Source organism: Buteo buteo, chromosome 3 (genome assembly GCF_964188355.1).
Source record: "Buteo buteo chromosome 3, bButBut1.hap1.1, whole genome shotgun sequence".
Classification (NCBI taxonomy): domain Eukaryota; kingdom Metazoa; phylum Chordata; class Aves; order Accipitriformes; family Accipitridae; genus Buteo; species Buteo buteo.
Window position 1 is genome coordinate 45,366,280 of NC_134173.1, and position 72,089 is coordinate 45,438,368.

At 38.0% G+C, this 72,089-nt stretch overlaps 1 protein-coding gene across 2 annotated transcripts; it reads right to left on the reverse strand.

The window, feature by feature from the left end:
* Window positions 1-9,506: 9,506 nt before the first annotated feature.
* On the reverse strand, window positions 9,507-34,448 carry PEX2 (peroxisomal biogenesis factor 2). Of its 2 annotated transcripts, none has more exons than XM_075023473.1 (2): window positions 34,259-34,448; window positions 9,507-13,875 (listed from the first exon to the last, which is right to left on the reverse strand). In XM_075023473.1, exon 2 carries the CDS (start codon window positions 13,854-13,856, stop codon window positions 12,942-12,944), a length of 915 nt encoding a protein of 304 aa, XP_074879574.1. In that variant the 5' UTR covers window positions 13,857-13,875; window positions 34,259-34,448; the 3' UTR covers window positions 9,507-12,941. The 2 variants fall into 2 exon arrangements, with proteins under 2 accessions (XP_074879574.1, XP_074879575.1); XM_075023474.1 differs by lacking the exon at window positions 34,259-34,448 and adding an exon at window positions 33,685-33,871.
* Between the last annotated feature and the right edge of the window lie 37,641 nt (window positions 34,449-72,089).

The following is a 72,089-nucleotide window of genomic DNA, read 5'->3' on the forward strand; positions in this document are numbered from 1 at the left end:
TGACATGAATCAATAAGAACACAAACCATGCTATGCACGTGAGGCCAAGGTGGTCATCACAGTGAGCTGTGTGTTATAGATCACCACTTACATCTAGATGTGAAAAAGGAGAGCGAACATCTTGTAGTTTCAGATTCCTAGCTAGGTAACATTCATGGACTCCTAGTTCCCAGAACATAAGGATCATAAATCTTGCATGCAAAATATCATGCTAGTGTTTTCAGGGCATAATACATGTTTAAATTGTCATGACACAAATTAAATCAACATGGCTATTGCAGCAGACACTGTTGGAGGATTTGGTTTAATAAATCTTAGGACCCTTCTGTTCAAGGTTTAATAAGTTAACTTTTCATTTAGGCTGAAGTTTCTTTACCATCAATTTAATTTATTGCTTATTTTTCTCCAATTTTGATGTGCTATATACACAGCATCTTCTCCAGTATCTCACCTTTAAATCAATTAATTGCTTCCAAAGCAATTGGCTCATCTTACCTTAGTTTCAACTCTGATAGCTAAATAATTTTCTTTTTTGTTCTTTGTTTTTAGTCTTCTTGGGCTTGCATACTGAAAACATTTTCTCTTGCTTCTCAGTATCTAGGGGCTTCTAACCAAGTGCTTATGAAACTACTGTGTCCTTCAGTTTTAACTGCATGTGTTGGTTAGCTTTACCTTAAAGACTTTCAACTCTCATTGTCTTTTCAACATATAAATTAAATGTTTCCCCTGAAATTTGATAGAACATAGATGCCTTCAATACCTTTACTCATTATCTGTTAAGTATGTTCATCAATCAACATTTCCTATTTTAAATAAAAATGCATTATTCTGACACTTGTGATTATGGTCTCCTAGCAACTTTCCCAAACTAGCCCTTTTCATTTCAATGGGTCTAAGACCAGAAAAGAATGACTATAGCCTTAATTTTGTATGTGGTTTAATCCTTTTCTCCATGTGGTATAACTTTAATTTGTTAAAGGAGATGATATCTGTAATTTCATTGGACTAATGATAAAGTACAGTATTAAACTTCCATTCTACATGTCAGTGTAACCTGTATCATAGAAAGAAAAATCTTTTCCCACATATTCACTTGGAGCCTGCAGTTAGCAGGCTGATTGTTTTTCACACAGAAAGCTCCAGCAAGGCATCTTAAAGGAAAAGCTTAATTCAATAGGATTTTTCAATACCTCAGTAAGAACCAACTTCCTTTCCACGAGGCTCCATGAGGTAAATTTTCTTGTCCCCAGTTGCCAAGTGCCTTCTCCTTTTTCAAGTCCTCCTTAAGCTTTTCTCTGAAATTACTTCCTCTTCTTTTTATTTCTGTCCATATGTCTGTAGCTTTTTTCTCCCGGACCATATTTTTATGTCTTGTCGCAGCTCATTCTTGCAAAACTGTGTAAACTCTTCTCCTTAGGTGTCTGATCTTACAATCTCTGGCACCCTGGGGGACAGCTGCACTGCTTTAAGAAGAACAGGAAAGTTTATAATGCTGTAACAGTAGATCCTAAAAATAATAGTTAATAAGTCACCATATATATTACATATATATATTTATGTATGTATATACTTATATATGAAGAAATCCATTCTTCCTTACTATCAGGGTGAAATTTCTCATTCTTCACCACACTTGAATTTAGGACTGAACAGATCTCTTTGTGTTGGTTGGCACTTACTCCATAGCTCCATCTTCATGGATACACAAGGAAAGCAGGACCAATGACAACATCAGTGTTCATCCTTTCTATGTATACTGAAGCTATCAATCTAAGTATCTGAGCCTGTTCTTGAATTTAGATTTGTTAGTCATCTATATTGTTCACAACACAGTTAAATACAGACATACAGGATAAATTCCGTAGTGCTCTGAGGGGGTAAGGGACTGGTTATGCTCAGGGCTTTAGTATGGGCTCAAGTTTTTGTTTTTACAACATGCAAAGGACAAAAACAGGTAGCTTGAGTGCACTGTCCTCTAGGAGGTATGCCAAATTCAGCTTTTCTTTGTTGACACATAGTCAACATCCTGGTCCTGTGTGGTTTGGAGCTAGAAATAAGGTTGGAAAAAGCGAGCTTAGGAGATAGTCGTGCTTAAACCCAGTCTAGGCTTTGTCCCAGTGTCCTTGCACAGCAAGAACTTGAATGGGCACGGGGACATGATTTCTGTAGCACTGTTCTTAGCAAATCATATGGATTTTATCTTGGAAACATGGACACTAGCAGTTTGAGCGCTTTTGCTTATCCTAGCAGTCACAGGAGGAAAACCACACAGGGATTCTGCCCTGGAAAGAAGTGAACTGGAGAAGCAATAAAGAAGCAGAGAGCACTCTGTGGGCACTCACAGATCCTTCTGCAGAACCAGTGATGTCAAAGTTGTAGCTGATGCTCCTTTTATGGCTCCCTAACTTCTACTGATGTCCATTTTCTGTGGTGGTTAGTTTAAGAAGGCAGCATGCATCCTCTGTTTTTATCTACTGTTGAGATCAGTTACACTGCACAATCTGTGAGCACAGTTGGAATAAGTACTTACCATGTGAAATATATTTGAAATTACTTAGAAATTAAGTCCCTGTGGTTGTTTCTAGATATATATATGAATATACTCAGCTGAGCCCAAGAATTCAAAGTCTTCCTTTTCTGATGGATAGTGAGTTTACTAACATAGATGGGGACTGTGCCATGTAGACTGGCCATAGTAACAAAAAACCCATATCCTGACGGGTTTGGTTTTCTAGTATACATATAGTGTAGCTGTTAAACCTGGTGGAACCCTGAATCTGATCAGGTCAACAACACTCAGTTGGATCCAGATTTTGCTATTTTCTCAGTCTTTGAACAAAGTTTCTCCTTTAGGACTTTCACCAATATTTTCAGCATCAAATTATGTACTATTTTTGTAGATACAGATACAAGATTGGATCTTGCTCTCTTATTACTTCAGTGATTCACACACGCTTGGAGAAATGTTCTCTCATCATGCTATGTTAAGAATAGTAGCGATGAAGAAAACAAAATGGGAAATAGAAGACTTACAGCAAGACTTAAAGCAGTATAAGCCAACAGTTACTTGCTCACTTAATCTGCGCATTTTGCTACTATCAGCTTCTCTAAGGGTTAAATTCAACCCCATCTTAGGAGTTATTGATAAAATTCATTCTCTCTACTAGAAAATAATTCCTCTTTCTGGTTCCTGCTGCTTCCCGGCTACTGTTCTGCTTTCTCTGCTTCAAACTTTCTCCATCCTTTTTCATTTTCACCTGAATATATTCTTTCCTTTGTCTCCTTTCCCTCCTTCAGCTATCAGAATTGAATTTGGTATCTATGTAACTTAATGCAATGGAAATAAAGTAGGGTGGATACAGAATAGAATTAAACAAAATTGCATACACTTGCAAAAAGTAGCTTTTAGGCCCATCCTCTATTTCTGGGTCATTGAGATAAAACAGAATTGAATTAATAGTTAATTCCTGGTTCTTATAAAAGTAACCCCTAATTTAAAAATTTTAAAAAAGGAGGGGAAAAAAAAAAGCAAGCCTGTTAGACAATGAAAATTAGTGGCTGATAACTATAGGAAATTTCTATATTTTTAAGTATTAAGAAAGAAGGAAAGAGGGGAAGGAAGGAATGAAGAAGGGAGGGAGGAAAGAATAGAAGAAAGGAAGGAAGAAAGAAAGAATGAAGGAAATAGAGAGACAACTATGTAAACCAGTTACATTTTGTTTAACCTCAAAGGAAGATTTTTCTCTCCTGCAAGTTATTCACTTATGCACTTGCTATGGAATCAGCATTGTGGGTAAGCTGATAGCCTGTACGGGAAAGGAAAGAATGGCAAGCTGATTACTTTATGGTTATTTCACAAAACTGATGAGACAGCAAATGATATTCAATCCTATTAAAAGAGACTAAGCACAGCCTTCCCCCCCCCCCTTTTTTTAAAAAATCCTACATTCCTTGCGCTGGGATTGGATGATATGATTCTACAATTCAGGGAGTCTGTAAATTACAGAACATCTGCAATGAAATTGGTTTTCTGTGGAAAACTGATGAATCACTTACTGCCAATGACTGGAAGGAAAAGTACTTGTTTATGCCCTTATGTAATGAATTTTTATGAGGTGAAGTTTGCTGTTTATAAAAAATATACTTTCAGTTGCTGTAGATGTAAAATAATAGAATTCAGAATTTAGACCAACACATTACTAAAAAGACAGTCACTACCTGAATATCATCCGCTTACAAAATGCCAAAAAAGGGCTTTTACTTCTATAATAGAATTAAAATTTCCATCCATCCTCTAAAGTCTTACAAGAGAAAAAAATAACAGGGACAATATTAACACTGTTACCTTTGTTAACTTATCTTAAAGTAAAATGAATACTTTTATCAAAAAATATGTATTCTGCTTCAAAAAGTAGACCTGAAACATTGTATAGAAGAAAATCATACTCGTGAGCAATTCCTCAAAAAGCAAGCAATGTCTCTGTGTAATCATGGACAACCAAGTACCTGCTCTTCCTTGCATGCCCCTTCACTAACAATCTCTTTTAAGCAAGAGTTAAAATGATAGCTCGGCTGTAAAAACTAACCATTTGAATGTGAAAAATTACTTTTCACAATCAAATCTGTCTTAAGACAGTTGTATGTCTGCAAATTAATTAGTGGAGTGAGTTTTGAGAATTTTGAGAATTTAACTGAAATAATTGTTTTAGTCTTACATTGGGGGATGGGAACAAGAGTTGAGTTTGATTGCTACGATCTTTTCATTTCTTTCAGTATCTTGAGATATTTCAGTAAAAGATGTCATTGCTTGAATGTGATTTCTTTTTGGATCCTGCCAAACACTTCCAGGAATAGCTGTAGGTGATTGGAAATGTGCAGATATATATTTTAATGACTAATGCATTTTGCATTTCTTTAGCAAAAGCTGTTTTGCTGTGTATGTGAAAAACTCGAAGTGCTATTTTCTTCATGCTTATCTCCTTGTCCTGACATCTATATTGGTTCTGCAAGTACTGCTAATGTACCAGTCTTTCTTGGATCAATTTATAAGTATATTTTTACGAAGATGAGTTTTCGTGGCACTAAGCAATGCTGCAATGAGCAACCTGCATTCCTTTGTGCCTTGCCATACATCTACTACCTTTGAAATTGTTACATGGTGTTGCTGTTGCTACTATCAGTCACAGGGATAGTAAAAAGGATGTAACTGAGAAGGGATGCTGCAGGTCTACCTATACCTTCTGCAGTGGCCAGGTTTGCTTAAACCTGGAGACAGCTGGCCAAGCATGACTTAACTGTTACTGTATTTTCCACAATGCATGTAATAGAAGCTGTGCCACGTGGCTAATTGCCCACCTCATGCTTGCATTTGCAGCATGCTCTGGCCATTCAAGCATTGCTTTTGGAGGAGAAACACTACTCACCACATGGGACCATTTTGTCCTCTGTGTATGGAATGAACAGCAGTGAGTGCAAAGCTTTTGCATGGAAAAGGCCATCTTCAAAATCCTCATGCTGCTTATCCTGAAGCCACAGTCCTCTAGACCTCCGATTCCTGTGTCCAACACCACTCACTGCCTCTAGTCTGGCCCTATTCCGATCCTTTGGGTTAATATGGAAAAAATCCGGGATGGGTCGTTATTAGTGATAGCACAGCAGCCACAGAGACATTAGAGCCTGTTGTGAAAACTATCCTGAAGTGTCACGTCCCAATTTCTCAGGACAACACCTCAGGTTCGCTGATTCCCAGGTGAGGATTAAGGTGAAACGATACCAGGGATCCTTTAACTCACAAAACTCAACTTTTATTCGCTCACAAAAAGAATTGGCATGAAACTACGTCAGTAAACAATTTAACACGTGCTAACCGTATCTCACCAAACATATACTACAGCCTTGTTTATGTGGGGATCAATTCAGGGAAGAAAATAAGGAAAGCCCTCCCTTTGAGTCATGAGGTTCAGAGCAGACCCCCTTGCTTTCTAGACTCCTTCTCAGAGAGGAGCCTAGGGGTGGCAGGATCCACTCCTAGTCCCAGACTTGGTCAACAGTTTATGTCTAAAGGGATGAGGTGCAGGGATCACAGAAAAAAAAGAGAGAGACAAAGAGAGAGAGAGAGAAAGAAAGAGGAAAAGAAAAAAATTTCACCAGCCCTGGGTCCAGCGTTGGTCCAGCCAGTCTAGAGGTCCAGTTCCAAAGGGCGTGCGTATGTGGGGCTTCAATTTGTGCCCTTCTATCATCTCCTTGCCCCTCCTTCGGGTGGGCACTCGAACTCATTTGGCTAATTAGGTGTCATGCGTGGTTTGTGTTTTCAGAACCTTCAGGAAACGGGTCAGTGGGCTTGGGGGGTCGTTTGGGGAGTAACTTCTCCCTCCCTGCAGGTACGGCCGTTCTTTGACATCTGGCCATACCCGGTGAGCTGCCCCGCTCAGCGTACCAGGACAGGGAATGGCGCGTCCTCCGGCAGGCCCTCCCCATCCTGCTGCTGACCGGCTTCGCCTTCTCACCTGCGGTTCCTTGCTATGCAGGGTTCGTTGTTAGGCAGAGTTTGCCACAATGAGACATTAACTCCCAGTCTCTCACATGAAGCGATGGTAATTATTTGCTCTCTGAATCTATCTTTGAACCATGCTTTGAAACACGTGACTTTATTATGTGGGGCAATCCATGGGATCCATGATCTTTGGTAGGAGCCTACATCAAAGGAGGCTGGAGTTAGGGGTTATCAATAAATATTGTGCTCATATACTACAGGCTTTTGCTAATTACAGACTATTTTGTGGGTATTATAACTGGCTATGGTAGTCACTCATATGATAAACTTACCTACTTAAGTACAAACAGACTGAAATGTTCTTTCTGTCAATGCAAAAGTATTTTCAGAAAAGCTTAATTAGCCTCTGGGTCTGCATCATAAACACTGCTTCTTATGCCTTGTCATGAGCCATGCATCTCTACCCAGATAATTGGGTCTCACATAGTACATTCAGTCAGATGTTCAGTTCCCATTGTGGTTTAATGCATCTGACAGTAAGATGGAGATCATCAGTGACAATCCAGAATACCAAGCCCATTGTTGTACCTTACTGCGCCATGCATAACCACGACTAAAGACCTTACATGAAGACTGGGTATAATAGCAGTGGATTCCTTCAGAGTAATCGCGTAACAGGTAGCAGACCTGATTTAAGGCAGAGCAAGTTTCAGAACTCTTTGCAAGTCTTCCGTGCTAATGCAGATTCCAATGTAAGAGCCAATACTGCCACAAACACTACTTACTGTCTTTGCCTGTTGCAATAGGCACTCTCCTTGTCACCTAGCCCCAGTGACTGCCCTGACTCTTGGCAGAGGAACCTGATCCTTTCTGCACCCTGTCTTTAGGCCTCAAGCAATGTGAGAACTAACTACAGAGGGCAGGCTAGCAATCTTGTTAGGGAATCAGGTATATTTACCTGAAGACTTCAACTGAACTGATAAGCCATGACTTTTTTTTTTTTTCCATTCAGACAATGTATCTCTGAGGAAGATCCTTGACACAGTTATTGCACCAGAGGTATCCTTCTCAAATGTACAAACAATTGGGAGATGCTAGGTCGGGCTACTTCCTTGGCAGACTGTGTCCTGAAAGACCAGTTAGGCAAGATCTCTAAACAAGATGGTACATCAGGTATTGGCAAGTGTCTAAAAGCTAGGGGACATGACAGGACACTCTAGTCAGCTCGATTAAACTTGGCAGTTCTGCAGTCAGAGGTTAGACAGAGAGTTGTAACGAATACAGAAAATGGCAGAAGAGAGAAGAGTCAGTCTCTTCCCCTCTCCTGGGCTACCTCAACATGCTATGATTAATTCTCCTTTACAGCTCTTCCAGTACAGCATAATGCAGAGTGGTTACCAGACTGACAACCTTTTCTCCGAAATATCCCCCTGAACACAGACTGATTCCTTTGAGATGAATGGCACACTGGCCAACTTTACCATACTTTGCACCAGTCTGTTCTCTAAGTGGACTCAGGATCAGAGAGGTATGCAGCTAGGGATTTTGTACTTATTAAAAACTGCCTGCAAGATCTAGAACTACCTGTACTTGCTGTTAGACAAGTTTGCCCACACCTCCTATATGAAATGGGTCACCATTCTGTGTGCCGTGAACACAATATGAGCAGAGGTACAAAACCCCAGATGTGCTCCATAGAATGGAATAGATCACTGCTTGGCCTTAGCAGATGCCCTACAAGTATCTTTATGCATGTTTGTGTAGTCATCTGGTCCCAGTGTCCCAGCCCGAGAGGGATCCCCCCCCCCAAATGTCTTTTGCTTGAATGCCATCTATTTGGTCACCTTGCCAGGCTTGTGTCAGATCCTGCCTTAGAAGCAGGCTACCCTGGAACGGTGGAGACTACTAAGACTGCAGTAACAATTTAGGTGGATGTTTTGATGGTGCTGACATGGAAAACCCTCTTGGGAGGGTGAAGGCAGGCAGTTGTTATCTACTTGACTAATTCTACTGAGAGTTGCTCCTGGGAATGCACAAAGCGTTGACATTCAAAAGGTATGAAGCACCATTTTGAAACTGCTCCCTGTTGTTTTGGTTGGATGCTTTATGACTTACAGTAGCCCAGGCTACCATGTTTTTATTATTAGAAGTAAATGACCTTCAACTTTAATATCTATCATGGCTGTAACCACATGACCCTATCCTGTATGTCCAGTCATGCCACCATATTCTCTTCTTAGTACAAGCCAAGACAGCTTCCTAGCAAACATACAGCAAAGTGTAACAGTTGACAATTTATTGCTATGAGTAGTCTGCTCAAAAGGAGAATTATTAAAGAGATAATTTGCTTTGGAACCTAAAACTGAAGAGACTTTTAAAGTGAACTGTAACTATAAACTAGTTTCCCACTTTGCATTTTAGTCTCATGAGTACTAAAGTATGAAATCACCTGACAGCCAAGCCATTGAATAAGCATAACTAGCCTTCAAAAAAAAAAAAAAAAAAAGTCTTTTAGGAAAAAGGCAAACTTCAGAACCTCCTATTAAGAAGGTCAACTTGCTTTTCATAAGAATGATACATCCCAGGTAACAATTGTAGTAATATTCTCAATTACGGACATTCATTGGATTGTATTTAGGAAATACATTTCTTTCATTTTTCTTAACATCTTCTCTTCATCATTTTGTCCAGATCATCCTCACCCATCACTTCTCACACTTACAGAAAAATAAAGAAATATTTCCAGGTAATGCAGAAATTGGATACTACCCGTCTCCTTTCTTTTACAGAATATTGAAACTCCTGCTTTTAATTCTTCCATAACATTACTTAAATGAGACCTTTCTTAGAGTAGGTCAAGTGGTGGTGGTTTGTGGAAGCAAGGAATCAGCATTCTCTGACTCCTTTCACCTAAATGCCTCCAAAATCACACCTTGTGACAAGTAGTAATTCTCATTCAAATGAAGATATGAAAAGTTTTCTAATAAGTTTATTAATAAATTAGTCTGTTTCAGTTATGGCTTCATTTTCTGATTTCTGATACAATGAAAACGTGCATGTAGCACACAAAGACACACAACGGAGCACAAATAAAGCTGTTAATACAGGGCTGTAACTCCTATCCAAGACTGAATAAAAGTTCTGGTCCTTTAGCTTTCTTAAATTCTAGGCATTTATCTTTTTCACTGATGCACATATGACTGCTCAGAAGTACATTCTCATGGTAGATGAACACTAAACCCCTTTTGTTTAGAGAAAATGACTCAAGAGATTAATGTTCCAAAATAAATTTTATTCCCTCTACTGCAGGAAGCATCACCAGATGTATCTTAGTCCTTTGTTACAGTAAGTTTTAACCTGAAAATATAATGCTTATGAGGACATATTATCAATGCAATTAGTACGTGAAATTAATTATCCTTTGATTAGTCTACAAATTATCTATTTTTTTTCTGTAATATCTTCAAGTAAGACTTTTCTGCAGTTTATATCTCACAAGACACAACAAAACAGAATTACAATATAAAAAAAAGGTATATTTTTTAATTTAACAATGCTATAAGGAAGATGCTGAGTATTGACTTTGGAGTCCTAAAAAGCTAATCTGACAGCAAGTAGTTTTTCAATATGCAAGTTGAAACCTTGGTCTCATCAATCTGAGTTGTGACTACAACTGAGCGAAGGTTTCACCACATGATAGATTAAAAAAAAAGATAAAGATAAAATTCTGTATCTGACAGAAGGAACAACTTTCTTCCTAAACCTTCTGTTTCTGTGAGATGCAAGGTACCTGCTTACTTGCATGCAAAATAAAAGAATTAAAGCCACATCTTAGGATCTAGGATCTCAGGGTAATGCAAACTGTTTATTTATGCCATAAGACATAGACTTTACAAACTTGGTCAGTGCTACGAGCTACAAACCTAACACACTGATGATGAGGTACTACAGTAGTAGGCCGATGCTTTGCTATAATAAGCCATTGTAAGTTAAGTATCAAAAGTTCAATTCCAGAAGAAAAACAGGGAAGCCAAGTGCAATATGGCACAGCCAGCAGAAAATAGTTGTTCAACAGAGGTACAAAACTTCTGGAAATTGGTTTTGTACTGATACTGTAACAGGGATGAAAAACAGTACACATTTTACTAGGATTTCACCTGCATGAAGCTGCAAGAGACAAAACAAACCTCAGGAAATTCATACAGCTTAGGTAAATCAAAACAGCAGGACAGAGAGAGGTGGAATGAAAAAGAAAGACAACATTCTTTAGAAAAGTTTCTTTTTCCTGAATATTAAACAGGAAATAAGTTAACTCCTACGTAAGAAGAACATGACACCTAACAGAGTCCAATATAGAAAATCCATGCTCTTTTGACACAATACTGCACTGTGACTTCAGAAGGAAGTGTCCACAGGAAACAAAGTTCAGCTATGATTATAAACAACGAACACTGGATTTTGGACGTGTAAAAATCTTAATTAAGATAGTTAGAGAGAGGTAGCAGAAATGCTGATGATCTTTTCTGGGGACTTTAGACCATGTCAAAGTCAGGGTTGCTAATACATTTCTTTGGAAAGAGCTATTAAGTGATGTGGAAGGACAATTTACACAGAATCACTTCAGGACCAGCAAGTGATTTCAGGATATTCTCCAACAGACTTGCCCATTTTGTACTTCCAATAAAGACAGATTTGTACCTGCTGGTTCAAATTGCAACAGCAAATAACAAATTTGGCAGGCTGCTGATATACACATTTGATGGCAAATAATGCATCGCAGCGCAGTATCTGGAAGCAGTTGCTCTGAAGTCTCTGCTGACTCACAGAACAGTAGCAGAATTAATGAAGTTTTGGGCTGCCCAAAGATACTTACAAACCCGCTAACTGTATTTAATTGCATCAGATGAAAGCGCTGTGTGTCACTCTAAAGATCAAAACCTAGAATTTAAGGCCTTCAAACAAATAGGCTGGTGGGTTGTTTTAATCAGACACTGAAGAATGTAATAAACCATTTCATAAAAGTAGATGAAAGATATTGGATCAGCTGTTACCATACTATTTTGGGGACTGATTATTCATGATAACCAATCAAGAACACAGCCACCATAAAGTAATTTACTCAATTTAACTGTATAAGTTTTTGAAAATTTAAGAGCCAAAAAAGGATGCAATGTATTTTTGTGTTAATGAGATATTTCTGGGTAAGACTTACTGTTAAAAAAAGGACTGCAATTTTTTTAAAAAAATATAAGTCTTATAAAACCAGGTCAGAAAATAAATGGATAAAGTGTTAAAACAGGGAATAATAAAAATATTGCAAAGCCAACAGAGAAAGCAGATAATAATAGTAAAAACCAGGAAGAGTTACTTTTTTTTTTTTTAATGTCTACATGCACATGACTGTGTTTGATCATTTTTCTGGGTGGTAATGAGCCATTAGTGAGGTTTGGCACCCACTTCAACCACACCAAAAAAAAAAGAAGAGTGGCAAATCCCAAAGACAGCATCTTGTGAGTAAACAGTTTTCTCCAGTGTCTCTGACTCAGAATAATGTGGGTTACCTTAGGCAGCTGCCACATTCCAATGTATGAACTGCATCCCTCAGCTTTACAGGGAAGAAGTGGGAGGTAGTCACATATACATCACTGAAGATCACAGACATAGAGCTGACTAACTGAGTTCAGTCATCTCATGAAGGTCTAGAAGGTGCACTGTATTTGCACAGGAAGTGATTTTATCTCCTGTAGGCACATGTTAACTACAGAGTATCTATCTGTCTACCAGATTGATCACTTAAAGCCTATGGTCTATTGATAAGAAAGCAATTCTGAGTTAGAGAAAGAGTATGTCCTGTTATGGTGGCTGATTATGATGAAAACTATTAATAATCTGCTCAGATGACAATTCATCTTACACCTTTCCTTTCTGCAGTGGAACATCACACTGGGAACTCAAATTCAAAATACTCAAATTTAAAATTATTCTTTAGGCATGACAAGGATGACTTTCCCACTAAATCCATCTACTAGCTAAGTTGGTAATGGCAGAAGCTTTTACAACAAGCTTGAGAAAATCCACAAAATGGGTAAAAGCTTACTGGACATCTTCTTTATCTTTGAGGGAACTGTATAGCACACAGTTAGGAAGTGGTAGGCTGACAGACTCTAGATCTAAGAAGGAATGACTTAACAAGACAGGGGTACCAAACTGGTATCAAGTAGCCTGACAGAATAGAAGAGCTGGTGAACTCCTTTTTCTTTCCTTCAGAGAGGCAAGTTGGCACTGTTACTCATTAAAAAAATACGACCAGTAAAGACATATGTTACAACAAATTACAGGGCCTCCAAACCCATCTTTAAGCTTTCTGTTTACAATAATTTCTGAATTTTTCCATTAATCTCTTCAACATAATATTTCATGTACCGTATAAAAACAAAGCAACCTCATGTCAGGCATGCAATTCTGTCATTTCAATTTTATATTTCAGTGGCTGAAGACGGTGTACCTCTGACCCACATTTAGGACATGTAAAATATATATCAAATAAACAGTTACTTTTAATACAGTAGTAACAAAAAACATGCAAACAGCCTATGGTATGAGGCATGGTAGGCCATTCCCCACATAGTGAACATTCCTTGCAGTGAGCTGCTAATGTGTTTTCACTATTGGGAAGACCTGCAATAGACAAACACCAAGAAGAAATTTTAAGTTTTAGTTTCTGTACATTAATAAGTGGTAGCAGATAGATCAGAAATTCAGCAAAGCCATGCCATAAGAGCTCCCTGTTCATGTATTCAAATCCTACCTGCCGAACACTTTGCGGCTTGCAAAAAACTGACCTAATTCCTAGAATGCGTTCTGTAAGCGTTGCAAATGTTCCTTTCTGAAGAAAAATCAGAAAATTTAGAAGTCCACAGAGTTTAATAAGTCCAGCTCCAAAGTTAATATAACTCTTAATTTTGCAGAAAGATTGCAGTTGACGATTGCTAAATAAATCATAACATCTTTCTTCCAACCACCTTCCACCAACAGTGAAAATAAGATACCATAATTTCTGGTGTTTGCTCAGAGGTTGGTATTTCTCTGTCTGAGATAAGTTATTCTTATAATGAATATTCAGAATAGCCTGTCCCACAGTTGCATTCTTGGAATAGATAGTGAATCTCCATAATATAAACCATAAAAATGCTTTTACTTCTGGTTCAAAATGAGCCAACACGCCTGGTTTAAATCCATGAAAACAGCTGGTAAACTGGGACCACACTAGTTGTTCCAGGGCTTTGTTTAGTTCAAGAGCATCAAGTTGACTTATTCTGAGCACAGGATTCACACTCTTTTCATTTCCAATGCTGGAGGCCATTTCTTCACAAAACCACTTTCTAGGAATAAACATAAATAGATTTTAGTATAATGGAGCATTTCCTATTTTTATTCCTATTAAAGATAACAAAGTTGTAATATACCAGCAGTAAACAAAAAATAACAAAAAAGCTGCTTCAGAATGCTGTATTAATACGTTATTAATATGCTACAAGTCCTTTCAGGAAGCTTTACACTAACAGTATAAAATTTCATCTCAAAATAAGCTATACTGGACTATTTCTCACAAACAGTAACGTTTGCATTTGGTTATAGAACAGTGTTTAACACCTTCCAGATATTTAGAAAACTCCATAGATTTAACATTTCACTGTATAAATGTCATGGTTTAACCCCAGCCAGCAACTAAGCACCACGCAGCCGCTCACTCACTTCCCCCCCCCCCCCCCCAGTGGGATGGGGGAGAAAAATTGGGAAAAGTAGTAACACTCATGGGTTGAGATAAGAACGGTTTAATAGAACAGAAAAGAAGAAACTAATAATGATAATGATAACACTAATAAGATGACAACAGTAGTAATAAAAGGATTGGAATGTACAAATGATGTGCAGTGCAATTGCTCACGACCAGCCAGTCCCCCAGCGGCAATTACCCGCCCCCACCTCCCAGTTCCTATACTAAATGGGACGTCCCATGGTATGGAATACCCTGTTGGCCAGTTTGGCTCAGCTGCCCTGGCTCTGTCCTGTGCCAACTTCTTGTGCCCCTCCAGCTTTCTCGCTGGCTGGGCATGAGAAGCTGAAAAATCCTTGACTTTAGACTAAACACTACTTAGCAACAACTGAAAACATCAGTGTTATCAACATTCTTCTCATACTGAACTCAAAACATAGCACTGTACCAGCTACTAGGAAGACAATTAACTCTATCCCAGCTGAAACCAGGACAATAAATTTAAGAAAAAGTATTGCTGGGCATAACTGTAATATTCAATTGGACCTTAAACCAGAAGATCAGAAACAAGAATTGTAGAACTATATGGTGTTTTATGGAGAAAGAGAGAAAATGAACATACTAACTAAAATCTAGAACAGAACAGTGGGGTGCATAGAAAATATTGCCATATGAATACTTCAGTAGCAGCAGCTGAAAGTAAAATCTGAGAAATACTAGTGAATTTAAGGATTACATACAGAAAGATATGGATGAAAATTAAGGTGGGAATGATAGAACTTGCTAAAAAAAGGCAGTGATTTGTTTAGTTTAGAGAAGAATCATTATATGATATTAGAGAAATATTCAGCATTCAGACATAAATTATCATAAAGTACATCACTGAAGCCTGCATATATTTTCTAGAGTCTTTTGACAGGTGTGGGATTGTGGTACTTGTCATGTAACACATTTCCTGCAAGATGATTAATGTATACTAGCAACTTCAACAAATGTATACTCTTCTTGTTCAAGCATTACAGAGAAAAATAAAAATATTTTTTAAAATTGCTTTGTTTAAATGTTATTTTATCTGGAATCTGTGACTAAGAAAATAAATGCAATAAATTGCAAGAGCAAAACATGGATAATGCCTCGGTAATGCAAAATTGTGGGGTAACTGATTTCTGGTTCCTTTAGTCCACATAAAAAACTCAAAGTGATTTAGGAGAAGTGGTATATTTCAGATAGTATGCAACATATTTCACTTTCTAAATCAGATTCTTTGCAGACAAGCAAGGGTTAACAGCCTTCTGGAGAAAGTACAGAAGAAGGTACTGCAAATCCTTATTTGTAAGAGGAAAACCTGCTATAACACAAGACTGCTTTGAATAAAAGATGCTGTATAGGATCCTACATGGCAATGGTTGCTAATGATGCTAAGAATACTAAAAAAAATAAAATAAAAAAATCCTTCTAAACGAATAACCGTTTGCTGAAACAAAGTGCACCAAAAGTTTTAAAACCCAGTATAAAACATTATTTGTAGCATTCCTGCTGTTTTCTATACCTGTAATTGGTCATGTCTATAAGGAAAATATCATGGAAAGTTAACAGGAAATACGATTTTGTTCTTAATGCATGGTGTACAACAGTAGTTTTCAATTAACTAAGACTGGCTACGTGGCTAGGGCATACAACAGGTCCACTCAGCTTCTTTAAGCTCTGCCTTCCTCATTAGCAAGCAAAATATGGCTGAAGGCAGTATAAGGCCACCTCCTCTAGGCAAAAAGCTATGGGGTTCATCGCACCAACCTGCACTGGCCTGACAGGCCAGTATACAAGGGTATACAAAGGCAGTATGCCCATGCCTGTCTCACTCACACTTCCGTCTTTTCTGTAGTAAGCACCAAAGCACAGGAAGTGTGGTTGGAAAGCACTATCCCCTATCATCCCAATAACTTACCTCCTCTGCCTTGTGATTAAAGGGTCAATTCAAGCCTTACTGGATCTTGCTGTATCACTTCAAAAACTCCAGCTCCAATGACTATCCACCCTCCTACCCCTCATCTTCTCATCCCACTACCATTTTAGGAACCACAGCCTCTGATAACCATCTGCTCCAGAACCTGTCACTGGTTTAGTGCTATTCATTCGTAACCCCTAAAAGTCTAGTGTTTTCTTCACTTCTGGTAACACCTCAGTCCCTTCTACTCATTTCACTCCATTCTACTCATTCTAGTTACCCTCCTACTTGTGTTCTATACAACTCCCAATACACAAAAATCCTCTTTCAAAATCCTAAAGTTATTTAAAAGGGACATCTTATCAAACAGCTTCCTTGATCCATCTACTAAAACCATTTTACAACATCTTTTCCAGCTGTCTTCCATTATCCCAAGTGCTATGAGAAATTGGTGTTGGAGATTTCTCATAAATAAGGTAGGCTAAATCTGTGCAGACTTCCCCCGCCACCCCCACCCAGTATAGCCAGATTATCTTAAGAAACCTCAGCAAGTGAGGAAAGGGGCATCAGGAACCTTCTGAAGTTCAAGGAAAATCTGTCAAATACACAGGATTATGATTGATCATGAAATACGCAAGAAAACCCATGGATTACTATAGGCTGGGAGCTGACTGACTGCATAGCTGCTTTGCAAAAAAGGACTTGGGCATTCTGGCAGGCAGCAAGCTGAACCCAAGTCACCAGTGCATCCTTGTGGCAATAATGCCTACTGGAGTGCCTTAGCACACATATAGCTAGCAGACTGAAGGATGTGCTTATTCCCTTCTACTTGGCATTGGTGAGTCTGCACCTGGGACACTACATCCAGTTTTGCCTCTTTTCTATCAATAGTACAAAAGAAATGTCAACAAACTGAAAAGAGTCCAGCCACTAATACCATTAGGGAGCCCCAATATCTGATATATGAGGAGAGCTTGAAGGAACTCAGATTGTTCAACTTGAAGAAAAGGCAGCTAAGAAGTCATCTAATAGTAATCTTCCACTACCTAAAGGTTACAGAGAAGATTAAGTCAAACATTTCCGTGAGATTCAGTGAAAGAGAGAGGCAACTGGTAAGTTGCTACATGAGAAATTCCAATTGGACATAAGGAAACTGGAAGTTTATCTACAGGGACTGTGAAATCACCATCCCTGGAGATTCTTAAACTTGACCAAACAATGCCCTAAGCTACCTGTTCTAGCATTGAATTTATCCCCAGTCTTCATAGGAGGATGGGCTAGATATCGTAAAGATCTTCCCCAGAACTTGATCTTCCCAAAAATTTGTGCATGCCTCGTTGTAAGATCTAATTGATTTGTGACAATACGCATTTTTTTCATATCCATCATCCTTTATAGAACTTTACTTGAAGGAAGTAACTTCAGTGAATCTGTCAGTGTGGGTTGGAACTTTGTACACAGAAAATGGGAACCGCTTTTGAACCAACAAGCCCAATCACTGTTTGTTAACCTTTGAAATCTTGCAAAATCCAAGAAGTCTCCTTTTAAAAAAATTCGAATCAACACCATATATAGCTTAACTGTGACATATTTAATGTCTCTTCCTGAATTACCAACTAGCAGATTGATTCAACTTTGAAGTCACTTTTATACAAACTATATGGAAAAAAACCAATATCGGCCAAAAACATAAGCAACTAATAATAAAGATGTACTCCTTTAAAATCTTTTAAATTATGCTTGTAATATTCCTATGTAAGCAAAGCTTTTCTTTTGATGAACACTTAGGTAAGCATTCTCAATTTAAGCAATAAAACTGGGCATTGTTCTGAAGTTCTTTGTTGCTAAGATCACTGAAAGTCTGCCATAGGCCATGGCTGTTAACTAGACCCTGCAAGTTACTTGAAGATTATATCCATATAGCTTTGATTTTAACATGTAAGCACATTTCAGTGTGCTGTTACCTTACTGTAGGCTGAAGTGTTCTGCTAAACACTATGCTTACTTCCAAACTGATTTAAGGTTTTACTGTACTTAGAGGGTAGATACTTACTTCCCACAGACAAACATTACAAGGAAGAGTTTGAAATCTGTATTTTCCTATGAAAAATGTCTGCAAATGTCCTAATGATCTGGATAACAGCAACTGTTTCTTTGAGAGAAGAGACCTAAATTCTAATCTCTATTTTGCTATAGTAGGGAATTGTTATTATATTCTCTGTCTATGGTGTCCATTTTTTTTCAGGTGCTAATAAATAAAGAATAAATAAATGATAATAAATTAAGTTTTCCCTTTTAAAATTACTTCCTCTATACAAAATCCTTTCAGAAATTTGTTAGATTTTTCAGCTTGTACTATCTTCACAAATGGTGGTCCTAGAGTAGGAGTAAATGAGAAATATTCTGGTTTAAAACTACGTAATAAACACAGCCTGTAAGTGTCAAGACATTTAACTTGTACTTTTTAACATTATTTTTGCATTCCATAGTCTGCTGAGCTACACAGACTATAAAGAGAATGCTGGTTTTCCTCCATGTTTCTGCATTAAATTATATTTGTCATGTCCTTACTGTTTTAAGTCTCTTATTTGGTCTAATTTAATTTTTTTAAAACTTAAGAACTCAGAATTGTAGACCCAGTAATGAGACAAATATCAACGCTCAGTTAAGGATGCCATCAGGCTTAGCTTATGTGATCAGTATTGAACAGTCAAAAATCAGGTGAAGATACATAATAAACTCTACATGTGATTAACTTGTAACATAAATACATTTTAAGGCAGAACACTAAAGACTACTACTTGAAAGGTTCTCCCCTGATTTTACACTGTCACAGATATTGCATATAAAAAAAAAATTGCCTCCCAGAAAAACAAAAGCACAGAACATTTCTTTCTTAAATAACCTATAGTTTGCCTGTTGATTTTTTTGGGTTTTTTTTTAAGTAAACAAATAAACAATCCCACTTCTACAGCACACTGTGCAACAAAAAAAAATAATCATGTATCACCAGGGAAAGAGGAATTTCTTCTGGTACATGTTAGTGCTGTTATTGAGCATTGTACAAATTATGAATGAATATATTTTATTTGGAAACATGTTATTGACAGAAATCTATCAATAGTAATGTGAGTATTGTCAACAGCCTGTCAATATTAATGTAATTATGATTAAGGGGATAACATGGATTTTAGCTATAATACCAAGTAACATCTCCTGCATTGCTGCTATCAATATAAGCATTATTATTGACCTGTTCTGGGACTATCACTATGAGATGTATTACCATCAGGCATATTTGTCAATTCATTCTGCCCACAAAAATTCTACATTTAAATTTACAGGTCTGTAAACTTTGCCTGCAGAAATATACAAATCCAAGTAACCTCCAGGGTGCCATTTTTTCCACAGGACTATTCCACTGTGGATGAGTAATCCAGGGGTTTCTACTGTCTCAGTGCTACTGCAATTCCCTGCTTTTCTAGCATAATCATTAGAAGATAGACAGACATATATTATATGCAGAAGCTTCAAAATATTTTTAAGTATGATGTGTCAAAACACTTTTTGGGAACCCAAATAAAAATATATTTTATTAAGAAAGAAATGAACTTTGTTCCTTACTGCTCTAACAATTGTATTTAGGATGTAAGAAGTAGAATACCTATTCACTTCACAGAGTTCATGATTTAACTATTTTAGATAATCTCTTTTGTGCAGCCAAAACATGTAGTCTGAGCACTGTACTTATGCAGAGATGGAATGGACTGCAAGAGACTACCTAATCCTACCTCAGCATGAACACAGGCTCAAGAATATCTTGACAGATATTGAACTACCAAGAAAGCTGATTCTACACTAGGTAGTCTGTTCCAGTGTTTCATCACCCTTATAATTACAAAGAATCTTTTTCTCATACTCAATCTAAAGCATCCTTATTACAGATAAACATGGTTTTCATTCCACAAGAGAAAACAACAACAATGGAGAAGAATTTCCAGTTTGTCTGCATCTTCTCAAGAGGAAAAAGCAGTGAGGCATGTGAGGGGACCAACTACATATAGAAGATTTGCCAAACTAGACAATGTCCTCTTTCCTACAACATGCCTGGTATGATCCTCCAGAAAAAAAGCCCTACTTCTGTCAAGCAGCACAGTTAGTACTTACCCTGAGGTCTACTATATCGTCACATCTTTTTCTGTCATTTTTCTCTCTGAATAGTTATTTCCTGTTTTGTATTCATGTATTTGAGTTTTTCCTCTTAAATGCAGTGCTTCATACTTGCCTGCACTGCTTTTCATCTTGTTGATTTCACAGATTCTCTCCACATTCATCAAAAGTATTTTGGATTCAGATCTTATGTTCAAAACAAACAACAACAACAAAAAAAACAAAACAAAAAACCCCCCAAAACCAGCAAAACTTTCAACCCCTCTCCCACTTAGTATCATCAGTAACTTTTCTAAGTGTGTGTGTTCTCTTCAATCAGCCAACTCATTAATGCCTTTTCATCTTGACAGGGCACTATAGATAATTACTCTGTAAAGGCAATTTTTCAACTTGATGCTGATAATATCAGCATCTAATGGAGATAGTATTGATATAATGTTTCCTTAGCTTGCTTATGTACGGAAAAAGACTTTATTAAAAGCAAGCTGTATTTACCTAAAGTTTTCCTCTTACTTACTAAGTTTGCCATCCTTTCTAGGAGGACAAACAGACTGAGGTTTCTTACGAACAGGTCATGTCAAACCATACTGGCTGTTTTACAATCTCTCTTCTGCGCATTTTTAGATACAAATTAATTGCTAAACTATTTACTCCTGAATCTTTATTTGGAATTAAAACTGACAGGTTCAATAATTCTCTTAACAGAAGAATAAAGAGACACAAACACACACACAAACCCATTTCGCTGGCTATTTTCACCCTCTGGGACATTAAATAAAATAAATGCATGCATAAATAAATTAATAAATATATAAAATCAGTGGTGCCTAATTCCTCAATCATTCTAGGATGAATTTTATGAGGATTTGCCACTTGAGCACATCTATATTAAGATTCCTTAGGCTATTCTTTCTGTGCTTTGGCTCCACTCTTATTTTTTGTCCAAGATTAATTTTATGAAAGTAGCAGGTCACAATATATCTCTTTAAGTATGAAGTAAATACATTCATCACTAATCACGTTGCAATATTTTTGCCTGGACAACTCTTCTCATTTCCAGGCCACTGAAGAACTCCTGATATATCAAGTCTCTTTAACATTCATTATTATTTTAGTTCATTGTTATAAACTATCCCTACACGAAGAAATAACAGGACGTACATTAAAGACAGCCATTTTTTAGCCTTTTCAACAGACTAGATTCTGCCAAGTCCCAGCATTCAGACCCATGGCCCAGGCAGGGGGAAGTACTATGTGGTGGGCATGCTAGGAATCATACCCTCTCTGGAGAAAATATCACTAACACACAGTTCCTCTTTTCTTCAGGAGCTACAATGCATTTGGTATTGTGCATTCAGTGTTGCCGTACTGGGTGTGAGAGAGAGCACAAGGCATACCTGTAGTCTACTATTCCTCCTTTTATGTTCACAAAGTTAGGATATCAACAGATAGCAAAGAAAACTATCTGTCCACCCACAAGAATGTTGAGGGGGTTTTTTTGTGTGTTTTTTTGTTTGTTTGTTTTTGGTTTTGTTTTTTTTTTTTAGTGTGAAGTGGGATTTTTTTGAGTTGGCTTTGTGCTTTTTGGTGTGTTTTTTTTTTTTTTTTTTGTGAAACTGTATTCCATTTAACTGTTCTTTTCAGTTATTCTCAATAGCAGAGGATATTTAGATGTCAATTTGAAATCAATAAACTTTAAAGATGAGAAATCAAATTATATGTATCCAGTTAATTTTAAAATCTTCCTTTACATCAACTCTCATAGTAAAACACAGAACCTGGACCCCAGCTGCTCAAAGCCTCATGTCTTACCATTAATTCTCATCTCTTTCTTGCTCATCAAGTGTAGAGAGAAATATCCTCAGATCAAAGTCTAATTGGGAGCCCCAACTGTGTTGTCTCTTAATCACTGTAAAATTAACTTATCACTATATCATTACCTCAAATAACCTTACAAAAGATTGGTTTTGTATTACTGTCTGGATTTCTATATACTTCAGCTAAATACCTATCATTTTGTAAAGAACATAAACTGATTCTTTTACCATTTGGAATAACTACTAACACTAATTGAAAAACCAGTAATACACTGCCATCACAGAAAATATTATTTATTTCTTATATTCCTGGGAGGCAGGACTATTTCTCAAAATAGACAAAGTAAAGGAAAACACTGAATGACTGACTGTGTAACAAATCAATCCCATAGATGAAATTAAGATTTTTCACCAAGGAGAATGAGTAAGCAACTAGCAACAAATCCCAGAATCCTAAATGCTACAGTTACAATTGATGTCTGAAGACTAAGAACAAGACACAAATACATTCAAATCACAGGTTGCTTTTCCAACTTTAACTCAGTAAACTTAGATTTCATAAAATGGGATACAAGAGATCAGCTACTGCTGAATGCCTGGAGACAGCAAGAGAACATAACGACAGCTCATTGATTCATCTTCCATAAACTACCTGCCAGAGTCAAAATATTAGGGCTTCAAGTTACAAAATCAAAACCAGCTCCGAAGAGCCAGAATTGATACAACAGTAATGAAGAGCAGTAGGAAAGTGCTGCACTATTAGAAGCTGTACATCAGTCATTTCTGTCAGTATTTGATGGAAACTGAAAATCCCGCATCAGTGTAATACATTCTCTCAACGAATTCTAGCAGCCAAGACTATTATTGGCCACTGTTAAAGATACTCTGAATGCTAAAAGCTCCCACTGACTTCAGAAGAATTTGTGATCAGTCAGCACTCTTAAAAGACAGATTATTAGATGCAAACAACTAGATCCAATAGACTGATTACTGCATAACTACTATTTAAAATACTACCTTTTAAAATTTGTGATGTTAAATTTAAGGCTACAAAAGCTCAAAGTACATTTGTATTCCCCATAGCATAAAAGCCAGAGATAGCATAATCCTACCAACTTTTTGGATATGGCCCTAATTTTCATTTATTAGAATGAATAGGAAGATAAGCATGTAAAAAGTCATATGTTCAATCACCATTCTTCTTTATCCCATATCCCATTCTACTTCTTCCCTAATCTTATTTCCTCCTTTTGGCATCCCTCTCCTTAGTATGGCAAATTGCAAACTCATCCCTAAAGGGATGTGTCAATTCTGCTTGTAAATTCCCATTCTCTGCTATACTAAATGAAATCTAGCTGCTGTTCCTTTTAATTAAATCAGTGCTAAAAACCCAAATGCGTAACAAAACAAAGCTGCATTGTAACTTCAGGCTTTCCAAAAAACATGGTTCAAAAAAACCCTTGAACACTAAGATAAAGAGTCAAAATATATGCCCGAAACACATTATTGACTCTTTTTCTTAGGAATTAGGTAATGGCAATTATCTGGAGAAGTGCCTTACATTTACTGTTTCTGAATCAAAATGGCAGTGGGTTTGGTTGGAGAAGCTCAGCAGAGTTGTGACTGTGATGGTTAACCAGGAAGGAACAGCCCATTGCAAGGGGCAACATCTCTGACTAAACCAGTATCAGGAGGTGTAAGAGCATGGGAAAGATAAGGATCCCTTGTGTTACAAATGTAGGTCTCAAATATTGATGATAGCATAGCAGATGACAGGGAGACCCTTGCATTTCAAAAGATTTTAATTATGATGAGGATACGAGGTTCTGGTATAAGGATGCATAACTGAAAGTTCTATTGCATTGCACATGTACAAGTGAAAAGGATGTAAAGCTTAGTACCTATGCCATCCCTTGTGTAAAGGTGAAACATCACATGGTGGCAGAGGTATGCAGCTCCATTTCAGAATGGTTCAAAGACAGAACATGAATGCACGGTTGTGAGCACATTGTAGGCAGTTATAGCCATAACTCTTCATTTGCTGGTTACCGGTACTTGCCTGAAAAGTTAGCCTTATGCCTCGTGACATATACAATACCTGCTTTTCACTATTGTAAGGGCACTGTACCTCACATAGCCGTATTTGTCAAGCACAGCATCAATCCCAATTTTATGCATCTTTTCCATGCCCCTCCTTACCTTTCTTCCATTCGGAACTACCTAAAAAAAGTCATCTAACTTAAATTCCCATTTCACAGCTCTGTGTTTCTGTTCTGCTCCTACATGTCTGATCCATATGAATGGATCACTAGATAGGTATGGAGATGCCAGGATAAAGATTAAGAAGATATGTAGAAGGCATTCAGAAGCAACGCCTGTTCTATATACTCTGATACAATTTACCACAGATGACAGAACCCTGAAATTTTGCATTAAACACCTTACACTCATAACTTGTGAAACACAGTCGTTGTGCAGATTTTATTCCAACTTTCTTCCTTTTTACATACATATGCATACCAACTGCAGAGTCATGAATATTCAGTGATATGCAAGTGTAATACTGCTGATCCAAGTCCTGCACTGCAGGAACATAAAGTCCTTTAACCTTTTATTAGAAACACTTACTAGATGAGAAAGGTAAAATCTGTCCTAAATGCATAGCTAACTCATAATTAATCTCTGTCCACATCTGTACCAAAAGTAGAACTGTATGTAAAAACAACATTGTTACAGACTGTATATATTCATATGTTAGAGCCAAGAAGGCCCTGCATCAATAAAAAGACAAGCCTGTTCACTCTCAGTTTTAAGTTTTGGCCTTGTATTATATGGCATAACTTACAAATAATTGTATCTAATTATAATCAAGAACTCTGAACTGGTGGAAGGATAAAGAACAGTACTTTACCTGACTCATATGCCTCATTTCTTAGGCTGGTGTTCTATAGAAATATAAGCTGATGTAATTTCTGACAGCTACGGTCACTCCCTCCCATCTTCCTTCAACTGTGTATTGCCACCTTTCCTCACAGACTAGCGCCAACACTCATTTGACCCTCTACTGAACTGTTCTTGCATGTTAAAATGGCAGAAGGCAGACCTGTTTAAATTTGTTTTTCTGCAGATTTAGTACACAATCAGGTCACCACAACATCAGGTAAGACATGTGCAGTACCAGTAAGAAGAGCATCAGGGCCAGGAAAAAAAGGTAGTCATGAAACTGGCTGCCTTTGCATCTCAGCATCATACTCTCACATCTGTCACGAGGCAATGGCAAGATAGAAAACCAAGTCTTTCATTTGACTAGAACTGTTCTTATGGTCTTCAAACCCAACATGCTGAATGTGCACGGATAACACTACAACACTGTAAATACAAATAATGAAACTTTTTGCTGTCTTTCAAAAATGAAAAGAAAGAAAAAGAATAATTATTTCTACAAGTTCACTGTAGGACTCATGCAGACTTGCAGGTGAGAGGCTATTCTGTTTAAATAAGTAACACTATGCAGTTCCTCCCCACTCTTACCTTTTTGATATGATTGTACTTTGAAATGTTTGGCATACACAGTGACTAATAGGGATGCTGGGAAAATTAGATGTGCTCAGTGTCCCCAAATCTTGACAGTTTTATTACTTGGTAATTATGGTAACTTTAAGCACACAAGGGAAGACTGATATGCTTTCACCACACTCTCTTCAATCCTATAACTTCATTAGCATTTTAGAATCCACTGGCACAGCTGCACACACATATTACAAGTAACAGTTTAGAAGAGGGATAATAATTTCCTTACTAGGCAGCCCAAGTTGTACACTGTGACAGCTTCTACAAACCCTCTGCAATTCCAACGTGAATTCCCCTTCATGATTTAGTTATGCCCCACAGTGTCATGGTCCTACATTAATTTCCTTTCCACGAAAAGTTCCTTTCTCCTTGCCAGCCCCCTCCTGTGATATCTTCTGTCAGGTCCTCTGCTTATAGAATTAATAATATTGGTTTTGAATATTCTTTTTTAAAGTATTTTTCAAGTTTTTTTAGAATTTAAATTCAGATTATTTTCTTTCTTTTCCAACCCCACTGCCAATATTAACAAAAATGGAGACAGTGGAAATAAGCAGTGGCAGAGACAGCATTTTTAGAGAGGTTGTTCCCAAGCAGCTACTGGTACAAACACAATGAATATTAGGAGTGATTCAACTTACTTCTGAAGGCCAAAAACCTCCACAGGTCCTCTCTTGCAGGGAAAGAAGGAAGTACCCAGACCCAGTCAGGGTCAACCTTGAATCAAGAGTTGCACCATTGCCCTAATTCCTCTCTTCCCATATCATGTATTTGTCATCTTTTTCCTCCATCTCACAATTTTTTTCTTTCTTTTAATTTTTAACCCTTTCTTTCTCTGAAAAAGCTGCATTTAGTTTCCTTTTGAAAACAGTCTGAAATAGTCTTAGACTTACAAATTTCTTGCATTCCACCTCCAAACCAAAAAACCCTACCACCATCTCCACAAGGCACATTACAAAGAGCATGTTCTGTTCTCCTTCTCCTGAAGGTTTTTGTAAAGTTTAGATGTGAAATGACAATGCTTGTAGATGTAGGTCAGATGCATGGCCACAGGGACCATTTAGCTCATCTGAGAAACTGCAGGACAGAGCGCCTGTTACCTTCTCTGTCCACGTACAGCACAATCCGACTCATGAGCCTGCAGCTTTTTAGCAGAACACACTTTTTTTTATTTTTATTTTATTCACTGCTTCTAACTTTACTACTTGGATAGTACAGGGAGTGCTGTGGAATAGCTGGTGTTGAGAGCATACTAGTTAGTTAAACTGAGAATTGTAGCATCATACCCTTTCTCTTCCTCCCTTCACTGGTCTATGTGAAAAAGTATATACTCTATTAGGTCTCAAAAGGGGGGGGGAAGGCAACCCTATTCCCCCCCCCCCCAAAAAAAAACCAACAAGAAACCCCCCCAAACAGCATAAGCAGCCTGCTTAAAAACACCATACTGAAGTAACCTTCTGCTGCAGTCCAAGAGATGTAACAAGTTGTAGGGCCTGTGATCATCAACTGCAGCAGCAATACAGTAAGTTTGAGTCTATTCACATTTTTAGTAATACACAACTTAACCGCATTTAGGTTGGAAGTTTAAAGTTGCTCTCTGCATGCTCTAAAACACTGCGTGAATTCAGATGTTCCTGGAAAGTTAACATTTGGAAACCAGACCTTGCTAGGGAGAAATTTACATTAGGGTATTCTAGTGAAAGACTTATTTTAATTGACAAAATTATCATCTTCTAACTGTATACATTACATACAAATGCAAATACAGCCTTTTCATATTTTATATTTTATGAGTTGTTCAGTTTAGTATATACTAAACATATGTATAAGGCTAATACATTTGTAGAGAATTAAGTGTACTTATGATATGAAGGCCCAACAGACACTTCACAATATTTATAGAGTAGAGTTGGTTGGGATTTAAAGAAAAATATGCCTCTCTACGCTTGCTGGCAAAGGGGTCTTTTTTTGCAGTAATTCTAAAGTAGTACAGAGCAGCTTCCCCCTCTTGAGTTTCCCAAAGTATGTGTGTGAAAGTCCACTGGTGGGTTGCCAAATACTGCTTGTGTATTTACTGCAAGCTGAGGGGAAAAAAAAAAAAAAAAAAAAAAAAAGGAAGAAAAGGAGAACATTTCAGAGTTGACTGTTACCCCCTCCATTTTTATTTTTTATAAATGTGATAACAGGAGCAAGCAGAAAAGGATCAGTGTGTTTATTGTAAGCTTATAAAGTCCAATCCCCACTTGCTCAAGCAGGGCTATCTGGAGCCAGCTACCCAGGACCATGTCCAGATGGCTTTTGAATATCTCCAAGGAGGGAGACTCCACAGCCTCTCTGGTCAACCTGTGCCAGAGCTCGGTCACCCTCACAGTGAAAAGTGTTTCCTGATGTTCAGACAGAGCTTCCTGCGTTTTTGTGGGCCCATTGCCTCTGGTCCTGTCACTTTGCACCACTGAAAAGAACCTGGGTCCATCCTCTTTACACCTTCCGTTCAGGTATTTATAGCCATTGATAAGACCACCCTGAGCCCTCGCTTCTCCAGGCTGAACAGTCCCAGCTCTCTCAGCCTTTCCTCAAAGGTGTCATGCTTCAGTTCCTTTATCAACTTTGTGGCCCTTCATTGGGCTCTCCAGTATGTCCAGGCCTCACCTATACTGGGGAGCCCAGAACTGGACACAGTACTCCAGACATGGCCTCACCACTGCTGAGGAGAGGGAGAGGGTCCTCGACCACCTCCCTTGATCTGCTGGCAACACTCCTCCTAATGCAGCCCAGGATACCATTGGCCTTCTTCACCACAAGGACACATTGCTGGCTCATTTTGAACTTGGTGTCCACCAGGACCCCCAGGGACTTTTCTCCAAAGTTCCTTTCCAGATGGATGCCACCCAGCAGACACCAAGGCATGGGACTGATCCTCCCCAGGTGCAGGACTTTGCACTTTCTCTTCTTGAACTTCATAAGGTTCCTGTCAGCCCATTTCTCCAGGCTGTCAGGGTCCCTCTGGATGGCAGCACAACCCTCTGACCTATCAGCTACTCTTCCCAGTTTTGTGTCATCAGCAGACTTGCTGAGGGTGCGCTCTGCCCCATCATCCAGATCATTAATAAAGATGTTAAATGGGATCAGACTCCATATTGACCCCTGGGGTACACCACTAGTTACTAGCCTCCAACTAGACTTTGCACCATTGATCACCACCCCCTGGGCTCAACTGTTGAGCAAGTTTTATATTGACCTCACTGTCTGCTCACCCAGCCCATACTTCATCAGCTTCTCTATGAGGATGCCACAGGAGAGTGTTGAAAGCCTTACTGAAACAATTATCTACTGCCCTCCCCTCATCTACCAAGCCAGTCATTTCATCGTAGAAAGTTACCAGGTTGGTCAAGAATGACTTCCCCTTGGTGAATCCATGTTGACTACTCCTGATCACTTTCTTGTCTTTAATGTGTCTGGAAATTGTTTCCAGGATTAGCTGCTCCATCACCTTCCATCCTTCTTGGGGATCAAGGTGAGGTGATCAGCCTGTGGTTCCCTGGGTACTTCTTCTTGCCCTTTTGAAGTTCGGAGTGACATTGGCTTTCCTCCAGTCTTCAGGCGCTTCTCCCAGTCTCCATGATCAATCAAGTACTATCATCAAGACCATCCTCACAGTGGTATCAGCCAGCTCCCTCAGCACTCACGGGTGCATCCCATCAGTGCCCAGAGCCTTATATATGTCCAGTTTACTTAAATATTCTCTGACCTAAATCTCTTCCACCAAGCATACATCTTCCCTGCTCCAGACTTTCCCTGGGCTCTACAATTCCTGAAGGTCTTTGCTAGTAGAGAAGGAGGTGAAGAATGCCTTCAGCACCTCAGCCTTTTCCACATCCCACATCACCAGAGCCCCTGTCTCATTCAGCAGTGATCTCACATTTTCCCTAGTCATCCTTCTGCTACTCATGTATTTACAGAGGCACTTCTTTTTGCCTTTGAAATCCCTCACCATGTTCAACTCTAGGCAGGCTTTGACTTTCCTAATCACATCTCTGCATGGCTAGACACTGCCTCCATACTCCTCCCAGGTTACCTGTCCCTGTTTCTGCATGCTTCCTTTTTATGTCTGAGTTTTGTGATGAGCTCCTTGTTCATCCATGCAGGACTGCTGGCATTTTTGCCTGACTTCCTACTCGCTGGGCTGGACTGCTCTTGAGCTCTGAGGAGGTGATCCTTGAATATCAACCAGCTTTCCTGCACCTCTCCAGGGCCTCATCACATAGGATTCTTCCAAGCAGATCCCTGAAGAGACCAGAGTCTGTTCTCCTGAAGTCCAAGGCAATGATCTTGCTTCCTAATACCTAAGCCAGGCTCTCAGAGAAAGCAGGCTCTAATATCAGTAACTGACTAAGAAATAATTAAATTAGTTTCTACCAGGGACCGTATAGCTTAAAGGAGACATGAGCTAAACTGGAACAAACAAACATGCTGAACTTCTTTTTTAAAAACTATTACCTTGAGAATCTTCAAAAAAACTCTCTGCCCCAAAAATCATTAAATATCTAAAAAGCTTTAGAAGTCAGATATTAAAAATAAAGTAATATAATATATCTTACTCTCAGTTAGACTGACGTTAATCCAGAATGAGCTTATTGGTAATATATGAAGAACATTTCTTATTAAATACAGAGCTATCTTTCAATTCAAAAGCTTATTCATGTTTGTTTCTTCTTCTTATTTTTCTTCTTCTTCTTAGAGCACACCATGCTTACAAACTAATTTACTAAAGTTGGTTGGTTTTGTTTTGGTTGGGTTTTTTTTTTTTTTTTTTTAGAGTAGGTCATTACAACCAGTACAGAAATACAGCACATAGGTAATAAGGTACTTACATTATAACCTCAAATTGTTGACTGATTTGTCTACTGTTTAATTTACTGCTAGTTTTTCTGCAGACATCTGTTCATCTCCTCCCTGCTTTCTTTCCCCCTACGCTGAACCTCATAGCTTTGAAATGACTTTCATATGTTTAAAAAAAATAGGAAAAGGAAAGACATTCTCACTCTCTCCCATTCTGAATATGTAATTAAATGTGGGTTTTTTTCCCTTAAAGACCATGTGCTTCGTTGCTATATCCAGATATATGTTAATAATTCAGACATCATTCCCTACCCCTTGATTATTCACAACTTGAAGACTCATTTATTTTACAATATACTTTTTTGTATTGATAGTATGTAGTCATAAACTTGTTTCCTTCCTTCCCAAATATTCTCTGGGTAGCAGTCTTTAGCAATTTTCAGAAGTGCCACTTTTAAAGACTATAAAAGATTAAACACAGGAGAAGATCAAATGACTTTCTTGACTTGCACAACAGCATTTGATGTCAAAGCACAAATGGAGGTCCTTGGATTAGCAACAGTGTCACAAACTATCAGAGTATAGAAATTACCTTTCCCATTCTATTCCATGAAGGGTCTAACGAAGTCTTTATATACTATCAATACCTGTTTGCAAGTTTTAATTGAGTTTTATTTAGTCCATCACAAGAACATTTGCTTCCTACATGTCCTGAATCACAGTGAGCATCAAAACCTTTCTGTGAGTCACTACCTTCTCTAATAAAAGAAATTATACCTACAGTCTTGAGGTGGGGGAAAATGAAATAATCTAATAGGAGACAAACACAAAGAGCTCTCAAACAAAAAAATTCCCTTCCAAATCTAAACACCCTCCTTGCACAAAACAGACATTCCATATACCTAGCTTAATCCTTAATCATCCACCAACATGAACTGGGGCATACCATTCCAGCTACCTGCCAGTCTTTTAATCAGCAGGTGGATTCATAATGCATCTGAAGGCCCATTACCTGAAAATTAAACTTTTAAAAAATAAATTTAGAGGATGATATTTTATATGCTTGTACTGCTGTACTAAGAGTTCTAAGGGTAGCCATGAGAGACTTAAGCATGAGCTGATTCAGATACATGTAAGTTCACCAGTATTACTTTACAGTTTTTAACATTTCTAACATAAGTAAAAGATACTTTGCCATTCATGCAGAGCAATGTCTAATTTATAATTGTTTACTCAATTATAGCATCATTAGAAGTTTAACTAAAGCTTTAATGGGAACTGATTTTCTTCATTTGGTGAAAAGGATGATCTCAACAAATAAAAACCCACAAGTCTGAACCAAGGCAGGCCTAGAAGTTAAAAGGACTTACGAATAGAGGAAAAACTAAGCAAAGAGTTATTTCAGTTGCCTTGGTCCCAGATTAATGCAATTTCATTATGCTCTGTACTCAATAAACATACTCAATTCTTACTTTAAAACCTGTAAATACATATAACATTGGGTTTTTTAAAATATATATAGATGTATAAATTGTCACTTATTCAAAATACCCAAACACCCTGCCTCTTTCAGCCTCTCACAATACAACTCAGATAAGTAGCCAAGAAGAGGATGTAAATATAAGATCCTTGCAAACCTTCATAGACAACAGCTTTAAATGTATTCCACTTTCCAATTCACTGACTCTACTCAGTAATTAAAGCATAAATGAATAAGCTATTAAAATATTAAGATTTTTTTAAAAAAATAAATAATAATGCTGCTTTCTGAAGAATACGTTTGCACAGGCAGACACAAACTTCTGATTACTTTCATTGCTAAAAATTGTATCTGATTTACCCAAAAGACAAGTTATTTTCAAAACATCACTGCACTGTATAGGATAGCAAAATATTAGAAGGATTTTTTTTTTTTTTTTTACAGAAAACTGAAATTAGTTTGAACTAGCCTATTCATGGTGTAATCTCTCATGCACAGCACTATTTTTTCCCCACATACGTCACTAAAGATACAAGTGGTGAGCTGTTCTCTCCAAAGAACGAGTTTGTGAAGAATATAGCTTTTTAACTCCAAAAAAGTATCCTTACTAGCAACTAGTGCTAGAGCACTAGCGACCACAGTAGGTGTTCCCATACTGACGTGATCATCTATCTCCATAGTAAATTCCAGAAAAATTAAAATATAAGTATCAAATCCCTCCAATACTCTTGATTATATGCCCTACTGGTCTATTCCATTTCTACTAAAAGGAATGAAAAAAGCCTTGTTAACAAGTTCATTTATACATCTCATAGGTGTGAAGTTATCCCTCTAACTCCAGAGCAAGTAACTGAAATTGATGACTTCATGCAGTATGAACAAACTTAAAAAAAAAAAAGTGACTTGTTACTCCCCTTAATAGTTTATTTGCTACTCTAGTTCATGTCCCAGTAATGACACCTTCAGCTGTTTTCCTACTACTCTAATTCACATCCCAGCAATGACACTTTCAGCTGTTTTCCTACTAATCACTTCATTAGATAAACTAGTGATAATGGACAGCCAGAAAGTGAAAACCAAACTGCTGATTAGTAGAAACTGAAGCATAAAGAAGTAAAAAAGTTTGTAGAAGAAAGCACTGATAAAATAGATCTTCATAAAGGATAAAAATAGTATTAGTCTTAAAGTGAAAACTTTATCAGTGACTGTTGCTGAACTGCATATTAATGACGACTCCAAAGAAGTTAGACAAGAATTCACTAACTTCCAGTAAAATCAAACAAATGGCTAAATATTTCTGAATCAGATTTTACTATAAACCGGCCATACTTCGTCTTTGACCATGGCGAATACTTCCCTCTCACTGACAGGTGAAATACACTTAGGGATTGGAAGTAACATACAGTGCTGTGGTTTTCAGTATGGACTATTATCATAACCGGAATTCATCCCTCTGCCAAAACACATTGCCCATTCAAACTAAATCCACATTAATTTTGTGGCACGCTACTGGTTTGTTATTTACACTTACAGGCTGCACAAAACTGGATTAACAGAAAGTGGAAAGAAGCCACTGTCACCTTTAGCAGACAGTACCTGTAGGAAGCCTTGTCGCCTATAGCAGGCAGTCACAGGAAAGACCTCTGGAGGTCTGTAACTGGTTCGCTCCCTCAGCTGGCATCGGAATAACCATTCAGAGTAACATATGACTCTGCCTGAAAATTATGCCCTTTCCTCTCCACAGAGCACGCGTTACCAGGCTCCGTCCTTTCTCACCTTACACCCTGGGCCTAGCTGGAAACCTGGCAGTCTCTTTGCATACCGAGGCACGCCACAGGAGAAGAGAACGGCAGCGGGGCTCACGGCGCTGAGGCGCCCGGAGGGAGCGTGAGGCGAAACACAAGTTGTTTGTTTTTTTTTTTTTTTTTTTGGACAAGCAGGGCCTGGAGGAGCGCCCGGGGCTGACCCAGAGGGGCTGCCCCGCCGGCCCTGCGGGCCCGCCGCCGCGCCCCGGCCAGCCGCCCCGAGCCTGCCGGGCCGCGGGAGCTGCCTGGCCGCGCTCCGTCGAGGGCCGCGGCTCCGGCAGCAGCAGCAGCGCCGCCCGCCGCAGTCCCGCTCGCCGGGAAGGCCGGCAGCGCCCCGCGTCCCGTCCCGCCACGCCCCAACTGACCTGCGCCGCCGCCGGGCCTCCGCAGGGCTACGGGCGCGACGGGCTCTGCCTCGAGCCTCCTAACGAAGGCCTGCGCGCACGGAGCCTCCTCGGGCCGCCCCGGGGACTCTCCCCTCCGCCACCCGGCTGTCGCCCCCGGGCACCGTCCCACCGGCAGGCCCCGCCAGGTCATAGAGCCAGCTCCTGCTGCCTAGAGCGGCTGCGGCACAAACCACAGTCACCGGAGGTAACCGCCTAGACTGGCTCTGCAGGAAGTACTCTGGGAGATCGAGAGGACGCGCTAGAAGGGCTGCCGGGACGGCACCCGTGCCAGGGTGAACCGCGGGGCTATTTGACTGACGTGCCACAGAGCAAATCAGTGGCTCGGGGTGAGGATGAGGAGCCAATAGCAGAGGCAGGAGGCGGGGCGGCTGCCGGGCCGCGTGTGGGGGAGCGGGCTGAGGCCGAGCGGGGTTCGCCGGGCAGCGCGTGCGTCCTGGGCCCTGCGAGCGGTCGAGCGTCCCGGTGGAAGCGGAGCTGCCGTGTCGCCGTCTTCAGCTCGGCAAGCGCCAGCAGCGGCTTCTGCTCGGCCTTGGCGGCCGTGTGGCGGTGGAAGGGCTCCCGACTCGATTCGGGGCGGGAAGGTCACCGAGGGTGGTGCGGGGGTGGCGAGGCCGAGCAGCTTGGAGTCGAGGGCAGCCTGGGGTGCAGCCGCGGCCTGCGGGGGCGAGGGGCTTATGTAGCATTTACTGACAGGATTCGTAGGGCTGTGAGAGGAGAAACTGAGCAGACGAGGGAGGAAATGTGGCAAGAGCCTGTGGGTGCTGCAGGCAGGTATTTCTGAAGCAGCTTTACTCCAGCGCTGTTTGATGCATGGTTGATCGGTTGGTTGCGGGCGTTCGTGACAGCCAAGTCCTCCCTCACGGGTCCCAGAGTGCTTTAGGTGACCGAGAAGGTGTTACTTGAATGTATTACACGCTTAGGTGGGGAAAACTGCATTGGAAAGTCGACTACTACAATTCTAGAAAAAAATTAAAGGGAACTCTAAAATGTGGCTGAACAGCTTGAGAGGAATCTACATTGTTTATTAAACATAAAAATTAAAATATATTCAAATAGTGATTTATTTATTTCCAAACAGTAGCTAGATTTAGTTTTGGTGTACTCATGAATACAGATTCACAGGTGACATCAAGGCTCCCAGTGATACCCAAAAAGCCAGTTGAAGAAACTCTAAGACTCAATTTTGGAGTTTTAGAAAGCAGGCATTCTTTATTGTAGCGCTGGGTGTACGGGGGATCGCTCTGCTTATCATGCACACCATCAGGCCTAATTGTGCAGGTTAAGTACATGTTCTACATACATATTCACTAGATTTCTGAGAAATGTTATACATATTCATTAGTTTTTCCGGGAAACTATTAGCATATGCAAATGTCTTTTACGCAGGCGCATTGAAGGTCTCTGGTGGTCTTCAGGAGTCCTCTGGTGGTCTTCCATAGTCTTCCTCATTTGTCCATTACTTGACTCTTCTCAGATGATTCTGCGTAGTGTGATCTTCTGCATGTTTGATACATCTTATCTTAAAGAATGCTCATTAGTGCTTCTATTATCTATGCTTACATTTTGACGTAATTCACATGGATGCTTCTAAACTAAGTTACCTAAAAGGGTTAAAGTCCTTATCTTCTTCAGTGGGGGTTCGTCCAGGATGGCCCAGAAACTGCAAGGCCATCCAAAAGCAATTTCTCCCACATTTTGCAACATACAGAACCTCCCATCCACCACTGATCAGCAAACAATCGGGCAAAGAAACAGCAACGCCATTGTACTCAGAAAAACATCCTGCATCACCAGTTCTTCAGATACCTTGCTGAGGTTATCTGTGCTAAGGCGGCTGGGGGGGCATTCCATGGACATGTGTTGATAGATTCTATAACATTTTTGTGTGATTCACAGCCAAGAAATTAGGTAGCACTCTGGACTACTTGTGGTGTCACAAAACAGGATACAGCCCTCCATGAATATTATGAGCTTGAAAGAACAGTTTGGTTGAATATTTATTTACATGTCATTTTTTACAATGGTAAAGCATCTTCAAAACAGATGCCTAACTTTGTTACAATGAGTAATTCCTCTTTCAGAAGAACTGTTTGAAGTGAATAAGTCTAATTCACATGGCTGATTTCACAAAATGGGGTTTAGATCTTTTTATATGAAAACTACATTTTAAGCAAAATGAGGTAACTTTATCTTTTGAGCTAGGGCAGCTCATTTGTTTCACAGAAAGACATTGTAGTAGAAGGCTTATGACTACTAATAAAGGAAAAAAAATCACCCCCAAATGTTTATATTGTCTACCACATACACCAAGGTTTTTGAAAAAAAAAAAAAAAGAAAAAGACAATCATTTATTTCTTCTGAGGAGTAATTCGTTTAATTGAATCATTGAATTAATCTTCTGTTTGTTATCATTTATTTATCATTGAATATTTGAACTAGAAATAAAGAAAAACAATTCCTTGTGCAGTGCACTGTAAAAAGCTATGGCAGCATTTTAAAACCTTGTGAAGTGAGAGTCTGTGTGACATGGGCATACCAGAGAAAGGCAATAGAAGACCTGCAACTCAAGACTGAAGCAATGTGCTATATCTTAGTGGGGCTGATGTTGTCACTGTCTCTGGGGGCCATGCTTTCTAGGTGAGAGGTTGTTCTCCAGCCTCTTACCTGTGTTTTGACCTGACACTCCAGATGCAGCTGACCATCTATGTCTGTCACATGAGGTCTCTGAACAAAAGCTTGCAGTGCTAAGTTGTCAGTGCTTGGAATACCAACAGAGCCTGTAACAGGAAGCGTAATTGGAGAGTGCTGAACAAGTCTCGTGCAGAATAAGGAGTTCTGACACGAGTTGTGGAAGACGAGTTCAGAATAGTTCATGAGTAACCCTTGATGAAGCCACCTTTCCTCATTCACTCCAGTTCCCGAAAGAAACAGTAAACAAATAGGGGTAGTTAATATCTGAAGTTTGTCCTCATTTCTGTACTCATCTGACACTCACATTCCCTCCCACTGTTCCTTCTGCTCTGTTAATATGGAGATCAACTGGCCCCCATGCTGCTAAGAAATCTCTCTTCTCCAGGACTCAATGTGGATCAAGACAGCAAATTCATTGCTGATCAGATCAGTTTTACAGACTGGATAGCCTTAGCTTTTTCTAAGCTGGAAAAGAGCATGCTTGCTTAAACTATACTACAGTAGTGAAAAAGGGAGTTTTCAGACACGCAGAATGAAATGAGTAGCAAACTAAGGTTACCTTTCTCTTTTAAAAACTAAACCCACCCCTTCCTCCCTACAAGCAGTGCTTGAATTGTTGTGGTTTGCTGGTGATTCAGTAATCAAAATCTTATTAGCAGACTGCACAGATCAGGAATTTAGTCACTGCAGTTAAATGTTCTTCCTGAAGCAGAAAACCATAACTAAGAGACTCAAATATGAAGAAAGTTGGGCATGGAAGAAAAATGAAAAGCTAAAGCATACCTTTGTCCAAGGTTTTCATTCGTGTCTAACCTGCCCTGTCATGTCTATCCTTCTAATTCTTGCAGAAGATGATAGAGGAATGTCCTCTCTGACTACGGAAAAGCACTCTCAAATTTCCGTGCCACTACTTGAAACATGGTGATGCTTTTAAAGCAGACATTTTCCATGGCCTTAACTGCTCACAGGTCTGTCCTAAAACCAAAGTAGCCACTGTGCATACCTAGTAAGTACTATTCATAAACATTTTTATAATGTTTGACCTTAAGAGTGACCTGAAGATTAATGGATATGTTGTATCAGTTTTAATGGGTCTCTTCTCCCTTGGATGCACACATGTGACTCCCATTAGCCTTAATGGGAGTTATATGTGTGCCTAGAGGTTAGATGAAGATCTCTGAAGGTGCTGTTATGCTCTGTTGTATTAACGGTCTCATAATTGCTGAGGTGCTGCACCTTTGCATTGAAAGCAAACTAATTAAATCAGTCTAGTGCAAATTGGTATACTGGCATACCTGGCACGTATGTGTGTTTTCCTGTGAGTCTGTCAGTATGCAGAGGTAGAGGCTAAATCAAATGTGGAATTTAAATTTTATCTGTAACTTGGCTTCCTTTTTAATGTTTTTTTTTTTAATCCAAAATGATTTCATGAATTTGATTCCTAAGAAGGATGACTGTTCGTGCCAATACAGAGGAAGAAGCTGAATGCGGTGTTTTATTTTATCATTAAAGCATGTATTGAGAAAAGTGACTGAATTGATTCTTATTTTTGATGTTCCAAATCATGCACTTTGAAAAAGGCAGTTAGGTCTAGAGGATTAACATGAAGCTTGATGTTGAATTTTAATTATGGCTTTGTTACTCGTTTCTTCCAAGTGCCTTTAGACAAAGCACTTCACCTTTCTTTGATTTCCCGGTATGTAAAATACCTGCTTGCTTCTTAGTGTTATAGACATGAATTAATATCTGTTCTGTGCTTTGAAATTTTAAGATTGGTACATCCAACTGTATTTTGCTGGCATAATCATGACAGCACAGGAGGAGAAAAAAATTGTAGTATGTACCCGATATAGCCACCAGAAGCCCTGGTGGAGATACAGATCTGTTGAGAGAACTGATTCTGTTCCATAGTTTATGATGCATAAGGTAGTGCACTGGTACTGAAAAATACTTGGTATGGTTTTTGGTGCAAGAGATTGTACAGTGGGCAAATTTGCATTGTACAGACATTAGATATTTTTATCAGTCAAAATAATGATTAGAATTTGACTGTCACTGTGAAAATTTGTGTGCTATATTCCATGACTATTTCCATATGTTTGAAAATCAACAATGATGTAGTCTTCTTTGAAGATATAAATTTGAGGAAAGAATGAATGTTAATATTTACATTCTGGAGGAAAAGAACATTTATGTGGTAACCTCCACATTTGAAGTTGTCTGGTTGGTTGTTTTTTTTCTTTTGTCAGATTAAGGTATTATATAAACTCAGTTTCATGGTTCAGTTTTGCTGTTTGTGAAGTAACAGAAAGATCTTGCATCCTTTCTGGTTTTGCCCTTATGTGGTTCTTGGTCTCTGATAGAAAGCAGCAAATTTCCACTGAGACTGTGATGGTAATATCTTTAGCTCTGTAATTTGAAATACCTGGAAAAATCTTGTGAATGGTTTTGTAAACATACTTCCTTACATTTGACTCCAGTGTATAGAATATATGGTACAGTTTGATCAAAATTTTCTTCCTCACATGAATTTCAAACATTAATTTCCTTGGTGTTTTAGTAATTTGTGATTATCTCTCCATTACTCTTTCCATCTAAAGAAGAAATAATTATTCTTATCAGTGTTACATTAAGGCTATGTAGAATATTGTTAAAGTTGAAAATTGAAACAAAATTTAGCTCATTTCAGTTTTTATATGTATACTTATCCATAAAAAAAAAAAAAAAAAGGAACAGTTCTATCTTTTAGCCCTGGCAAACTGCATACCTTTAATTTCCAAGTTTTCAGGTGTGTTTCTATGTACTTGAGGTTCTTTGTCCTAAATTTTGCTTTGACGGCATGCTGTAAACTCCCAGAGGCAGGGATTGTGTCCTATGTTTTTTTATAGTACCAAGCACTTGCCCTCTCCTGAAGGAAGCTTCTACTGGAAAAAAAAAAAGTCTATTTTTGCTATTATTTATAGACCTGTTTTTTAAGCAGAATAAGCAACATCTTCAAAAGGATTTAGATGTTTTTTTCTTTTTCCAGCATAACTATGCTTATATTATTTTTTACAGTATACTGGTTGACTGAGAGTGAGTGATTTTATTCTATCCCCCATATTTTAGGGGTGACTGAATACTGGAGCACGTTGCCCAGACAGGTTGTGGAGTCTCCATCCCTGGAGATAGTTAAAACTCAACTGGACGCAGCTCTTAACAACCTGATTTGAGTGGGGGGGGGTTGGACAAGATGACCTCCAGAGTTCTGTTCCAACCTCAATCATTCTGTGATTCTGTAATTTGTATAGTTACCTTGTCGAGACTCTTTCATTGTAGACCAGCTTTCAAATACCAGTTCAAATGTTTAAAATGGTAATTGAGATTGAGTAGGTTTTTTCCCCTATCTTAAGTTAAAAAGCACATAAACAGAAGCAGTTAGCATAATGTGGTTGGCCACATGGAATGTTATAAGGCTGAGCAATGGAATATATACAATGCACTGTGCTGGGTAGATTACAGTTTTCTCATAATGGAAAGACTGTATACAGTACCAATACACATGCTGCCTTTTTTTTAGCCTTATTTGATATACTACCTAAGTAAATATTGTAATAAATATAAATTGCATTAATTACCTATGTTTAATTTTTATGTGTAAACTCTTGATTGCCTTACAAATCACTTTTATATTAAGTATTCATCATTTTCATGAATGAAATAGTCAGACCTTATAAGAGGTTTTTTTGAGATATAATAGTTACATTTTAACTGAGTCATAAAAACATTAGGTGGTTTACTGGGAAGTTAAGGTGTTGAAGCTGAGAACAAAAGCAAGGTATTGGGATTTTTTTTGGTTTTAGCCTGTTTTTGAAAACTACTGTTGAGTAGTTCTCAACATAATTTAGTTCTAATGCTGGTATACTGAGGTTGACTGTAGCCAGCTGTTTACCTCAGTTCTGTAAAAAGGTAGTTGGGTTGGTAAACTAAAGCACGAGCTTGCATTTTAGCCTCTCTGTTTCATAGTACTGTGCCTTCACTAACAGTTGTAAGCTTTAGTGTTCTGAAAACTGGGATGATTTAGGCATTGGCACCCTTGACTTTTGACTGTAGGTATTACTGAAACAGTGCAAGTGCAAAACAGATTGGTGATACCATCTCAGTAGCAATTCGTTTGAAGTTGCCCCAAGCGGAAAAGAGATTGGTGATATCATCTCAGTAGCAATTTGTTTGAACTTGCCCCCAGAGCTCTTGAGGATTTTAGAATCTTGTCAATCATTAGGTAGTGTTCCATAAAGTTGTTGTGTATGCCAAGTATAAAAAGTCACTGATTATGCCCATGAAAAAGGTCTGCTACATTGCATATGCCCAAATAATGGCAAGTATGCTAATAAATCACTCTAGATTAATGATTCCTATATGAAATTAATAATGGGGGGGGAGACATAAAAACCTAACGTTGCTTTTGGTAATCTGTACTCTTTATTACCTCTATTTGCACACTTCAAAGATGGAAGAAAATGGATGGTTAAATTTTTTAGTGTTCTATGGAGAGATTGATTTGATATGCTTTCTCTAGGTTGTGTTGAACCCAGGTAGAAAAATCAGTACATTAGTACAAAAATTGCAGACCTCAAGGTGTGCATGGGAACAGGCTAAAAAGAGCTTGTCTTGACTTACTCTTCTATTTTTTTATAATCAAATTTAAATTTCATCTGTCCTTTTATTTGTGTTCAGTTTTGCAATGGGACAAGAAACAGAGTCCAGCTCTGCATTCTTTTGTGAGTGAATAGTTTGTCCACTTCAGTTCATTCTACGGCTAATGTCACAGAAAAATGCTGTAGGAATTCAGTGCTCTTTAACTCAATTTTCATAAGCCACAGTTATTCATAGCTGGGATAAAGGGACTAATCTGATTCTGAATGAAGTTATGTGATGGATAAACAGGAGTATTTGTTGGGTTTTGTAGGGTACATATTAATAATGATTTCATCACCCTGATACAGACTTTTCAAATTATGGTTTATTTCAAAGTAGAAGAGATTATCACCAAACATTTCTTCAGCATGTAATGAAAGAAAAAATTTCATTTGACTGTTCTTGTACTTATATATGCAAAATCATCTAAGTTACGCAGATGCTTAAAAGCAGAAGCAGAACTGGATTTGAGAGGAAACTTGTGTTGTATTCTGATATCAACAGCAACTTAGATCACATTGGTATCACATCAGAATAATGTTTTACAGCCTCTGCCAATTTAAAAATCAAATTGATGCTAGATTTGTATAGAACAACACGTTTGACTGACAGAAAAGGCTGTTATAGATGGATGTGATGTTCTATCCTTGTATCACAAGGGTTTTGACTGACAGTTTAACAATAGTACACTTTCTATGCCATATATTCTAAATGATTATTATTACAGGACAAAATATTTTTGCACTTGCTGTATATAGATAACATGTAGACTTTTTGTGTAATAACATGCAAGAAGAGACGGTTTCTTTTACGTCTTAAAGATGATGACAATTAATGAAGGCTCTGTCTGACACTTACAACCAATGTCAGGGATTGCTATTGTGGTGCATGGTAATGTAAAAACTATTGGGGTACTTAGGTCCCAGTGAAGGATCAGCGTAACTCTTGTCACATGCTATATGGTGGATGAAATAAATCTCCTTGGAGAGCAATAGAAATATTTCTTAAACTGAAGAGTACCCATTCTGTCGTATAATCTCTCTTTTGAGCTTTGCAGTTCTTTGCATCACTGTAAAATATAGTTTTAATCTGAAAAGTAACTGTTTAAAATGGTACCTATTAATGCAACAAATTTGCTTTCTGTGCTTTGCAGTCAACGTTTCTCTGATACGAGACTTAAGATTCTTCTTCAGAACAACAGCTAGAGATAAGCGAGGTGCACAGTTTTTCTTATTTGGGTCTCTCTCATTTTCTTATGGGGAGACCATCTTTTAGTAAGTATCCTTCTCATTTTAAGATTGCCACTTTAAATTCTTGGCATCCTTTGTCCCTTTAGATCTTTGCAGCACTATGTACACTAACTTGATTCTCAAAGCACAGGTGTCTCCTACATTGTGTAGGTTTTCATGAGAGCAGGGACACTACAGTGTGTCTATATTATATTTGATGATAATACAAAGATCAACATTAAAATCTAAACTTCTCTGGAAACTTCAGTTTAGTGTTGCACGCAACTAAGGAAGAAGGCATGCTCTTTCATGACCCTCCCAATGAAAAATAATATAAAAAAATTTGAATGAAAAAAATGGGGCCACATTCATCAAAACAGGTCTCCTTCTTATCTTTCTGATTATCTAGAATGGGAAAACATGATAAATACAAAGACGGCTTTTACAATATTGATTTTTTTTTTTTAATTGGCTTACTGTGAAGGATATTTTTCTTAAATGACTTTGTATTTGGTAAGGGAATTAAACAGATTAATTTTTTCACCTCATTATGTACGATCAGAGGGATCTTGGTATCTCAGGTTTATTCAGTAAGATTTTATTTTTCTGTGGAAGGACAAATTCAGCATGTGTTTTATCCAGCAACAGGATTATTTATTGGCTTGGGGCAGTGATGGTGATATTTCCTGCAAAGCACTAAAAAGATCTTTAAAAAATATTTACCCTGTTACTGGTGGTGCCAGCTCAACTCTTTGTCAGTTGTAGATATAATACTAGTGCTTCTCCGGTTGTGATTTATGACATGAAGGAAGGGATAGAAGTAATTTGGGAAATAATATTATCCAGTTAGAAAACTATCACTCAGAAAAATTGTAGTTTTATCAATATAAACTGCTAAGTTTTTAAGTGAAGCCAACTAAAAAAAAAATTCCATGATGTGGAATTATATTGATCTTCCCATAGTTCATTGTGATAATACAAACATCTGTTATTTAATTTGAGAGTACTAATGATAATAATCTATATAGAGGACAACTTCTAGAGGTTTTTAAAGCACATGCTTTGCTGACCACTGAAGACTGTTGAGATTGTAAACTCAGACTGAGTTCTAGTTTCTGAGCAGGATGTATTATATCGGTACAGAATTGGACTCTACTTCCTCTCAGCTGACCCCATCTGTCTGTGTCCCTCTTGTTTAACACAGCTTTTCTTTCCCTGGCATCTTTCCTAATCTTGCTTAACCCATATCCTCACCTTACGTTCTGTCCTGACTTTGATAATTGTCCTTCATGAGCAAGTACAGGTCTATAACTGTCTCATCTTAGTTTCTCCCCCTTTTGCTGTTTGGTTTTCTTTTTTTTTTCCCTCTGACCTTTTGTATCATTGTTCCAGTAGCAGTTGTCTGTCTAATCTACCTAATTGTCTTTGGTCTTTCTTCCCTCTTTTATGCTTCTCTCATCTGTGAACTCTCAGTGCTCAATTAGTGAAGGAACAAAGGGCACAGAAGGAAATGTTCCCTTGCTGTCTATTCTTGTCTTTGGCATTGTAACAGCCTGGAACAGAGGCAGCTACAAAGGGCTGGATTAGCTCCTTCATCTCCAGCTTGGAGAATACTCAGTGGGGATATTTTTTTTTTAAGAGACTTTTGCTTTTGGAATGAACTTTCTCCTGAGCATATGCAAAATATAATTTGCAGAGATTCACAACTTGGCCAAAGGTGGGAGAATTTCTGCAGGGTTAATGAAAGCACAGTATTGAGATAGTTCTTCCCATATGCCTTATTTCAAACCTTTGTGTTAAATTGTGATGAGGTTTACACTTTTAAGCAAAACATTTCCTCACTTTTAATAAGGACAAAGCATTTCCTATGTACTTCATTTTTGAAGTGGACACAACATTTTTTTGACATCCATATGTATAATTCTTTCCCTGGTTTAACAAAAATGAAAGGTGCACTCTGGGACAAGCATAAAAGCATGCGAGCCAAAAAGTAAGGATTTGTCACTTGGGGAGCTGAAATAGTAGGGTTTAGAATTGGGTAAAGTCTGATGTCTTTAAACATTTGCTGTACAACAAACACCACTTATATCGGCGAGGGAAACATATACACATTTGTCAAGTTACCTTATTTTTCTAATTTAAAAAAAAAAAAAAATTAATCTCCTTAGCAGAGACATTTCCTCTCAGAATAAAGACCTGATTCTAGAGTCTCACAGATAATATTTAATTTGCGAGATAGCGTAATGAAAATATGTTAATAGCTTTTTCAATAAGTTAATAGCTTTCAAGTTCATACTAATTAGTTTGTTAAAATATTCTATTGGTAAAATACTTCTTTTTTTTTTTTCTTCCCAGTAAAAGTTAAAAATGTAGCACAGCCTTACAGGGACCATCTTGCCAACAGTAAGGGCAGAATGAGAGTAGTATCAAAATTGTTAGAAAAAAATAATTAGCAAGTGAGTGATGAAGGAAGCTGCCATAATTGGCACCAAAGATAATTTTCTGTCATTTTACAGCAAAATCTGAAAGAGGTAGGAGTAGGTCTTGCAGAGAAAGTAAGCATTCTTGGGAACAAGGATGTGAAGGCAAACTTCCCATGGTGGCATACTTGGTCCCAGGTGTCTTACATTCCTGACTACCTACAGCAGCAGCTGCAGGAAGGGTGAGTGGTACCCCATTCTCTGCCCATCCTTGGTAGCTAGAGCGCCATGGAATTAAAGTGTATGTCTTCACGTTGAGAAGATAACCCATATCTCCCATTTTCTATGTTAATGCTCTGTTGTTAGAGCAGTGCAATACTTTGTTCAGCGAGAAGTAATGAGGTATGTTTTCTTTGATTTTTTTTTTTGTATCATATGTCCCTTACATCCTGCCGCTGTAAAATCCAGCTTTTTGCTCTCTCCCTCTTTCTTTGGGATCTTTTAGTAGTACCCTTGGTTCTCCCTAGGGCTTTCTAAAACAGTAGTACCCCTTATATCACTATACATTCAGTCCTCTTATATCCTTTGAATCCCACTGCAGTTTTTCACATTTCTTTCTCATGTCCTTTTGAAAACACATGCTTGTAGTACCTTCAGCTTCCTTTTGCATCTGTTAGCTGGGCGAAAAGCATCATGTGCTCTGGCTTATTCCAAACAAAGCTTGTGCTTATTCCAAAGAATGCATGTGCTGAATGGCCTGCTGGCTGTTGTCAAAGTGAATAACATGTGAAGTCTCCCTGTTCTACCATCAGTCAGGGATTTAACAGAGATTATTCCTACCTTTCTATCTCCTGGTCCTCCCCATTTACTGAGTACCACAACAGCTGTAATATCTTTGGGAACTCAGTCGCTCTCAAATTTGGTAGAACTATGTCACTGGATTAAAATTTAAGGTAATACAGTCAGTGAGACAATCTAGAGTTGGGGAATTTTACTTGAGATAATTTATTGCAAGCCAACATGAATGTCTGATCACTGTTTTGAGCGTTGAGAAGAAGAAAATGACAAGCAATTAGACACACACTTCCGTAAACATCTGGTCCCCCCCTGCCCCAGTCCAACTGCACTTATTTTGCCGCGAGTTGTACTCAGTCCGTGCAAACACTTCTGGTATGGTGATGGGCAGCCAGGAGGATGAGGTGGTCTGTGTGATGGCTCCTGTCTGCTAGTCTGTGTCAGTGATGACTGTGTGGATCACCTGTAAGCCACAGTCCCTTAGGGGTCTTCCTGCCCTGCTGTGGGTCGCTAGTGGCTACAGTCCTTCAGGGGTGTCCCTGCCCTTCTGTGGGTCACCCATGGCTGCTGTCCCTCAGGGGTGTCTCTGTCCTGCTGTGGTTTGCCCACAGTCACAGCTCCTTGGGCACATCCCTACTGCCTTTTGGCTTGGCGTGCCCCATCCCCACCAAGTGTGTTTCCAGCCCCTCACACCTGCCTCTGTCTTAAATATGTCTGAGCAGGGATGCTGTGTGCTCCTCCAGTGGACCGAAGTTTTTTCCACCATTTTTATCTCATCTGGGACAGGCTGGAGCCAATTTTGACTGGCACATGGGCAGTTCATGACCTCTTCCCGTATAGGTCATCACTGCAGCTCCTGCTACTTAAAGCCTATAAAATTTGCTCATTTACAGCTAAGAAAAACAAGATGAATGAATAGACAGATAATGTGTACCTCTTGTTTCCATACAAAACTATGGAGAAAAAAGGAGGCCACTAACTCTTCCTCTGCTGTTTTTTTCATAGAAGGCAAGGTATTTGCATTATCATTGATGGGATGAATGAGATGCTTACTACGAAGGAAGAATTTTTTTCAGTGAATTTTAGTCTTATATAGGCATCTAATAGGAGTATTCCTTTTAGAGTGGCATTAGATAGGAAAGACCAGCAGAGAAATTGCATTTTATGTCCTGTCTCTCTTACATTTTTAATTAGTGGTTCTTCTTTCTTACAGTACAGCTGTTATAATTCCTAATTAAGCAATTAACTGTACTTGTTGGGTAAAAAAAAAATAATTAATTTTGAGACTTACATTTGGTTCATAGTCCCTAGGAATATGAAGATCTGGTCAACGTGAATTTTCTTGTTAGAATTCCAGTTTTCTATTCATTCAGACTTCTCTCAAATGGCCTACTTTATTCTGACTAATGTAACACTTCAGAAAATGTCCTTGCTGTCTCTGAACAGAGTGTCTCATTTTTACATTGGTTACAATTGGTTAGGTCACTCTGCTTTTATATTTTTATCCTAATAGCATTTTTCTTCTTGTTCTAGAAAATAATTTCCTGGCTCCATACTTTGTTGAAAGTATTTCTTTCTGTTGATCATCATAAGGTTTCAGCATTTTTTCAGTGATTTAATCTTCAAGCATAAGTCTGTATAATTATCTGTTTCATGTAAAATCTGGTTTGGTCAAACATGATACTGTTTTAGCTTACTTGTAGGAAATTTGTAGAATCCAATGTTGTATAGAACGTTGATTTTTAAAATATTCATTTAATAATTATTCATTATTTCCTTTAAACTATGTTGGTGTTTTGCAAAGGAGACAAAATCCTGGTCACATGGGGAAAAGGATGGAGCTGTAGAAAAGTATAAATATTATATTTTCACTGTGAGTTAGAAAAATAATTTCACTTCTTCCAGTCTTTGTGGCAGTCATGAGTTTATGGAAGAAGTTGAATGAGGCAAAGAAGTTTGTATAGCAAACAGGGTTAGAATTGTACAAGGAGTTAAAATTTGTCTTGGTAAGCTTCCAAAAGCTATACCCTAAAGGAAACCGTGTTGTTAGTATGTTACAGAACCTTTAACCTGTGGTTCAGTCTAAACTTCTAATAAAAGTAAGAAAGCTTGCCCTTTTCCTCAGCAGTTCCTTGGGGCTACATTTTAAACATTTTGATTCTGTTTAGTTGTTTTTATTTCAATACATATTAACTTACGTGGGCATGCTTATTATGACAATTAGGAAGAAAAAGTGATGAAAAATGTTGTTAAGATGAGGAAAAAATGAGTATTTTAACTCATTTAACTCATGGTCAAAATTTTGAAAAAGGTGATCCCTTTTTAATGTTGTGGGCTTAATCTTTCTTTTATTTTCAATTCATATGCAAATAAGACTGTTTCAGTTCTGCATAAATGATCTAAGTGATGAAAATAGAGTTTTGCTTCAAACAGCTGAATATTTTGAAAGAATCCAGTGATGAAGTTGCTCAGTGTGATGATATGTTTTTGAAAGCAGACTAGATAACTAATATAAGATCATTTTTTCCCGCTTTATGGCTGCATGTTATTCTACCTTTCTACTCCTGTGTTTAATATATATTTTTGCCCATATGTTTCTCCATAAGCTTTGGGTTTACTGATTCTCCAAAATATTTGTGAAATTGGGTTAATATTTTCTTCCTCAGCCCACCATGACTGAGAGAAACTAGAAAGCTGATGTAATTAAAGAAGTTTAAGAAAAGAGTTAATTAAAACTTAGAGAAACCTAGAGGAGATTTCTGATACTTGTGTTTGGTAGAAGGCTAAGCAGATTGATGCGTGGTAGGTGAGGTTAGGGAGATTTAGATAAGATTTAATTTTATAGTCAGGGTACTTAACCAGTGGAACAAATGGTGTAGGAATATGATGGGCTCTTTAGAGCCTGAAGTCTTTTAAATTGGAATTGGAGGTCCTTTAATACAATAAACTGTTGCTTTAGCAGGAGTTTATAGATTTAATTTGGAATCATATAATTCTGTTTTCTGCGTTATTCAGGAGGCCAGCATAGATGATCATAATGGTTTTCGTAGCCTTAGGTTCTATAAATCTATAATTTGAGCTTTTACCCATGTGAGAAAGAGCAAAATACTGGATTAGCAAGGAAGGTAAATGAAGAACACAGTAGATCTGAACATGAATGATACTGTGACAGAAGACCTGTCATTCATTTATTAGATATCTACTCAGAATGATGTTCCATAGGTATGGCACTCAATTAGCTAATGGGAGGAAGGTGTTCACATTGAAAATAGTAGGTAGGAGGGGATTTTAAAAGCCTATCTGCAGCTTGCAATGCAAAAGTAATTAGGCTATGTGCAGCGTGGTATAAGTGAAGTTATTCTGTTATTAGGACTGAAGCTAGCATTTCTGTATAGTATTTTAATATGCCATGTAAATGTATAGCTGATTTAGTACTAGTTCAGTAGTTTCTAACATTAATACTGCATTGCATGGCCTCAGTGTACCCTTCGAGTTGCAGTTGGCTTTCTTGGAAGGATTTTATTTTTGAGGAATTTCTCCTATTTGAAAGAAATGACAATTAAATGTATAATGCATTTTGATTTGTTTTGGAGCAACTGCATTAATATTTTGCTAGGGAGTTTTTGCTTTTAACTAGAGTTCATTAGTTTAGTTTCTTAATGGATTTTGTGCCTATGTTGTCTCTGACAGACAAATTCACTTTAATTACTGCTGGTCAAGTCAACAGAAAAGTAACCAGCTAAAAATAATGCTAACATTAGTTTGTATGACTCTGCCTCTCATATTTTGACTTGTGTGCAATTGGTAGATGTATACACTACCAGTATAGTTAACCATACCTGTTTTATCTTTTTAGTGGGAAAAGATTTGATTGTGAATGTAAGGTGACCACTCCAGCACCTCTTTAGCCCCTTCAGTATATCTTTCTCTAATAATACAGCAAAGTACCTGGGCTGCAGATGGAAAGAAGTCACTCGCTCCATCATTCATTTACAGCCTGAGCATGTCTGCTTTTATTAGGGCATTTGCATGGTATGGTGAAACCTTTGCCTTGTTTCCTGCGGATAGGTATACAAAAATGACCACCTTACTGAAAGATGGGAAACCTGGCCTGTCAGTTCACAGTGCAACAACAGGTAGGAAGGATGGGAGTGTGAAGTAAGGGAAAAGAGGTTGGTGCTAAGTATTGGCATCATTGAACAGTGCTTCATCTTCATCCTATGTTATTCTTCTATGCTGAGAAAGAGAGAAATGCTCCTGTCCTCCTTGGGAGGTGCCTTCATTCTCCTAAGATGGAAGTCGAGATTAGAGGCAGCCATCCGAGCCCTCGAAAAGGAAGCAGCTGTCAGCTGCGAGCACCAGCATCTTTTCAAACAACTGCTTCCTCCTCTTGCAGGCGGCAAGAGTTGATAGCCAGGTCGTGCAGCTTCTCAACCATGTATACTTACGCATAAAGCAGAATGTGAATATGGGATAACGGATGGTTTTACAACAATCTTCTGAAAGAAACAAACAAACAAACAAAGGTCTTGGCTTGCATTTGCATGAAGGTAGTAATGCTTACCTCTACATTTAATTGTAATGTGATTTCCTCAAATGAAACTTCCAAAATGAATAGCTAAAAACCCAGGAATCTAAGAAGTAACTGAAATATCATGCACGGGCAAATTGTTCTTCATCTGAAACAAATTTTATCATGCTTATGAGTTACTAGATAGAGTATGCTATCCAGGTGCCGTATAATTTGTTGGAGTTTTCTTTAGCTCTAGCTCTGTGTTGTGTAAATTCTAGCTGAGCTGACAAGTAGCATATCACTCGGCCATGTCTGATGTTTCTACCGTGGGACCATTTTCTAGAGCTGTAGGAGACAGCTTTGCCAGCTGATGGGGACAGATGAAACTCCTCTAAAGCTAATGCCCTTGCATACATGTGTTGATCTGGGTAAGTTTAAAGTTAGATCTGAGAGGTGACTCATATTTTGATGTCAAAAGGTATTTCTGTTTTGCTTGTTCTTAATTTACTGTTTACTTAGTGATATCCAGTGCTTGCCTTTGGTGCTGCTTAATACTTTCTCCACACAGTGACAAGATGCACTTCTACTATTAGCTGTTTATGCTTTTTGCCACTAATGTATTGTAATGGTGGGGGTGGGGGTGGAAGGTGTTGGTAATGGATTTAGGAAGATAATGCACCACATAAACAAACAGTTTGCCTGTTCTAACCCCAAAGTCTGGAAAAATTTAAAATGTAAAAAAGTAAAAAAAAATTCCAAAAATAAAAACTTCTTTTAGGTCCCTCCATTTAAAGGTCAAATAGCATGAATACTCAAGGTTAAATCTTAATTTAAACTTTAAAATACATTTTGAATTTGCCAGTTAACTTATACATATGTAAGTAACATACACATATTCATCATCTTATATGGATACACTATTTCTGTGATTTACACTTGGAATTCAGGGTGTATCAATGAGATAAAGATTGTGCTTCTTTCTATGAAGCAAAATCAAGAGTGGATGCAGCATGGTATTTTTATTCTTTAGTGTCAAAACCAGGCATGGCTAGTGTATTTATTATAATTTCTGTGTTTAAAATGTTGACATTTGTTGTTCTTCTAATATGCTAAAACCAAGATAAACAATTTTCAAGAAGTACTTAATCTTATGCATTAATAGCCACAGAGTTTCTGCTGCATGTTGCCGTATGTTGTTAGTAGTTAAATTTTTGTTTGTTTGTTTACTTATCTTTTGTAAGCCATCATTGCCATATTGCATAGTGCTTCTCTCGGAATGATTCCTGGTACACATAATTAACAGTATGAAGTAACTGGGAATAAGTACTGTTAAAAACCAATATAACATCCCAGTTATTTTGCTTTCATTTACCCTTCAAAGGTGGTAATATAGAAAAGATAAATTCTGTCATTTTGGATTTTAATTTTTATTTAGTTTTAGTTTATTTGGTATTTTTATAGCAGTTTGGTTTAGTAAACTTCTTGTTGTTTTGTGCAGATAGTAAAAGCTTTTCTACCTGTATTGCTTTTCTTTTAGGACAATCGCAAGATTTATTTTAGCAGTTCTAATGTTTCTCTATTTCAAACATGATAGTAGACATAACCTCATTATGTACGTCTTTTGTCACTTTTTAGTATTAACTTGAGATTTTATTCTGTATTTTTTCACATCACACATCTCATCTTTTTGATACATTTTTTAAAGTAGTATTTTTTTATGCTTTCAAATGGAAGTAGGAAATATTTTTTATCAATTGCCCTTAGATATAAATGATATATGTATGTAATTAAGTTGAATATTCTAGGTATTTAGTTAAATGTGCAATACTGTTTCGAAAATACAATTATTTTTTTTTTGGTGCTTTGCCCTGTATGAGAGGAGTATGTAACATTAATTTATACTTACAGAGAAAACAAAGTGTCTTGAGATGTATGGGAGTATCCCTGTTTTAAAAATGTGGAATTTACACCAGATACAATAAAGACTGTGTCTATATATATCCTAAATTTATAACTATTGCATATCTTTATAAGTCTATGTATGGATATTTTTATTCTGGAATAAGTATGGCCATAGACAAACTTCTAGTGATATAAATCCATTGGTAAATTACATTATGTAAACCAGTTGGAAGTACATGTGCCATGTGCAAACTTCTGTGCACTATGCCAGGAAAGGATCTAAGTTGGCCTATGCCAACAGGTTAATTCTCCCTCTGTGAATATAAAAGGAAGCAAAGTGGAAAACACTGTAAAAAGCATGTTAACATTGCTATAAAAAGTAAAAAGCATCAATTATTTTTTAAATTTTACCTGCTCTACAAAGAGACAATAAAATCATGACTTGATTTTATAGTACTTAATTCAGTATTTTGAAAACTTTTCAAAATAAAGCCTTTATGTTTAGGAAATTGAAATCAATCAATTCAAAATCCATAGATTTGAACTGTTATTTAATAAAATGTAGTTCAAAACAAGTAAATTTCTTACTTTTGGATGTTCTTAATATGGCATGTTCCTTTTGATAGACAAAAAAATAGAGCAATTGTGGGAATAACAGGGCCCTTAAACACGAATATTTAAAGTACCACCTCTTATTAAACAAAAAGACATACCCAAGAATCTCACAGGTGTTCAGCAATGTGTGACTGTGATCTGACAACTCTGCTCATTTCTCAAAGCTGTAAATCTTTGTGTGCAGGATAGAAATGTCTGAAAGTCTTTCTCCAACTTTATCAAACTCATGCTCAGAAAGATATTGATTTGTTAATGTGAAACCTGATGCTGTTTCTCCATTATGAAAACAAAATAGCTGGCCCCGATCAAAGAATGGTTTTTCTGATTCTTCCAAATTTAAGTAATACTATGGATTACAGAGCTATAGAAAAGAACTTTAGGGAAAAAGTCTGTAATAATGAATGCATTCCCTCTTCCCTGCTGCTTCCTACAATATATAAATAAGACTTGTAAACAGTTTTAAGTGATGAGGATAAGGCAGAAGTAGATACTGCTTAGATTATTATTGTAGCTGAAAGAAACTGTCATCAACATACAGCTTGAGAAAACTGGGTTGAAATTTTACAGAATTATTTTTCATCAGTTTCTGAGACGCTCGTAGTTTGCAACAGGATTTAACAAATGCTGATTTCACAAATACAAGTCATACCAAAAAGCAGAAGCATTGAGATGTGCTGCATACCATTTTGAAGCTGTATTCTACTAATGGTACTCTTCTATGAATGGTACATATTAGCACAGCTTGAGAACTGCTGGTGTGAGAGAAATTACATGGTTTGGCCTCAGAACTACTTCTTTTCCTTGTTGATGTTGTTATGAACATTTTCATTCCTAAGTAGGATTTGCTCTGCTAGTCTTAAATGATGAGTAAAGAAAGAGTGGGAGCTTTGGCACCAAACCATTTGGCACTGGAGCAATGCGAGGATTGCTTAATGTGTGGATTGAGGACATGAGACAATTACAGAGTAATAGACGTTACAGATGGAAAAAGACCTGTTAGATCATCCAGTCTGTCTCCTTACAAATTCAGGACTATTCCCTACAGAACATTTTCCAACATTTTGTCCAGTTTGGTTTTAAATATCCCAAATGATGGAGATTCCACTACCTCCCTTGGGATGCTTTTGTACTGCTTTGCAGACCTCATTGCCAAGTAGTTTTTCATGATACTCAGCTGCAGTGTTTTCTTTACTTGTGTTTTGTTTTTTGTTTTTTTTATTACTCCTTGTAATTTCTTTTTCTTTTCAATGTAATACTTTATTAATTCTAAAAATCAGTCATATAAATATTATGTGTAATTATTAGTATCACAGTGGCTGTCTATGATGACTCCTAATCTGTAGTGAAATTGTGTATTTTTAATTTTCAAATGTTTTTCTTTCCATGTCAACATTGCCACCTCTCTAATCACTTCCATTGGCCTTCTCAGTACACTTACTTACATTTACTTATCAGCACATGTGAACACTTCTTCACAGTGAACTTTTACCATTTCCTCGTGGACGGATGAAGTGTTAGGAAATACTTCGGGTGCATTGGTATGGGCCTGTGATTAGGGTTTCCATGTTATTTCAAAGATGCATAGTGACAGTGCAACAAAGGGAAGAAGGAGTAGTCATAGTTGAACTATTCTGAGTGTTCATGCATGTACATTAGTGGTATTCCTCTGTAACAATATGTAAGCAATGTGGAAGTAACTCCTGAATGCATAAATTACTTTTTGCTGGACAACTTCAGGTATAAACTTTACAGTTACAGCATACAGATGTAGGTTGCCACCGTTACAGACACTTATAAACTGATGTTGTGGCATTAATTTGGGAGTCAGAGTGTTTCCTGATAATTAGCTCTTTTCCCACAAATTTTTTTTGTGATGCTGGTGTCAAGCGTAGTAACTCATAAGGGACAGTAGTTGTGTTTTATCTTTAAACTTAGTACAGACACCAATTCACACATGCATTTATTATTTGGACAGGTGATGAATTCATTAGCCTCAATCAACAGTTTGACCAGTTGCGATGTGGCTCTTGAAATACTGTTGACTGTTATATGACATTAAAAGCCCAGCTAGCTCAGTCGGTAGAGCATGAGACTCTTAATCTCAGGGCCATGGGTGATGATGTTTTGGTGTGAGGTATCATTAGGGAGTGGTGGTCAGGCCAATTTAAGATTTTCTAAACCTTTTCTTAGAAGTCAAATAAAGAATGTCTTTTCTTTTATCACCACTCTGTTGATGTGTTAAAATTAGAAAATCCTGACATTTAACTTCTAAAAATCAAAAAGGCAGGAGGTCTGTCTCCTTCACCAGGTTTTGCACTTTGTGTTCTTCTTGCAAAACTGTTTTCCAGAGCTGTGCATTCGTCTAATCTGAAAGGAATATGTCCCCATGTAGCCACTTTATTGGTTTCTTGATGCAGCTTGGCATAAGTTTCTCATGGTTTTTCTGTTTCCAAAGAAGTTGTTTACATTTTGCTTTAGGTTTGAGTTTCATATGATTAAGGATTCTAATACCAAACTTGTTTTCATATTTTTTGTGCACAGAATGGACATGGCTATGCAGAAATCAAGAGGTTGATGTATAAGAATTGCAGCAACCAAACCCATATCCCAAGAGAGACTCTAAATTAACCATATGATGCTGCTAATTTGATGTCATTGATCTTTGTGAATTCTGTATTAGTGAGTTAGCTATCTGAAATTCTCTCTGACTTAGGCACAAATGATGACACAGATAGTGAAATATGTGGTTTGAATGGCAGGCATTAATTTTGTTTCTCTCCAGTTCATATGTGCAGAGCTTAATCTATTTTAATTGGGAACACTAGAGACTTTAGTCTAATTTTCAGCCAAAAGGAAGCCTTTTCAGTGCAGTTGAAAAGGAATAAGCATTTCTTGAAACTCAGAACTGGATGCATTTGACCATGCCTGGAGATGTAACATGAAGCATGGCTGCACTTTCCAATACATGTTATTCAGGGCATTAGATTCATAAAGTTACTCAAAGATCATACCCCAAATCCAATAAAGGCATATCATAATTTGTGAACTGCCCTACCAGTGTGCATTGCATTATCCCATGAGAAATAACCATGGTACTACATCGACCTTCTTTTATGCAACGTTCCTTAAAAAAAACCCAACCAAAACATGCAAAAAGTTCATTCAGCCTTCGTGTCGGGTAGCATACTTTGATACCCAGCCCAACTCATCACTGGAGAGATAAGATGGTGTTTTTATGAAACACAAATGTACGAGGTAACCAAGAATGCATCTGTGTTCCTTGAGCTCCGTGTTCTGGAGTTCTTAAGTCTAAGTGGTGACACAGGACATTAAATAGCTGTGGCTGCCTGGATGGAGATGATAAGTATGATATGTGCCAACAATCATACTGCTTCTAGTACAGCAGAGGGTATATTTCTGGCATGCAGTCTGCTTAGCCTTCTCAACTCTCTTTATAGCCACTGAATTGGGAACACATTATTTACTGCTGTCTCCTTCCTGCAAACCAGAAAATAAATTCAGCTGTGTTTATGTAGGAAAGGAGGAGTTAATTGTTATGAGGCAAATGTTAATTGTAATAGTTAGGCCTCCATTTCATAGTCGCCTGAGTCAGACTTTACTCCATTTATGCCCTTGAAGCAGCTCGTCCTGTCAAAACAGAAAGACTAAAATCATTGGGATTTTGATCAGCACAACATGGGTGGTTTTTTTCACTGCTGGAAGCTGTAATCAGTTTGAAGGGTTTTGTTCATATGTGCAAATAGGAGAAGCCTAGCAGGGCTCCAAAATCCTGACAGTAGGCAGCACTTTCTATCTGCTCCATCAACCAATTGAGACAACTCCTTTTTATTGGCTATTTTGGACTGCTTTCCAGGATAGCTTATGCATTTGCTATCACAGTGGCTCTGTTCAGCATCTCTGATGAAGATAAGGCCACCAGCTCACACAATCTATATCAGAAAAGTCCATAACACAACACTGTAAAAACAAGTGAGAGCTCTCCTGAACTGTGAATATCCTGGAACATTCCAGCTGCATGGCCAAATATATTGTTGAAAATGTTAGCTGTTATCATATTTCTGTCACCTTTTCAGGACAGTACGGCATCTTTGTAACTGATTGTCTATGCGTGTGTCCATTTCTTTCTATCCCCTGAAGTTGCAGAAATGAGAGTGGGTTTGCTGCAAGTTCCTGGAGAAAGGGTATTTTCTACCCCTTCCCTAAGCCAAGCAGACATTTTCTTGGATGTTACCTTGCATCTTCCAGGCCATAATTCCCTTATAACACCTGTGTTACTTGAAAAAGGGATGTTATAGTGCAGAAAGCAAGTTTGAAGGTACTCAGTAAGTTTAAAGGACTTAGTTTTCTGTTTGATGTTGACAAGCACAGTACTTCAGTTATGTGCCACTGGAAGGGAGATTATTATTATTATTAAATTGATTATTGATCATGTTCTAATTTTCAGTGATTTGGTCAATATTAAGTATGTAATTTCTCTTTCAAGTACATGCTGCAGTTCAGTACTCTGGGTACGTTTGACTGTAAGTGGAATTTCCCTTGTATCCCAACACTGAAAATGGTGCAGTGACCCAGGAAAGAATTTGTATGTCTGTGTCCTCCTCCCATTACCTTGTAATTTTTAATTAAATGGCAGTTGGTAGTAATTGGCCATTACTCTTCTATCACAAATGTGTGCTTGCACCGTCCGCATTTGAACGCAAACTACAGCTGCTTCAGTAATGCCTTTCTCATCTACTTTGTCTCCCAAAGATCATGGTGCTGATTTGTCTTGTTGAACACATATATCCAGTTATTCCTAAATATATAAACAGTTCTGGACCAGGCCTTCATGTTGTTCCTTTAGATTTCTGGTGCAACCACAATTGACTTGATTTTACCTAGTTGTTTGATCTCAAACCCACCCACAAGCTGAAAGTCATAGGGTAATGTGTTATCTGAAGCAGACCCACTTCCTGATCCATGATATGTGCCAGAAATATGCATCTGAATATGGAGAAAGAAATGAAAAGTCCATGTCATGTGAGTCTTGTCTGAAAAATAATAATAATAAAAAAAACCAAACAGCCACCTTTAAATTCTAAAGTGGAAATTGCAGAGGTGTACCAAGAAAAAGTGAATTGACTTGCCACCAACAGTTTCTGTGAACAGGTATGATGCATTACTTTCTTAGACTACAGGCTTTAAAAAAGACTTCTAAGGTGCAACAGTCATGTCTGTCAATCCTGCTTTGAACCGTTGCAGTTTTTCTTCGCAATTTTACCTTTTTCTGTTCTGACTCATTGACTTCTCGCATCCACGTGTTCTTTCTAAGCGAGCTGCAAGCTGCCAGCTTCAACTGCTAGGCAATTTTCTTGCTGCAAAAGCCTGTTTGTTTGTCAGTTCTTATTTAATGGGGCACAATTATTAACCTTAATTATAATGACAATCCTTAATTACACTCAGGTGCAATTCTGTCTTGAAGTTCCATGTCACGATGCACCTGATTTGTGGTCCTGCATGAACTACAATTCTTCATGATGTCTTCTTGTGCTTTACTTAAGGACTGAGCTAGTTCCATCCCTTTCAATTTAACACAGCCATGTAACTATAGAGTACTGATGTCCAGTGCAAAATATTTGTGTCAAATGTGTGGTCTCTTTTCCTTCATCTGCAGGAAACAGGCCTGCTGTAAACAGCAGGACCATTTTCTGTAACAATAAGGAAAACAATTTAAGGGTGTAATTTCATAGTTAGCTTAAAGTATTGCTTGCTGTCTTTCTTTCTCTTCTACACAGTAACACAGAGAAGCTTGCTTATCTGGTTAAAAGTCCAGAAAAATGAAATTGATATTCTTCATGCAGGCACATGATGACTACTGCAGCACAAGGACTTTCTCAACACCTTCTACAACATGAGGATTGCAGTTTTTTTAAGGCAGCACATCTTTGATCAGTTTAATCTACCTTGTGTATATATTCTCAGTATGTCCCCTCCTACAGAGTTTATCCTTTTTGATTTTGAGAAAAATACCCAACTAGCTTCTGCTTGCAATAGGTGCCCCTGAATTAATGTTATTATTCACTTAGATAAATATTGTGTTGTAGGTTACATTCAACCATGTCCTTGCAACTCCGCTGTGCCCTGTTTAGACACGGGATGAAAGCGCTGATTATAACTTATGTATAATTGCATGGCAAATAAAACAGAGTATTATGTGTATTTCTACTGCCTCTCAAACATATTGAGATTTGAGAAAATTGTATGCCTTTGCTTTCCATAATATAATCTGAAATCTTGGAGCAGTAGAGTTAATGTCCCTGACTACACACAGATGCTGTGGTTGTTGGGGGTCTTAGAGGGATTCCTGCACTTGACTAAATCAAATAACCCTTTTCTGTGAAAAACACAATCTCCGTTTGTGGTATCTGGTGCTTAAAATCTGTAGGTAGGAAACCTACTCACTGTTACTCATACCAAAATACTGTCCCACATACTTGTGCTCTTCCTCCCACCTTTGACTAATACATCCAGCACCCTTTGGATATTGTTTATGTTTGTACCTTTTCTGAATTGAGGGCCAAAGAGAGAGAAAGTCCTTAAAGGGTATGTCTATACTCCTCCTCAATTTTTTTTCTTTTTTTTTTACCTTTTCAGTTTAATGGGAAAGTGTTAAAGGTCCACATGAATGTACGTGAAGTAGCCTGGCATCCACAAATCATTTGGTTGCACCTTGCAGTCCCCACCTTGAAGGCTGAAGTGTACTTGAGCCTGGTCCCTCTGCTCCATCCTCATAACCCGTGTCTGGCAAAGTTCTCAGGTATGTGGTGATATCATTTACATAATTTAGGTTTTGATCTGCTGTTAAATATTTCTGTTATTAAGAACAGAAAATGGGCTAAAAAGAGATTTCTTATATATTCCCATTGCATGATCATCTTTTGCATCTAACTGTCGAATTCATTTTCATCTGAGAGAATTTTCGCAACACATCTTTTTCAGTGCTGTGTACATCATTCATGGCTGATTTTTGTTAATCTTGGTATCTTTTTCCAAAGATGGAATTTGATAAGTCTAATTTTCAGAGGATGAACATGAAAATGAAACTAGAATTTCTTATGTTTACAGAGACTGCTAGGATTTTCAGTAATGATGACTTAGGATACATAAGCGTGTGTAGCTTAGAAAGTGATTAATATACAGTGTTTTGACAGATTTTGCTTACTGTTACTGAAGTTGCTGATGGCTGGTGGTTGCTGTAAAGGTTAAAATAGTTATTTTAATGTGGTTTGGTGAAGGAATCTGTACAGTAATTTCTCTGCAAGTTTCAATTTCTGCTGAGTTTTGTTTTTTTTTTTAATAAAATATATTCCTTTTAAGTATGCATTAATATTGAGAGATGAAAAGCAGGAAAAAAAATTGACCTTTCACTGTTGAAAGCATAAATATTTATCATTTTCTTCAATGATGTTTACTGGATTTGAAAAGGATTAAATGAATAATAATATTGAACACCTATAATATGTGGCCTTTTGACCTATGGTGAACTGTAATTGTTCTTTCTTAGTTAAAACACTTCCACCTTGTTTGTAGGGATTTCCAATATAAATGCAGCCAGATTAAAGTGCACCAGCACTTCCCTACCACCTGTGAAAGACGATATCCTTTCAAGAGAGCCTCATTGGAGTGATAGGAAACATTACATAGCATAGGACTGAGAAGTGATAGTGCTAATGAGCTTATCTCTTTGGTGTACTGAAGTAATTCCCCCCTCCCCAGGTCAGCAGCAAGGGAGAGCTCTTCTTAGCAATAACAAACAATAGATTATTGGTGTGGGTTATTATCAAATAATTTGTGGTCATGGATCAGGTTTCTGCTCTAAAGCTAATGCAAGAATATAAACCCAAAAAATGCTATTTGGTCAGAAGTGCTCAAAAAAATCAAGAACAAAGAAAGGCAAATGCTCCACCTGTATCATGGTGCTTCACCTTCAGGGTTCATTTGCATCCAACCTGCCCACACAGTTGGATTGCTCTGTAGTTTGCCTTTAGTTATTATCTTCTGTGAAGCACAATGGGATTGGCTACCTGGAGGAGTGATGGAAAGGGTTAGCTGCTGTCACCAGTGTTATTCATCTACCTTGCATCAGTTGCTGAAGTTTGATATGTTGTCAAAAAAGATGTCAGCCAAAAACTAGCTGTGGGCTGAATGAATTACTTTGAGGAGGCAGTCTGCCCTTACCTATTTCTTTGTTGTTTACTCCTCAGTTATGGGAAGGGATTAGATATTTACTGTGCACACAGAGTACAGTTGAACTTTATAAATCAAATGTTGTCAGGACTCAGTGAATTTATTGTGCATTTGCAGATTGACTGCTGTGTGCATATTTGTGTAGAAATGCAGGCAGTGGGACTCAAACCTGGGGGAAGGTAGGATGTCAACTGAATTCAGACTTGCCACTTAAATCTTGTTCTAGGAGAATATTACTCTTCAATATACTGAACTACAACATTAGACAGAAGATTTTTCTACCCATGACTGACTGCTCTTAGAGGCTTCTTCTCAATCCCACTGATTTACTCCACTGCAGGTGTTTGGCTGTCTCTAGCAGTCTGTCTGTAATTTAATGGAAATCCTGAGCTTGTCCTCTTTGAGTCTAAAATTTGCAAAGAACATTCAGCTTCTCATCCCCAGTACTTAACAGTGCAGCTTGGCTTTGAAACTTTTGCTTACACTTGGTATGCTGTAGTTGTTAGCACAATGTTAGAACATACATATTTTATTCACTGAAGCTGCCTCCAGTATAGTGCAATCCTCAAAAAAAAGTTAAGAAAACCACAACAAAAACCTCAGCAGTCATGAAAAATTACTCTTCATAGGTAAAACTTCCAACCCTATGTGTGCCCCTTAGTCCACCTGCCTTTTTTCTCGTGTGATGATCTACTTTCCAGATGGGCAATTTTGAATGTGCAGGTGTGCAGTTGCTTAGTTCAAAGTCCTCTGAGCATGGGACTCAGCAGTTGGCTACTCCCTGCTTAACCCTTGACTCTCCCTGATCATGTATGAACTTGCTTTGAGTTGGATTCCAGCTGGATTTTTTAAAATGCTTTCTGGAAAAGAAAATACATTTTCATATATTCAGGGCAGTATGACAGAGAAGGGGATTTGTGTCAATAGGTTCCGTGAGAAATCTGTTAATGTGTGTAACATTTTTTTATCTAATATAGGGAATTGAATTGTATAAATTGTATGTATCAAAATAGGTGAACAAAGTTAGACTAAGCTATTTATTCAACATACAAATATTTCCAGAAATGTTTTTTCATATCATAGATGCAGGGGCTTGGGGGATATGACAGTGCACTCCAGTGCTCTGTTCTTCCTTTCTTTGGTATCCCTTCTCCCTTCAATCTGTACATTAGCATTTGTTGCAAGAAAACTGGAACAAAGCAAAAATTAATATGATCCTAAGTCAGTTTGAGGGAATTCTCCTTCATGACAAGTATCCAGATTTACTCTCATAGTAGATGTGCATTCACATTCTTTGGAAGTCACAAAGAACAACTTTTATAAGAGAAGAGGGTACCTGAGGAATGGACAGAGTAAGGTTGTAACTGTGTAAACAGATGTTTACTTACAAAACATATGTTGTGCTTTTAGAGATTTATTACCGTGCAGCTGTTCATTACACCCTCCTCCATTGAGATAGGATATATGAATTTGTAAGTGCTTCAAGTTCATTTCGGTACAGAGTGAAACATGTTCGCATAAAGTAGTATCAGTACTATTAAATAGCTACTGTTTTGTCAATGTGTTTTTCTTTCTTATCTAAGTGGGTGCCCCAAAATTAAACTGCATTTATTTAACTGAGGTTTGCCGATTATCAAAAAAGTGTCTTTCCTTGCAATTTTAAGCTTTATTCCTAATGTATTTTATTTAGATTATTTTAGATTGGGAATTAAATACAAACCATACTGGGAAGAGGAAAAATCAAATCCTATTGCTCAGAAGAGGTAGTAAAATGAGGGCAATATGTGCCAAACCTTGCTTCTAGATTTCATCTAAAAAGATCCTTCCTCTATATCTTTTCCTTTTCCTAGATTGTGGCACAACAGACATACGTAAGATAATTTAGAATTCTGGTTAAGTTTTAGAGGATACAGTTGGGAAAATATGAAGTGGAGAGAACAGAAAGGAATTTAAGGTGGCTAAAGATTTAGTAAAGCAAAACAACAAGTTATGCTGAAAGGTCAACTATCAGACTGTAAGTACATCATTAGTAGAGTTCACTAAGGATTGTTCTTTGGTGAGTTTTGTTTTTGATAATTTGGTGAATTATTTCTGTATAAAGAAGTAGGTGGTTCCTAAAATTTTATTTTCTGATAACATATACTGGTGAAAGTGCCAAGAAAGGAAAAAGCCTTTTTAGGTTAAATATTACATGGTCACCAGAACAAGCTACATAGACTGTCCATGAACTTAGCTGGACATAAACTCTTCAGAAAAAAAAGAAACTTCAGGAAAGCCTTAAAAAATGGACTCTCATGTCAAGAAACATAGCTATTTTTTAAGATAGCAATTTATTGAATCATATTACGGATATAGTGTATTATATGATGAGATTCTCAGAAGTGTAGCAAATGATGTTAGTAATGTTAAAATACAGTCCAGTGAGAGTTTATCATATATAAAGCAAAACTTCCAAACTCTATGACTTGAACTCAGCTGACTTGCACTAAAGTTAAGAAATATAAGTGTTCTGTTATTGTTAACAACCTGACAATAAGAGAAACACAAAGCTGCAATGTTGAATGAAATATTACAAAGTGCTACTTGTTTTAAATGAATTTAAGCTTGTGGGTTAAAAATAAACACATTGACCTATTTGAAAAATCATATGTGACCATTTAAATAAAGGAGGATAAGCCGAAGGGACCTGTTTTGGGACTTGTCTATGCAACCTTCATTGTAGCATTTCTTTGTTCATAGACCTACACATTTTCCTTTTAATATACAAATTTTTATGGAATTATTATAAAATTGTACTTTATTCATTACTGCAATTGCTCTGTATTTTGTTCTTTTGTAAAAATCACATCCAGAGCTATGCTATCTCTATTGTAATTCCAGTGCTGTCTTCTAGGTGAGGTTATATTTTTTTACTACTTGTTAAAGTCAAGCAGAAAAAATCATTGATATGTGTCTGTACCAAATTCTTGTACACACATCAAGTAGAAATAAATAAGATAAAATGACCCCAAATCCTACTAAGAGAAATGATAGTGCTTGATAAAGTCCTTGGGAATTGCAATAGGTACAAATAAACCCTCCAGTCTTGGAAATGATCAATGGCAGGTAGGCAGTCTGCTTTTGGTTATATTTCTTCTATTGTTCTGGTATGGACAATTACCATGTCAAAGGACTTAACCAACTGCTTTAAAATGTCATTAATTTTCTTAAATGAAATGTATCACAGGAAATAGCTCCAGTGCTTAATTTCAGAAGCTTGGATAATATACTGTGGACCTATCTTGGGACAAGCAGTCCTCTAACATTTTGTTTGCCCTTGAGATTTAGCAGGAATCATATCTATAGTATTCATAATAAGTAGCAATTTAACCAAGTTCAAATTAGATGTGAACAAATGGATTAACAAGCACCTCATTAAAATTTTAATTTCCATTTCATTTATCACTTTTAATAGAATCAACTCTGTTTCAGGGTGGGGGAGGATTCATTTCCAAGTATAACATTAATTTCACTTGTTTTTATCAATAGCTTGAATTTTTAATATAAAATATACTTTGTATAGTTTTGAAATATCTGACCTGCACATAAAACTAATAAATGTTTAAAGAATAAGGAAAATCTAGATTGATTTAGTGGATATTTTTTAAAGTACTGAACTTTACAATACTGTTGTGAGTAGTATTTTCCTCTAAGTGCTAATGTGTGCTTACTTGTAATGATTTTAAGAAGAATAAATGAATTTTAAATAAGCACATATTGAGGAGTTATTTAAATAATTTCACTGGAAATATCAGTGTAAATATTTCAGAAGTAAATTCTGACTTTTAAACTTTACATTCAGATTCTAACTTCAAAGAGATATTTTAAAGTACTTTGAATTCCTTGGATAGCATGTATCATAAACGTGTGCAGTATTTTCATAATTTAATGTTTTCTTTCAAGTAAAGCTATTCTAAGCTCCAACTTGAATGTATCTATTTTTGAAGAATGATTTCATGGAAAAATGCACATCTTAAAAATCTGTTTTAGTAACATTTATTTTCAAGGGGAAAATAAAATAAATTGTAGGAATATAAGAATTGTATCTTGTGGTGGTTCATCTGTCCTTTGAAGTTCCTGTATTCAGTCATGATGTGTTCCAGGTGTCAGGTGCCAGTTTTTTAGTTACAGAAAGCTTTTTCTACAGGAATGTTTTTCCTAAAATATTTACTTCATGTTCTTTTCCATTTTCCACTGACATGTATTATACTGATCACTGAGAGAAACAGAATAATTGTTTAGGGCCCGTTTTCTATGTAGCATCAATATGAATGTCAAATTCTTAAGTCTCTCTCAAATAATTTAGAGAGAGATCCAAATCACTTTAAATTTTTACACAGCACATGGGAAAGCAAGTAGTGTTCACTGTAATGGCAGGGTGAGTGCTTGAGAGACAGAAAAGAAGAATGGGAACAGTATTTCAGGCACTTGCAAGATCCTTCCAGCACGTTTTGGACAAGAGAGAAAAAACCAATATGAACAAACAAACGTCTGAAGAAGAATCTAAAACAAAGAAGTATGTTGCTTATTTAAGATGGAGAAATATATGTTAGGTTTCTTGGGTGTCAGTGAAGGTCAAGGCTAAACTTAGTAATTGTCAGGGGTTTTTTTGGTGTGGAGTTTTTTTCCTAAATAAATATATTTAAATGTAGCTTCTCTGTAATATTGTAACCAACTTGAGACAGCTATTTTTCACTGAAATGATTGCAGCTATGGTGCAAATATCTAAAACTGAAGAGGTACCAAAGCATTCATTAGGATCTTAAAAAAAACCCACAAAAACAACAAAAAAACAACACACCCCCAGAATTAATTAAAAATAAAGCAAATCATTCTAAGAGTAGCCATCTACCATAGTAAAACATGAATAATGTGTTTCTCACTGTTTTTCAGTTAAAGTGGTTCTCAGAACCCACAAAAACTGCCTTAACTAGTTAAGAAAGCCATAATTCAGGAAAATGTTCTGATTTCACATCTGAAAGATAAAGAAAGACTAAAGATAAAGAAACCTTGTGTGAGTGCATACATATATGCATGTGGTAGTGCTTTTGGGTTGCTGCTGAGAGTGGCTGACTACTTTTTTTCAGGGAGAATTGCATGAGCAGGTTAACGAGGACACAAGGTTGTCTGGATGTAAGTGATGTATCAGGTTAGATTAAATATGTTTTGAGGCCTGTGTTGTTCCACTGCTTCAACAGCCTGACTTTCTCTTCTGCTACATTCCTTTATGTGTTTGAACTTCTGTTGGCAAAAGAATAAGTAAAATCCTTTTTTTTTCTCCAGTCTTCTTTTTGCTCTTGAGAGTTTTGTTTTGTCTTGCCACAAGTTTATGTTCTGTGTAATTATATCTCTGGTATAAAGATGTCTAATTTCATGGACCTTGGTGTCACCCTAGGTCTGCAAATTCATTTATATCGTACAGATGCAGAGCTAATTTATAATAAATGCCATTTCGTAAATCAAGCCTTGCTGTACTATTTTATTAAGTAATGTTTTGACAGGTTCTAATCAAACTTTTCTTTCTAACTTGTTGGAGACAAAAGAATGTGTCAAGGCACTAAAGGGTGCTTTGAGTTATTAAGGTAAATTAATTCTAGTAATTGCTATGAAGATAGAAGATTGAAGTACAGGCTAAGGTTAATAAAGATAATTTAGACATTTTATTTATATATATGCTTTCTGTTTCTGTCAGGATTTACATTTCCCAGAATGCCTGTTTAGTACAGATTTCAACTGGTGGACTGAATGTAACTGAAGACCAGGTACATAGCTACAAAAGTACAAATAACCTTTTGCTCTTTTTCCAGAAGCTACAGTTTCCTCCTGTAAAGTGAAGTCACATTTTATTGAAAAGATGTCTTGGGGGGAAAAAAAAAAGAAAGAAAAAAACAAATAAACCCAAAACCCAGAGAAGAACAAAAAAAGTCTGTTAAGCTGGTTTGGCTGGGTGTTTTCAAAGACACAGCATTGTCTTTCACCATTAAAAAATCACCTGAATAAAACCCAACCTTCTAAGGAAATATCTGTCTTTTACAAAAAGTCAGATGCAGTGAATAAGCATTTCTGTTCTAAGTATTTCTGTTCTGTGAAGTACTAATACACAAGATGATGATGAAATATCGTCATCAAAAGCAAGCCTCCAACACTGACAGATATTTTTTAACATCCTTGTGATTGAAAGACTAGGAGCACTTTTCTTTTTGTATCTTTTTAGTGTCTTAATCAAAATGTCTAAGGTACACAGCTGAATGCTTACAAAAGTCTAACTAGTCTCTGGGGGCCTATGATGGCTTGCGCATTTGTGATGTTATTTGATGGATTATACATGAGGCCATTTCAAGCATTGTTCAAGTCAGTAGACAATCCAAAACCATAGTGCAAAGTGTTTTTTAGTAAAAATTCTAGTGAAAAGATTTCTTCCTACTTAAGTGAATGAATGGCAATAATATTTACATAGAAATGCTTTTCTGATGCCTGTTACGACTTAAATCTTTAGATCTTGAGACTGATTGTGTAGATCAGTTTCAAATTTAGCGATTATCATAGAATCATGTAATGGTTCAGGTTAGAATGGGCTTCAAGAGGCCAACTCCCTGCTCAGAGCAGGATAGGCTGTAAGTCGGACTTTACCCTGTCTGGGCTTGAAAACATCCAAGGATGGAGTCTGCATAACCTGTCTGGGCAACCTGTTCCAGTGCTTGACTGGCCCTTAGGGTGAAAAGAAATTACCCTATATCCAGTCGCAACCTTTCTTGTTTCAATTTAAATGTTCATTGTGTGTCACAGGGTATGTGCTCTGACCCCTGACCATCTTGGTGGCTCTCCAATGAGCATAGTCCAGTTTATCAATGGCTTTCTTGTAGTGGAGGAGGTGGCAAAATAGGATGCGCTACTCTGGATGCCAACTAGCAAGTACTGGGATAAAGTGCTGAAGGGTAATAATCATTTTCCTGGTCTACTGGCTGTGCTCCATATGGCCTAGGGTGGTGCTGGCTGCCTTTGCTGCCAGGATACCCTGCTGGCTTATTTCAGCTTGCTGTTTGCCAAGACAGGTCTTTCCCAGAAAAGCTGCTCCCCAGGCACTGCATTGCCAGCCTGTAATGGTGCCAGGTGTTCTTCTTTCCCAGCTGCAGGACTTGGCCTTTGTCATTTTTTCATATCTTACAGTTTGTGTTTGGCCATTCCTCTGGCCTGTCCAGGTCCCTCTGACTAGCAGCTTCACCCTCAAGCATATCTACTGAACCCCCTCCAGTTTGGTGTCATCTGCAGACTCAGTGAGAGCCTAATCTGTTGCCTCCTCTGTGTCATTGATTGGGAAGATGGAGAGGAGAGATCCCAATACAGACGCCTGTCGTACTCCACTTGTTGCTGGCCTTCTGGTAGAGTTTGACACGTTAACCACTACCCTCTGAGCCTGACTATCCAACCAGTTTTTTCATTTGTCTAGTTGTCAATGCATCCAAACATCTTGTGTTGGTTACAAGAATATTGCCAGAGACAGTGTTTAAAGCTTGCTGGTCAACAGTGGATCCCATACACAGTTTAAATGTCCTGGGACGAAGAACAACATTGATGCCATTCAGGATTTTTCCGTTGTTTCTATCTGGAAGACAGACCGTACCCTGGTGGGCAAAATAATAGCCATTTTTATACAAACAAATGTGTGTGAAGCCAAATTGTTTATTATTTGCAGATAAGATGTTTAGGACTGCTGCATCGCTGCTTGGAGCAATTTGATAGTTTGTTATCCCTTGATAGAGATCATAGACTTAGACTAAGTATGAAAGCCTCCAGTTCATCCAAGATGTATTTAAAACCTATCATCTGATATTCACATACACTGAGTTTGGAATAACCCTGTTATGGGTTTGTGTGGCACATTTTTTTTGGTAGCGGGGGAGAGGCCGCAGGGACGGCTCCTGTGAGAAGCTGCTAGAAGCTTCCCCAGCTCCAAGATGGACCCGCCTCTGGCCCAGGTCGAGCCCATCAGTGATGGTGGTAGCGCCTGTGGGAGAACAGATTTCAGAAGGGGAACTGGTAGTGAGTAGTGGGATTGGAATGTGAGAGGAACCCCTCTGCAGACACCGAGGTCAGTGCAGAAGGAGGGGAGGAGGTGCGCCGGAGGAGGGGATGCCCCTGCAGCCCTGGTGAGACGGCAGGCTGTGTCCCCCCAGTCCACGGAGGGGAGCGGGGGAGCAGATACCCACCTGCAGCCCGGGGAGGAGCCCATGCCGGAGCAGGTGGATGTCCCCCAAGATGGGTGTGACTCCATGGGAAAGCCCGCGCTGGAGCAGGCTGTGACTGAAGATCGTCCCGCGGGAAGGACCCACGCCAGGGAAGTTTGTGAAGGACTGCAGCCTGTGGGAAGGACTCGGAGAAGTTCATGGAGGACTGTCTCCCGTGGGAGGGACCCCATGCTGGAGCAGGGGAAGTGTGAGGAGTCCTGCCCCTGAGGAGGAAGGAGCGGCAGAGACAAGGTGTGGGGAGCTGACCCCAACCCCCATTCCCCATCCCCCTGCACCGCCAGGGGGTGGAGGGAGAGAGAAACGGGAGTGGGGTTGAGCCAGGAAGGAGGGAGGGGTGAGGGAAAGGTGTTAAGGACTTGATGGAACTCTTTGGTTTTACTTCTCAATATCCTTGTTTTGATTTGATTGGTAGTAAATTAGATTGATTTTGTTTCTTCCCCAAGTTGAGCCTGCCTTTTGCCCGTGACCATAAGTGGTGAGTGATCCCTCCCTGTCCTTCTCTCGACCCACGAGCCTTTCTTTCTATTTTCTCCTCATCCCACCATGGCTGGGGGGAGGAGTGAGCAAGCAGCTGTGTGGTGCTTTGTTACTGGCTGGGTTTGAACCATGACAGACCCATAGAAGAATAGGAAGCTTTCTGACATGAAAATGCATGCAGGAGCAAGGAACTGATTTTCTTCTGAGAACCTGAAAAATCTGTGAACTGAGGCAGTCTTTTGTTGCTGTTGATTATTCTTCCATTATTACTTTTGAAACAAAAGCAGTGCTTTTGACGTGCTTTTCACCAAATCAAGGCATTCTATTTCCTGCGTATTATTTATCTGTTTTACCAAATGTTTTTTTTGAAGGGCTGGCTTATATTTCTTTTCTTGTCAGGAAAACACAGCTTGCTGAAACTTAAACTTTTTTTTTTTCTTTCAGTATGGCAGAACTTCCATTAAAATAAATGCATCATTTTGACTTGACATTCACAGTACTCCATTTGGATATGCTAAGAAAGAATTCGCAGCCTCTGTTTATGCCAAAATGGTCATATGTTTTCATTCTGATTGGTATACAGCTGTGTTTTTACCAAAGCCTTCTTTCCAAGTAGCAAAACTCAGCCTTGTAGAACTCTATATCACGTTTATGTAGAAGGTCTATTTTCAAGTCTTGTACAGATACTTTAAAAATGGACAAACAAGCCAGTAGGGTTATTTACCTTTCAGTAAGTTAGATTTTTTTTTAGTTGTTCTGTACAGGTATTTTCAACAGCCTGCCCTTTGTCAGAGCTCATAATTTTACCATCTGAATTGTGGGGGAAGAAGGAACTGGATGATGGTTGAGATTGCTATGGGTTTTATTCTTGTGTATACATGTTATAAAAACTTCTGAGTAAGACTTTCTGAAATTCAGAAATTATTTGTGTACAGTTACTGTGATGCTTACATATAGATATCTTGAAGGTCCAAGGTTAGGTTGTGAGACCCCACCTGAAGTACTGTGGGGGTACCTCACAGGCCCTCAGCATAAGAAAGACATGGACCTGTTTGAGCAGTTCCAGAGGAGGGCCACAAAAATGATCGAGGGCTGGACCACCTCCCTGATGAGGACAGGCTGGAGAGTTGGGGTTGTTTAGAATAGAGGAGAGAAGGCTCTGGGGAGACCTTATAGTGACCTTCCAGTACTTAAAGGGGGCCTACAGGAAAGATGGGGAGGGACTCTTATCAGGGAGTGTAGTGATAGGATGAGTGGTAATGATTTCAGCTGAAAGAGGGTAGATTTAGATTAGATGTAAGGAAGAAATTCTTTACTGTGAGGGTGGTGAGGCACTGGAACAGGTTGCCCAGAGAGGTTGTGGCTGGCCCATCCCTGGAAGTGTTCAAGGCCAGGTTGGATGGGGCTTTCAGCAACCTGGTCTAGTGGAAGGTGTCCGTGCCCATGGCAGGGTGCTTGGAACTAGATGATCTTTAAGGTCCCCTCCAACCCAAACCATTCTATGATTCTATGATTCTATAATTAGGGTTTTTTCAACATACATTTATAGTATTATAATCCTATATTGCAGTGCAAGGTTGATACTACTGTTTAAAAGGAATTAGAATTTCGAGTCTGTCACTGTCTTTTTTCCTGTCTTTCAGATGGTATAGGCAAAGCAGGTAGTTCTTTAGATCATCTGACTGCAAGTTGGATGAGATGTATGATCTGTAGCTCAGCCTGGATTAGATGAACTGTTAGCTGACTAGTGGAGCTGTTCAGAGAAGGTGGCTGACATAAAAGCAACTCATGCCATGGTACACTGATAGGATTCAAAACAGTTTCTTTTTGAGGTATTATTCATACGTCTTGTCTCATATTTGTTAAACCCAAAATATAATTTTTCATTTTTATTTTGAGTGGCTTTCAACATGTTATCTCAGTGTTGTCATGGTAAGA

Coding starts and splice junctions, on each gene's coding strand:
- PEX2 (XM_075023473.1), bottom strand. CDS start 13,856: ATGGCCTCCAGCATTGGAAATGAAAAGAGTGTGAATCCTGTGCTCAGA.